The 72,089-nt window shown below is 41.0% G+C and overlaps 1 pseudogene; it reads left to right on the top strand.

The window, feature by feature from the left end:
* Window positions 1-611, top strand: part of LOC143410393 (la-related protein 1B-like) — a 998-nt pseudogene extending 387 nt beyond the window's left edge.
* The last annotated feature ends 71,478 nt before the right edge of the window (window positions 612-72,089 follow it).

Genomic DNA, 72,089 nt, shown 5'->3' with positions numbered 1-72,089 from the left:
AAAAAAAGATGATAATCAGGATAAAGTATACAGTGTGAGGAGTGAGGAGAGTAATATCTGAGGTTCCTTCAGAAGTTGAGGAAGAGGACCAAAATGGGAACAAGATGAGGCAGAGGAAACTCTTGAGTGAACTTTGATTATTCATTTGGTTACCGACAACATGGTGAAAGGACAGATCAGCCATTTCAAACAGAAATTAATGCCAGTATGATGTATTACTATTATGACAGTATGGGTGTAAGGTGTATCCTGAGGAAGAAGCATTTCTTAAAGAGTATATTAAGCATTGAATTGAATATTACTTCAGTAGAGAAAACTTGAAACATGACTTTTTTGTTAGAGAAAGATGGATGAGCAAGGTTTCTTGCCTATTTCCCTGATTGGCTCTCAGAACAAACTTTAACCTCATTTTAGAGGCCCTGAAGGACAGCACAAAAATAGAAGTTGCAGGTGAGAAAATGAGGAGAAAGATAGAACCAGAAAAATGGCCAATCCTGAGCCCTCCTCCCAGCAGTGTGCCACAGACAAACTTCTCTTGGCTGGTGAATTGTCCAAAGTTTGTGCAAGGACAAGCCTTTTGCTGACAAATACTCAGGGTGATGATCTACTGATGCCCTGGATGTCATCTGATGGGGATGTGCAGTAGAGCAAGTGGCTCACTGAAATGCATTGTAAATGCTGGAACAAAGCATGCTGTAGAGATAGAAGTCACCAGACTGCCTTCTGTGTGAGAGTGTCCACTATTGACCCCTCGGCTGCATGACAGTGGAGATGATCACCTGTGCCATGACCCAAGACAGAGCTGGGGACCACTGCTGACATTCCAGGAGCTGCCTGCCCTTTCCTGTGTGGCTGGACTGAGATGGCATGGCTACTTTTATTTGAGGGGGAAGCTAATTGTTATCACTGTGGAAATACTTCAAGGTTCTATCTTTTGTTTCCAGGCATATGTACTTGTGTCCAGGTCAATAAAGCAGAGAAAGAGGACTGTGTAAATTTTCTCAGCTTGACAGAACTTTGGCTCTTGATCTTCCCTTTGCCATGGTGAACATTGCATAACTCATGTGTTAAGATATTTCACATGGACTGTAATATTTATTAATGTGGACATTTAAGGGGTAAGAAATTGAAGAAATAAACAAGGGTATTTTTTCATTTTTCTTCAAAATGTATTTTTAATACATCAGTATAAGTCCTGCTCACCAAAAAAGCATTAATGATGGACACTTTAACAAATTTTTATCTCATATTTCTTGGTCAGCCATGTAATTCTAATGCAGCAAGCAAATTGTTTTAAAAAGTTGAATAAATGTGCCATTGTTTGTTTATTTTATTTTTTTATTTATATACAACAGCAGAATGCATTACAATTCTTATTACATGTACAGAGCTCCTTTTTCATATTTCTGGTTGTATACATAGTATATTCACACCAATTTCTGTCTTCATATATGTACTTTGGATAATATTATTCCTCACATTCAACCATCATTAATTACCCCATGCCTCCTCCTTTCCCATCCCACCTCTTTGCCCTATCTAGAATTTGTCTATTCCTCCAATGCTCCCCCTCCCTATACCACTGTAAATCAGCTTCCTTATATCAAAGAAAACATTTGGGATTTATTTTTTTTAGGATTGGCTAATTTCACTTAGCATTATCTTCTCTAACTCCATCAATTTCCCTGAAAATGCCATGATTTTATTCTCTTTTATTTCTGAGTAATATTCCATCTTGTATATATGCCATTTTTTATCCATTCATCTATTGAAGGGAATCTAGATTAGTTCCACAATTTAGCTATTGTGAATTATGCTGCTATAAACATTAATGTGGCTATATTACTGTAAGATGCTCTATTAAGTCTTTTGGTTATAGACTGTATTTAAGTCTTTTGGTTATAGACTGAGGTTCAAATGGTGGTTCCATTTCCAGTATTCCAGGAAATATTCATAATGCTTTTCATATTGGCTGTACAAATTTGCATTCCCACCAGCAGTGTATGAGTGTACCTTTTTTCCCACATCCTCACCAACACTTATTGTTGTTTGTATGCATAATAGCTGCCATTCTGACTGGAGTGAGATGAAATCTTAGAGTGGTTTTGATTTGCAGTTCTTTAATTGCTAGTGATGATGAACATTTTTTCATGTGTTTGTTGATTGTACTGTTTGCTTGTTTTTAAAAAATATAATGGCTGATTGTAAAAGTTAGATTTATCTTGGTCCAAGATGACATTTTTAACCAGCTTATGAACAATCATTGGTAAGATGGATAATATGGAAAATACTTTTCCACAGGATAGTTAATTTAAGTCATTCAAGTTGGTGATTCCATTAAACATTTGTGTTATTAATAAAATTATAAAAACAAAATCATGAAAAAGACTCAAGCTGGTTAACTTTATGCTGAAAATTTTTTAATCATGGATCTGTTTAAAGATTTTTATCAGAAGCAAAAAATAGAAATGGTGATATCAAAGAAAGCTCGGTGGAGCACTGTCTTTTCTAATAATGTGTATCTTTGTGATGCATACAGACAGACAAGTGGAGTTTTGAGAATGGTTTAGTACAGAAATACAACTGATAAAAACAGATTTTCTTTTTTTTCTTCCTTTTTTTTTTTTGCAGACTGACAGAAACAGAATTCAGGCATATATTAGAAACCTTTATATGTCAAAATTCTTTAGGCAAGAATTAATGATGTTGAGCCATTAAGCTGCAAATATGTGTTAACCATTAAGAAAAAAGCAGAATGGACTTGAAGGCAGATGCTGGTGGAGCAAGGGGAAGAGTGAATAAAATAAATGGAATGTGAGGCCTGGGGGTTGATCTTTGAGTCTAGCAAGGAGAGTTGCAAGTCATAGATTACCCTCCAGTCCTTAAAACCAAACAGAATTTTTCTTGCTAAATTTGAACTTGAGACTGCTGAACCTCTCTTACATATAATTTCTTTTGAAATGGAATATATATATATATATATATATATATATATATATATATATATATATATATATATATATATATATTCTATCAGTCCTACTATCATAATTTGAAGGCAAATAATTTGTTTCTAGATTCATAGGTCCACAAATGGAAAGGAATTTTACCTCAGTTTGGATCATATCCAGAGTGTCACCCATTTAAATGCATTAAATGATGAGATTATGACATATGAGCTTATGATACAGAGATTATTATTTAGAGATGATGATAAAGAGATGAGATTCTGGTTGAGATTTTGGGGGACATCTGGATTGATATATTCAATACATATTGAATATATTTTGCACATAAAATGAATTTTAAAAGGCCAGAGGATGACTATAGTAGGCCGAATTGTAAATTCCATAAAGATATTTTCTCATCTCAAACCTTGATATGGTAAATTTTAACTTCTTTGAGAAAAGAATCTTTGCATATATGAAGACATTGAGATTTTTCAATTAAGAAACCCTTTGGATTATCTTTGTCTGGCCTAAATCCAACAAAAGTAATATTATATGTGTATGACAGAGGAATCTTTGGTATAGCAGAAAATGAGAACCTATAAAGAAGGGAAGGATGTGATGTGAACAAAGAGGGAGACATAGGTATAGTGTGACTATAATCCAAGAAAGACAAGGAATTTCACCCAAGAGAGTATCCCAGAGTAAAAGTGAAGTTTTTTCCCTTAACTTCAGAGGGGTAGAGGTATCCTCTAGGCACTCAAGCAGGCAGTAGCAGCCTGTTACTTACAGTCCCTATAATTTCCTGTTCCAGTTTATTAAATCTTAGGCTTTTCTGCAAGTACATGACTCATATGGAAGTCCTTCTGCCAATCAAGAAAGACAACTTAAAGGAGCTAGAAATTGATATGCATATCTGGATTGCATGAAGGCCATGATAAATTGCTAACTACATGTGGAATTATATTTTGTAGAGTGACATTGTACAGCAGAAGTAGCAGAAGCTTTGTTTCTATCTTTTAGTTGAAAACTGTTTCATATTGATTGGCTTTCCTTTAGTCACCAAAGAATAAACAAAGTTCAGAAGCTCAGCCAAATTGACAATCTTTTATCTTTGCCTTTCTCTCTTGAGAATTTTTAAATAAGTCAGTTTATACACACAGGCTTCATTCAAAACTTTCATTATCTGGATAATTTCACATCTCTTTTCTTCTCAGTGATGCTTAAAATGTGAGGACTCCAGAATCACATTCATATAAACACATGTAAATACCCCAGCCTGCCCTTCCCACTACAAACCACATGGCTACTTCTGTTAGTTTTCCATTGCTGCAATCCACATACCTGAGAAAACAACTTACAAAGAGAAAAGATGTGTTTTGGCTCATGATGTCATAGGAGTTCATGGTCAGTTGTCTCCATTGCTTTGGTGCCTGTGGTAAGGCAGAACAACATAGCAGGGAGGGTGTGGTTGGAGCTTAAAAAGCAGTTACCTCCAAAAAGTAAAGGATATAAGCAGTACTAAACTGAAAGTGATACAGCTAAATCTGGAGACAGTTTTGATTGCCATTACTTGGTAGAAGGAGGGCCCTATTGCTGAGGTTGTGAAAACCTGCATTAAAGGAAAATTTTATCATAAATAGCAGTTTTATTCATTATGTTCTAACTCCTGCTGTCAGCAGCTTGAATCTTTTTTCCCTTTACTTCAGGAACAAAATAAAGCCAGGTGTCAAGAAGCCCAGTCTTTTTTCCACTGACTCAGGGAATCCCATTGCAGAGGTGCAAGAGAGATTAGGGAAGGAAGTGCCAAGGGGTGAAAAATATGTACTTGGACACACAGGATATACTGTGAGGAGACCCTGGCCCTGTTGCTCTAGCATGTCTTAACCCCTCTGGCCTGGGCTCTCTCTGGGATCCCAATGCAGCAGCCAGCACTCATCCTAGCACCTCAACTTGGCAGGCAGGCAGTACCTCAGGAAGTTCCAGTAGGCGCAGGCCTGGGGGGCAAGCTTCTCCAGGCACACTGAACTGGGCGCAGGTCCCTGGTTGCTCATGGCTCCTGAGGCATTAGGAGCTCCATGCATGTCCTCAAGCACTGAAGTGGAGACTCAAAACTCCTAGTTGCAGGAGACACTGCCTGGCTGCTGGAGGGTTCTGGAGCCTGCACTAGAGTTTATACACACAGGCTAGAGTTTATATACACAGGCTGATGGTGGTGAGGTGGCCCACCTGGGTAGGGGAGCCTTATCTGCCACTGGCCCCTGTTTTGCATATTCACAAGACGGAGATCCTTCTCTGCTCCTGAAAACTGCAGACAGAAACTACGTTATTCATGAGGAAGCCTCTCAGGCCCAGGAAGTCCTAGATGATTATTAATGAGGAAGTGTGGCCTGCCCAGGAAGGCCTAGATGATTATTCATAAACTTGAGGGATGTGGTTTGGGCTGGCAAAGGCCTCAGGTGCCCAGGTGAGAGGGAGGCATCTACCGGCTGAGGTAAGCACCATCCAGAGCCCAGGTCCTTGGAGAAAGGGCGCTTGGGCATTGTTAGTCTGGAGCTCTTCATTTTAACAGTTTTTGCACTCCTCTTGAGACTTTAATTTTAAAGTTTTTTGTTAAAGTCCAAAATTTTCTCAGGACAAGCAGAAATGCCAGTTGGAGCAGGGGGCAAAGGGGAGGCTGTAGGTAACATCATAACTTTGCACGAGGAAAAGCTCCACACATTACAAGAAGGATGTGGTGAAGAAAACAGAAATGCAGTGTGTCATCTGCATCCCACTGTCTAGCAGCTTTAAGATTCATTTCTGAGAAGCTGTGGGAATGGGCCTGGGTGAGGACTCAGCAGCATAATTAGTCCTGAGGCAGGCAGTCAGGGACTCTGCACTGCGAGGAGGTGCTTGTGGAGGTTTGGGCATTTTCTTGACCTGGCCAGGTTCTCTCCAGTCATTGGCATGTTCCCACCAAAACCAGTGCTTGCTGCAGACCAAGAAATGAGCCACCAGTCCCCCCTGGAATGAACTGCACTCCTCTTTCACCTTACAGAGGATTTGCCCTCTGTAGAAGTCAGTCATCCAAACAGGCCAGTTTAGCAAGTGTAGTGGGACTCAAGATTGGCCAATCACCAAAATGTGTCAGGTGTGCAGAATACTCACTGGCTGTGCTCATCTGGTGAAAACTTAGGAAGAGCTTTTTAGTTGTCCCTGAAGGGGTATTAAATCTCATTAGAATGAGAATCCATGCTTTCCCCTGTGGACTCTGAGTCCCTCAGCATCTGCTCCTGCAGGATGCCTAGCACATGGCAGTTGCCTAGTGAATGCTGAATGAGTAATTGAAGTAGTTTGAAAAAGATCTTTCAAGACCAAGAAGACTTGTGGAACACATGCTGGTAAAATCCTTTCCTGCATTTTCATATTTTATCATTGACATAGTCAATCATTAACCCTAACCCAAGCCCTCCTAACTATTGTCCACAATTCATGATATTATTGGTACAACTGAACCTTCTGTACAAAAAAATAAAGTTAGACCATATGAGGCTTTAAGAATTTTGACTTTTGTTTTTTCCATTCTGATTAGTAAGTCTTTCCAAACTAGTGACACATTCATTGTACTTCTTATTCATGTATCCTCAAGGGTAAAAAATGCACACTACCTTGCCTCTCCTCACAATGAACCCTGAGTCAGAACAAGTATTACCCTGTACATATATATTTTCATGTTGGTTAGTACCAATTCTTTACCACAACCTTCATCATAAATTTGGACTGAAATAGAAATGCAACCTAACCAGACCTCCATCACTAAATCAGTATATGCATGAAAGCATATGCCCTAATAAGAATAGTTATGTGTAGTTTCAATGCTATCAATTAAATTACCCATGACATATACTGATGTTATTTTAGGATAGACCCATGTTTCATGTATGTACAGTCCACAAATTATGAGATATTAGATATATTAGTAACAGTGTACTCAGAAGAGCAATGAAAATGTGCATGTACGTGGACTCTAATGCATATGTGCACAAGTACAATAATAGTAATATTCACATTTCCTGGAATACACAATCATTTTCTCCTACTCACACATAACCCATTCAATATCAAATAGTAACCCTAATTTTACTGCTGTCACTATACCTAGTTTATGCACTAATCTATATTCTTATAAGATTATATGGGCTTTTGATGTATACTTTACTTATTTTTTCCACATTGGGCTTTAAATTATTTTATATTCAACATGAGATATGTCCACTGAGCCCATGTTAAAAAATGTGTAATCTTATGATTGCCTGTACACTAATTCCTGTTTAGGAATATTCATATATGTTGTCCTATTCATTTGTTGTTTGTTGTCCTACTCATGAACATTCTGTTAATCATACATAACTTTTGATAAACGTATAGGATCTCTCAGCAATACCCCCAAAAAAACTCATTAGGCAATACTAAACCTAATATTTCCAAAGATTAACAGCTCTTTGGAATCTGTGCCTACATGTGAATATCAGATTCCATGTGTATTTAAAATATGTTTAATTTTCCTTTTTAATTTTGGATGAAATATATTATGTATTCTTACTAAGATATCTTCATGCATCAATTAGGTCAAAATCGGTATACATAGAACACACCCTATGTCTTTCCCTATCAAAAAGACTAAAATGTTTTAAAAGGTATGGTGAAAAATTACATGTTATCTGATATACATATTCATTTCAAATCAATAAAGTCCTGACAAAGAATTCAATTTGAATTCTGAACTTATTCTGATACCAAATTCAAATTTGTGGAAAAATCCAGTATTCTTATGAACTCCCATGTGTTTTTGAATAAACCATTGAGAATTCAATGGTAATGGTGCCTGTGGATTTTGTGTCTTCTTTATATTTCACATTCTGCCATTCCCCATCTAAAAATACTGATAATCATATAACATATATGATACATTTTTCTGTTTCAGAAAATCTAATATATTTGTATTAGATGTTATACATATACTCCAATGTACCTTCTTATGAGTACTCATGAGGGCTGCCATTCACATTCACTATATAACTCAAAACTTATTGCAAAAGATAATTAAATATTAGACCTGAACCCCTTCTTCTCCCTAATCAACCTACATACTGTGCCCATTTCAGTGAATGTTGACATAGACATTGAATTACCAATGGTAATCTTCCTGCATCATCATTAATTGACTTATAGCATGCATCAGTACGTCCTAGAATTCAAAAATATGTACCCAAATTCCCTATATAATGATGCCCTTCAATGATTTAGATCCTATGCAGTTTTGTTTTGGTTCCACTTTTTTACTGACACTATCTTCTGAATATTCATGTTTTCCAATACGGATATTCTTCCTCTACAATGACTCCTCACCCAAAACAAAACACATGGTAACCCTAAGCTTATTAAATTACCTCAATTAAATTTCACAGGAGAGCATATATAGAGTTGGTATGGTAGTAGAGGTGTATAGGTGATCATGGCCCACTGAGCGTCTCAAAGGTAGATGCCAGACAGATCCTGAGGAAATATGAAGGCAGCTATGTGCTATGTAGGCCCTGAGAAAACAAATTCCAGGATAAGTAACATAGCCAGAATGAAGGGATGAATCTGAATCAAGCTTGGTCTTCTCAATTCAAATAAGATGGACAGAACTAGGCCTGTCTAGACAGCTGACCTTCGGTATGTTTGCTTGACTCTGTCAACTTTTGAGAAAGTCACAGAAAGATAGGTGCAGCCTCCTCCTCATGGGGCTCTTGGAAACACCTGGTAGGAGAAAGTGGTTGCCAAGGAAGTGACCTCATCTCACTTTCTTCATTTGAGTGACCTCACCTCACTTCCTTGGTGATGGAACTCTCTTAACAAAGAATAAAAGAATCTAGGCACCCAGAGGCAGATACAGTCTCAGTCTGCTCAGTTGTTTGGCCTCACCCAGTGAAGAGTCCTACTTTCTTGGTATTTATTGATATATGGTTGGCCCAATGTAATGAAAGCACTAAGGACGGGGCTTTCCTGACAATGAAGGTACAGGACCATGACATGGTCCTGAAAATTCTGGTGAGTTTTCCCAAGGACACTAGAGCTGAGTATATAGAGGCTATTACAGGTGAAGGTAGTTTAACACACCAGTAAGTTGACACTGTGGATGGACACAGGCCCTTTTAAGGGATGTGTGTCTATGTGTGTGTGTGTGTTTGGGGATGTGTATTTTGATTTATTGTTTTGTCTCTCATTGCCTGAGAATATGGAGGGAAAAGCATTTGTTCCACTGCTAATTGCCTGTATTGTAGTGAGGTGCTTTGCTGAAGGCTACTATTTCACCATTGATATGTTCCTCTTCATGTGTATCCTAGGAAGAAGAAAAAAGCATGCAACAGTGGAGGTGTCTGTCAAATGAAAATATTCCCATTGTTCATCACTGTGAATTAATGAATGAACAGCTGCTTGCCTTGTGAATAGGAAAGACTTATTATGTTCATTTGTTCAAATATTTCTCATGAAATTCAGCCACTACAAAGAAGATGATGGTGGATTTATGTCAAAAATGGTTACCAGCTTTCAAGCCCTCTGAAATGTCCATTGATGGGCTTCATGCAGAGACTCATGAGCATCACTGTGAGACTCAGAAATCACTGTGGAAGGTAAGGTTTTCAGAGCAGAACCCTGGCTGGATACATAGGTATTCAAGCAGGATGAACAATAGAAGAAATTTATTGTCCTAGCTTTGGTCCTTTAAAAAACTCTGTCCAGAGATTTTATTATTTGCTATTGCTCTGCTCTACTCATGAGAACCAATTTTTTGCCTTAGGGCTCTCTTTTTGTAAAGCCTCAGGAGAAGAACTTTAGAAATTTGTTTGAATGGGTTGCATCTGTTACTCAGTGCTAAAGCAATTGCCTCACCTGAGCGAGGCACTCATTGAGATGCTCCACACAGCTTCAAATTATTAGTTATATTGCTTCTCCATCCAAAACTAATATTATACAAAAACCAAATTTAGTGAAGATTCTCCTTTTCATCATGTGAGATTCCAGACATTCATGAAATTACAAAAGTTACCCTTTAGGATCAATGTATTAGTTCTTGCCCTTAAGTTGCTAGGACTTAGATGATTGAGTTTCTTCTAGCTCAATTTACTAAAAAAAGAAAATCCCTACCATTGGCAAACTGGAGGCCTCTATTTTTAGTTGAAGGGTACTATTAACTCTGGGCTCATTTCAACTTCCCTGGATCTCAGAATGGTATCTAGCCCATCATGAAATTAGGCAAATGAGGGGTATGGGTACTTCCATTTGAAACAATCCTGGACTTCTGTAAGTATGGACAAATTCAGCCATGTTTTTAGAATGGTTGCTTAGTAGGAAAAATATGAAAAGACTTGGCCCATGAGGGAGGGTTCCTGAATGAATTGTGGTGATTTGTATGGTGGTTGTAATAGATATCTAGGTAAGCCTCAGAAGTAACAATTGTGTGAATATAATCACAACATGAGACAAACCTCTTTTCTGGAGCTTACCCAAGAAGTGTTATAGTGAATTGTGTTGGCATTTTAGGTACCCCAGCATCAGAGGTGTCTTTAGAAAATAAGAGCAAGGCCCAATGTGGAGTTCTCTACCACATTAATAATCTCAGTGATGATTTCACACATTATTCTCTATAAAGCCTTAGGTGCCAAAGTGAAAGCCTGAAGCATACATATTCCACCCACACTTGACCCATTGAACCTGATGCATGAGGCCTGTTGGATATGATGTGGAAAGCCCTCTAGCATGAGTTCTATAATGTTAACCGCTAGACAAGATTGCTCACCACTTCTTGGGCCCATTCTGAATCCAAAACCTACCTAGCTGCCTACTTCATTATTGACATATGCCTATGCCTACATCCTGAAATTTATCTAATTCCCATGAAATAGAAGCTCTGAAGCACCTTAGGAACTCCCTCTGCTCATCATGACAAAATAAGAGTGGGACTTCAATGACCACAAGTCATTAAAATGCTGGAGATAACAGATCCAGTATGTTTGAGACTACTAATGATGAAGCTGGGGCAGGAGAGAGTAGGTGTTGGGCAAGAAATATGTATCTCTGGCACTGGCTTCCAAGCAATGGCACCAACACAGATGTTATCACACACTTGCACTCCACTGCACCAGGGCCAGTTGCCAATGGGCTCAAAGTCACTGGCATCTCTGTTCTACACTATTTTTATGAAGTCTAGTCAAAAAATCCACTGTCTGGGTCACTCATGAGGAGCCACATAAGATCCTAAGGTTCTCCAGTGCTTCCTGGTAATGGGAATTTCCAAAAGTTTATGGTATTGGTCTAGCCCTATTTTAAGAATAAAATAGGTGGCACTGTAGGGTTAAGATAAATTCAGAAGCCATTAAGTGGTGAGGAATCTCTTTTAAGTGAATACTCTGGAGAAATCACATGGGCAAAGCTTCCCAAAGAGTTGTCAAAGGTCACATGAGGCCAGGCCCATTGGGGTCTAAAATGTGAGATCCTGAGTGTTTTGGCTCTCAACAATGGCAGACAAGGATTTACTAAGAAAATAATGTGATATCCTGGCTGAGATCCCAGTGCTCTGGAGAAAGCCACCCTGGGCCTAGATCTCAGTTTCCAAGGGCGCCTCTCATGCTTGACCTCCTAAAATCCCAACACAATTCATGGCAATATTTCTCTGAGGTCAGTTCCAGAACTCAGTCTCTAATGGGAATCACACCAGAGTTCAAGCTAAGTTTGACCCACTCATCTCTTTCAACCACCACACAAATGACCACAATTCAAACAAAAATATTCCCACATGGTCCTCATCCTCTTCCATATAGGCACTCATCATAACATTCTGGCTGAAGTTTCCATATGGAGAGCAGTCCAAGATGGTGTCCAAAGTAAGCTCCCATGCCCCTCATTTGCCTAAAAACATGGGACCTAGGGACCCTTCCTGAGAACTAGGATAGATAAAATGGGCATGAAGTTAATACTGCTCCATTTCTCAAATTAGAGGCCTACTGACTGCTGGGGGTAGATTCTTTATGTGTACTGGAGTCATGAAAAAACACAACCACCTATGTACTAGCTGCTGCTGGGATTGGAACAACTTATTTAACACAAAGGATTCCTGTTCTCACTTCATGGAGGTCAGAAGCCTTACCAGAGGAAGGGGAGAGATTTATCCAAAATTTCTGTTCTTTTGTGTCAGTTTTGTTTTGGATGGACACATGGGATCTTTATTTAGTTACATGGGGTGCTGAGGATCTAATCCAAGCCTCACACAAGGCCATGAGGCTGCTTGAGACACATCCCTTTACAAATCACAGTACCAAAGAGCCAGAGGTGAGGCCCCTTCATTTCCATTTTGAAACTGTTTTCTTGAGGCTTCACAAAGGGTTGGCCTGAGGCAAAGACCTTCTTGACATTCAGGGGAACAGAATGATATGTCAGAAAAAAAGTCTGGGGACAGACTTTTCCACAAGATGAACACTATGACACTGACAGCTTCTGATCTTGCTACTTGGGTTGCTATCGAGCCAAGCATGCTTTCTCCACTGAGAGCCGTACCAGTCACAATGATTTCTGAGTTTTCTGAGATGCTTGGCATTCCCTTTTTCAATCCAGTACATGGCCATGTCCCAGAGCTTACAGGTGGTACGTATCTTGGACAGAGAACCACGAGCCCCTTCTGGAGAGTGGCCAAAATTCAGGAAGAATACAGGAGCTTAGGAACATAGAAGGTATTGACCATCTACAAGGCAAGCAGCAGTCTATTCATTAATTGGCCAGGATGAGTGCTGGGAAGCTTTCCACTAGACAGGACACATTCCCTGATGCATTCTTTTTTTCTACTGTCTATGACAACAGATACAGTGGGATACATCTATATAGAAACACTCACCTTGAGCAAAGAACTAACTGTATATAGTCCACTCCACCACGAATAAACCATTTTAATTTATATTTTCATATTTTGAATATGAAACAAACTACATATTCAAACATGCAAACACAAAGACACACACATCCCACTGGAGTTGGTCTGAATCTATCCAAAGTGTAATCTGACTGGTGGGAGAAACTATGTTCACTAGCTGTGGCCTGTCCTATGTCAGCTTTGGTCTCCTTGCCCAACTCTGTGAAGTTGTCAGGAGCCAGTGATGAGCCAGTACTTTCTTTCTCAGGAAAGTCCCCTTTTCAGAGCTTTCTGGGCAGTTGGCCATCCACACATCAGTAGCTTCCAAAAAAGAATGACTCTTTCCTTGGTAAATCCAAACAAGTGAGCTCACTGGGACTGGGACAGGCTCTGGGTGCCTGGCTACCTGAATCCCAAGTTAAGAGGGTTCCATCACAAAGGAAGTGAGGTGAGGTCAGTTCTTTCAAGGAAGTGAATGAGGTCACTGCCTTGGCAACCATTTTGTCCAAATGGAGGCTGTCACATCTTTCTGTGACATTTTCACAAATTATAAATGTAACATACCATAAGTGTGATGGATCAGCTGGATTGGTCAATCTTCCCTGCATTAAGAAGAGAGAGGCTGATTCAGACACATCCCTTCATTCTGACCAGGTGTTTGCCATGGAAGATGTCTTTAGGTTTCTCAGGTCATACCTAGCTGCCTATATCTTCTCCAGGGATCATTTCTGCATCTACCTTTGAGGTTCTCAGCAGTTGTAGGATCCCCTACATACCTGTATTGAAAGATCAACTCTGTACCTGCTCTTACCTGAAATTATATTGAGGGAACAGAGTATGGTTAGGGTTAATATCATGTTTTATTTGGGTTAGGAGTCATTCTGCTGGATGAATACTGGTATTGGTACCTGGGATATTTATAAGAATGTATAGGTGAAATGTAAGTATGAAAACAGAAAACTAGGTAAGATCTGAATCACAGAAGGGCATGGGCCCTTGATTTGGATACATAGTTTGGAATTACATTCTGCACAGATGTATCATATAAATCAATATAAAATGCATAGTATCTTGTACCTCAGATTATTGAATGTAGAAGAGAACAGCCAGTGAAATCAGTATAGTAGGTAGGGTTGCAGTGTAGGTTTAGGAAGAAGATTGAGCTTAGGTTGGACAAAAAGCCCTTTTGTGATAGGGTTTCTGTTAGAGAGTGAATGTGAATGTCAGCACACATGAAGAGGCAGTCACAAGAATGTACTCAGGAAAATATGAAGGAAAACAGATATCAATATAGAAATTAGGAGATCAGGCAAAATATAAAGTGGGTGATAGGATTAGTACTATTTTCAACAGGGAGGGTGGTTGAACATATAATCTTAGGAAGAACCAAATATATAGTACCCAATAGAATTGAAATTTGTTAGCATTAGAAAATGTTGACATGGATTTTTTTAGTAATCCATGCTATCACTAAAATTAGGCTTTGGTAGGATCATAAGATAAGTATGAGCTTTTCATTTTGGGTCCAGAATATTATTGGGATGAAATGTATGTGTATATCTTGTGACATGAGTATTTCTTCCACCATTTGTGGTAGCATGTTTTGAAACCCTACACATTAGTTTGGGGGATACCAATAGGAGCACTTTGTGCCTATGAATATAGAGATAATGCATGAATAGACAATACTGTGAATAAATAATACAACTGGTTCCAACTTTAAATAATGGATTGAATTGATATCTTAAAATGTACATGAAATCTGGTATTCATATACATACATTCATTCCAACTAGTTATATATACATCAAGTGGTAATATTAGGGTTACTAATTATCATGAAGAGTGTATGAGTTTTGCTTTTAAAACTATTAGGGAAATCTAAAATAATGTGTGTGGAAAGAAGTCTCATGAAAAAGGCAGTCAAGAAACATGGATGAATATATGTGTTCTGATGTAGGAAGTGACTGAATGTGAATCATATGCCTATAAATTTGTGAACTTGTGGATGAAAGAATATATCCTATGATGCATACATGCTGAAGAAATACTAATGTACCAATGTTGAATGAAAATTAATGTCAAAATACACATCATGTCCCATATGAATCTACTTTCATTAATGTTAACCTGGGGTCAGTTTTGTAGAAATATTTGGAATATTATGTACTATTCACTGAAGTTTTTTTCAAAACTAGGAAACAAATATGTATGCCATTAAAATGAATATTTCTGAAAATGATATTGGAAAAGTTGATTATAAATCCACAAACATAAACATGAAAAAATCAAAGTAGTGTATAATAAGACACATATTTCATATTTGAAAACTTTGGAGAGTATATTCATATATATATATATATATATATATATATATATATATATATATATATATATATATATGTATGTATGTATAATACACACACACACAAAGTAGCAATAGATATGCCAATCAAAATTCATAATGGAATAGATACCATTCACAGATTAAAAATTATTTATTTTTCAGAATACGGTTTTATGAATAAACTTGTACAATTATGCAGCTCACCATAGGTTGAATTTTTATTTCCCTCAGGGTTTCGGGGGAATGACCTGTTCACGGAGTTTCTATTTGCCAAAGTCAGAGAACTCACAAGAACACACCTGTGACAGAAGGGAGGACTACATGTATGCATATAAAAATACATGTTCTGACTTACGCTTCAGAGAAAGGGAGTCAGGAAGTTACACATTTATCGACTTTGAAAATTCATGGAGAAGTATTAAAATGAAAATGTGACTAGTTTTATAACACAGCCAAAGGCAAGTCCAAGGATGTACCATGCCTCCTATGAACTTCCTGTACAACTTTGCAGTTAGGTTTATTTTTATCCATCATGTTAGGATTAGTAGTCAGAGACTAGTAGGGTATGGGTTAGAGTCAGAGATTCAGTATTTCAAATGGAAAATAGGAAAATGAATCCAATGTGTATGTGAATAAGTGCTACACAAAAATTTTCCCAATGTCATCTAGAACAATGACATTACATTCATCCCAAATAAGACACAATTAGAAAAGAAGAGGAAGAAAATCTGTGAATACATATCAGGAATGGAAAATGCTCATGAGCTCACAAACTTGGAGGTGGCAAAGGAGATTACAAAAGTAGAGGACAGGGTAAACATTCCACAAACATGGAGCTGAGCTGGCCCAATGACTTCTTGACAACCTGCCTCTGAGTTTGCGCACTTGAAATATATTTTGGTGTAAGGAGCCTTAGCTTCCTTTGTAGTGAGACCATCAAAGCTGGGTATGCATCTATGTTAACTGGAGGACATGGTTTCTTATTTTCCAATGAACATGAGGCAGCAGAGTTGAATCCTCTCTTTGTAGGTAAAGTGTGGCCACTGGAGGATGAATATCTCCCCATGTGGATTGTGAAGCCATTGGGTCTTCCTCCAATTTTCATGATGTTTCTTGCAGTTGCACTGGGAATTTGGTATTTGCTTCATGAAATACAAGAAGGTCAGTGCTGGAGGGAGTTCTGATACATGAGGTGGTTCAGGGTCTGCAGGAGAAAATATCATCCCATATATTTATACCCCTTGATTGGAGCAACCTGATTCTGAGCATTGCCCCAAAACCTCTCCTCATTACAAGATGCCTTTACATATAAGGGTCTGCTGGCTGCACCATGGCAGTCACATCTCATTTTGAAGCCAATGACAGATCAACATGGCCTAACCACAGAGGTTTTATCACACACCTGCACTCCACAGCTCCAGGCCCACTTCCCATCAGGCATCTCTGTTCTACACCATTTTCATGAATTACAGTCAATTAAGGAACTTTCTGGTGAGGTCATGATGAACAACAGGAGATACAAAGGTTCTCCAGTGCTTCTTGATAATGTGAATTACAAAAATTTTACTATATTGGTCTAGGCATATTTCAAGAATGAAGTAGGTGGCACTGTGGGCTTGGATTCATTCAGGAACCCTGAAGTGGTGAGGAATCTCCTTTCAATGAAAGCTCTAGATAACTCTGCTGGCAAAGTTTCCCAAAGAGTAGCCAAAAGGTCACAGGAAGTCTGGCCCATTGTGGACTAAAATGTGAGGTCAATGTCTGTTTTGACTCTCAACTATGGGTGCCAAGGGTTTTTTTAAATATTTATTTATATTTTTTTAGTTTTTGGCGGGCACTACATCTTTGTATGTGGTGCTGAGGATCGAACCCGGGCTGCACGCATGCCAGGCAAGCGCGCTACCACTTGAGCCACATCCCCAGCCCAGTGACAAGGTTTTAATAAGAAAATCATGTGATATCCTGGAAGAGATTCCCAGTGCTGTGGAGAAAGCCACCCTGGGTCTAGATCTCAGTTTCCAAGATCATCTCTCATTTTTGGCCTCCTAAAATCCCCACACAATTTATGGCAATACTTCTCTGAGGTCAGTTCCAGAACTCAGTCTCTAATGGGAATCACACCAGAGTTCAAGCTGAGGTTGACTCAGTCATCTCTTCTAACCACCACAAGAATGACCACAATTAAAACAAAAACATTCCCACATGGCCCTCATCTTCTTCCATATAGACACTCATCATAACATTCTGGCTGGAGGTTTCCCTAAGGGGAGCAGCCCCAGATGATGTCCAAAATAAGCTTCCATTCCCCTCTATTGCCTAATGAAATGGTGGCCTGGACACCCTTCCTGAGAACCAGGATATATAAAATGGGCCTGCAGTTCATACTGTTCCACTTCTCAAATTTGAGGCCTATTGACTGTCTGGGGTAGATTCTTTATGTGTACTGAAGTCATGGCAAAACCCAAGCACCTATGGGGTAGCTACTGCAGGGGTTTGCACAACCCATTTGACCAAAAGGATCCCTGTTCTAGCTTCATGGATGTCAGGAGCCTTACCAGAGGAAGGCAAGAGATTTCATCCAAAATTACTGTAAATTTTTGTCATTTTTTTTTTGGATGGGCACATGGGATCTTTATTTAGGTTTATGTGGTGCTGAGAATCTAAGCCAAAACCTCACAAAGGGCCAAGAGGCTGATTCAGAAACAACCCTTTACAAAGCAATTAACCAAAGAATGACAGGTGAGACCCCTTCATTTCCATTCAAAAACTGTATTCCTGAGGCTTCCCAAAGGTTTGGCCTGAGGCAAAGAACTTCCTGACATTCAGGGGAACAGAACAATAGGTACGAAAAAGGCCCAGGGACAAACTTTTCCACAAGATTAACACTATGGCACCGACAGCTCTTTATCATGCTCCTTGGGTTGCTATGTAGTCAAGCAGGGTTTCTACACCTAGAGCCTTACCAGTCACACTGATTTCTGAGTTTTCTGAGATGTTTCTGACATTCCCTTCAGCAATCCAGTTCATGGCCATGTCCCAGACTTGCAGGTGGTATATATCTTGGACACAAATCCACGATCCCCTTCTGTAGAGAGGCCAGAATTCAGGAAGAATACAGGAACTTAGGAACATAGTAGGTGTTACCCATCTACAAGGCAAGAAGCAGTCCATTCATAAAATAGCCAGGATGAGTGCTGGGAAGCTTTCCACTAGACAGGACACATCCACTGATGCATTCTTTTTTCTACTGTTTACCACCACAGACACAGTGGGGTCCATCGACATAGAAACACTCGCCTTGAGCAAAAGGACTCACTAATAAACAGTGCAGTCCAAAGGGGACAAACCCGCTTTCCTCCATATTTTCAGAACATGAGACAAAACCACAAATTCAAACACAGACCCACAAAGGCACTACCACCCTCCCCCCCCCCCCCGAGTTGCTCTGCCTCTATCCAAAGTGTTCTCTGACTGTTGGGTCAAACTATGTTCCCCAGCAGTGGCCTGTCCTGTCTCAGCTCTGGTCTCCTTGGCCAACTCAGTGAATTTCAGGAGCCAGCGATGAGCCAGTACCTTCTTCTCAGGAAAGACCCCGCTTCAGAGCTTTCCTGGCATTTGGCCATCCCCATATCAGTAGGTACCAAGAAAGAATGACTTTGTCCTTAGTGGATCCAAACAAGTGAGACCACTGGGACTGGGACTGGCTCTGGGTTTCTGGCTACCTGGATCCCAAGTTCAGAGAGTTCCATCACCAAGGAAGTGAGATGAGTTCACTTCCTTCAAGGAAGTGAATGAGATCACTGCCTTGGCAACCACTTTGCCCTAACAGTTGCTTCCAAGGGTCCCATGAGATGGAAGCTGCCCCATCTTCCTGTGATATTTTCACAATTTAGAAAGGTGTACATACCATAGATGCCTAGGACGAGCTATGAATATAGGCCTGGATTGGTCCATCTTCCCTGGTTTCAGAAGAGAGAGGCTGAGTCAGACACATTTCTTCTTCCTGACCTGTTTGTTTGCCATTGAAGATGACTTTAGGCCTTTCAGGCCCTACCTAGCTGCCGACATCTTCTCCAGGGATCATTTCTGCATCTACCTTTGAGATTCTCTGAAGGTGCTGGATCCCCTACATACCTGTATTGCAAGATCAACTCTGTACCTTCTCTTATGTAAAATTAGATTGAGGGAACAGAGTATGGTTAGGGTTAATATCATGTTTTATTTGGGTTATGAGTCATTCTGCTGGATGAATACTAGTATTGGGAAACTGGAATATTTATCAGTATGTATAGATGAAATGTAAGTTTGAAAACAGAAAACCAAGTAAGATCTGAAGCACAGAAGGGCCTTGGGCCCTTGATTTGCATACATAGTTTTGAATTATGTTTTGCACAGATGTATGATATAAATCAATATAAAATGGCATAGAATCTTGTATGTTGTATTACTGAATATAGAAGAGAACATCCAGTGAAATAGGTATAGTAGGTAGGATTACAGTGTACATTTAGGAAAAAGATTGAGCTTAGGATTTGGACAAAAAGCCCTTTTCCAATAGGGTTTCTGTTAGACAGTGAATGTGAATTTCTGCACACAGGAATAGTCAGTCACAAAAATGGACTTGCGAAAATAAGTAGGAAAATAGATATCAAATAGAAGTTAGGAGATCGGGCAAAATATAAATTGATTAATATGGTTAGAAATATTTTCAACAAGGGGGTGGTTGAACATATAATCTTAGGAAGAAACAAATGTATAGCCCCCAAAAGGATTGTAATTGGAAAGCATTTGCCAAAGTTGAATTGGATATTTTCTAGCAATCCATGGTCTCACCATAATTAGGCTTTTATAGAATCATAATATAAGTGTGAGCTTTGCATTTTGTGTCCAGAATATTATTGTGATGAATATGTAGATCAGGTGACATGAGTATTTTTTTCCACCATTTGTGGAAGCATGTTTTGAAACACTATAATCTCATGCTTGGGGATACCAATAGGTGTACCCTGTATCTATGAATATAGAGATGATGCGTGAATAGACCATACTGTGAATAAATGATAACTGGTTCCAACTTTAAACAATGGATTGAATTGATATTTTAAAATATACATGAAATCTGGTATTCATATACATACATTCATTCCAACTAGTTGTACATCTAGTGGTAATATTAGGCTACAATTTATAATGAGGTGTGTGTGTTTTGCTTCAAAAATGATTATGGAAATCCAAAAATGATGCGTTATGGAAGTAGCTTCATGAAAAAGCAAGTAAAGAAACATGGAGGAGCACATGTGTTCTGTCGCATGCAGTGATTGAAAGTGAATCATATGCATTTAAATTTGTGAACTTGTGGATGAAAGTATATATCCTATAATGTATATATAGTGAAGAAATACTAATGTACCAAAGTTGAAAGAAAATTAATGTCAAAATACACATCAGGCTGGGAATGTGGCTCAAGCGGTAGCACACTCGCCTAGCATGCGTGCAGCCCAGGTTCGATCCTCAGCACCACATACAAACAAAGATGTTGTGTCCGCCGATAACTAAAAAATAAATATTAAAATTCTTTCTCTCTCTCCCTCTCTCACTCTCTCTTTAAAAAAAATACACATCATGTCCCATATGTATCTACATGCATTGATGTGAACTGGAGTCAGTTATTGAAGAAATATTAGGATTAGTACTCAATGTTCACTGAAGTTAGTTTTGAGTATTAGGAAACGAATAAGTATTTTGGGAAAAATGAATGTTTCTAATTATGATCTTGTGAAAAGTTGATTATAAATCCACATAACTGTACAAGAAACAAGGAAATGTATAATATGACTCATATATTTCATATTATCAAATCCAAGGAGAGAATATATATTATATTAAAAATTAACAATGGATATGAAAATCGAAATTTATAATGGAATATATATCATTCACAGATCACAAAAAAATATTTACTTTACTATACATGGCTCTATTTATAAACTTGTTCAACTATGGAGCTCACATAGGTTGAATTTTCAGTTCCCCCAAGGTTTGGCGGGAGTGATTGGTTCACAGAATTGTTATTTGCTAAAGTCAGAGTACTCACAAGAATGTACTTGTGATTGCAGGTAGAAATATATATATATATATATATATATATATATATATATATATATATATATATATTGCAGTTATTACTGCTCCATTTCTCAATTTAGAGGCCTACTGACTGCTGGGGGTAGATTCTTTATGTGTACTAGAGTCATGAAAAAACCCAGCCACCTATGTACTAGCTGCTGCTGAGATTGGAACAACTTATTTAACACAAAGGATCCCTGTTCTCACTTCATGGAGGTCAGGAGCCTTACCAGAGGAAGGAAGAGATTTATCCAAAATTTCTGTTCTTTTGTGTCAGTTTTGTTTTGGATGGACACATGGGATCTTTATTTAGTTACATGGGGTGCTGAGGATCTAATCCAAGCCTCACACAAGGCCATGAGGCTGCTTGAGACACATCCCTTTACAAATCACAGTACCAAAGAGCCAGAGGTGAGGCCCCTTCATTTCCATTTTGAAACTGTTTTCTTGAGGCTTCACAAAGGGTTGGCCTGAGGCAAAGACCTTCTTGACATTCAGGGGAACAGAATGATATGTCAGAAAAAAAGTCTGGGGACAGACTTTTCCACAAGATGAATACTATGGCACTGACAGCTTCTGATCTTGCTACTTGGGTTGCTATCGAGCCAAGCATGCTTTCTCCACTGAGAGCCGTACCAGTCACAATGATTTCTGAGTTTTCTGAGATGCTTGGCATTCCCTTTTTCAATCCAGTACATGGCCATGTCCCAGAGCTTACAGGTGGTACGTATCTTGGACAGAGAACCACGAGCCCCTTCTGGAGAGTGGCCAAAATTCAGGAAGAATATAGGAACTTAGAAACATAGAAGGTATTGACCATCTGCAAAGCAAGCAGCAGTCCATTTATAAATTGTCCAGGATGAGTGCTGGGAAGCTTTCCACTAGACAGGACACATTCACTGATGCATTTTTTTCTACTGTCTATGACCAAAGAAACTGTGGGATCCATCGACATAGAAATATCAACATAGAGCTTACCTGGCATTTGACCATGCCCACATCAGTAGGTACTAAGAAAGAATGACTCTTTCCTTGATAGATCCAAACAAGTGAGCCCAATGGGATCCAGGTAGATCCCACGTTCAGAGAGTTCCAAAACCAAGGAAGTGAGGTGAGGTCACTCCCTTCAAGAAAGGGAATGAGGTCAATGCCTTGACAACCACTTTGTCCTAACAGTTGCTTCTAATGGTCCCATGATATGGAGGCTCCCCCAATTTCCTGTGACATTTTCAAAAGATGGAAAGGTATATATATATATATATATATATATGATAGTCACCTGGGGTTAAGCTATGCCCACAGGCCTGGTCCATCTTCCCTGCATAGAGGAGAGGCTGATTCAAATACATCCCTTCATTGTGACGAGTTGTTTGCCATGGAAGATGACTTTTGGTCTCTCAGGTCCTACATAGATGCCTCCATCTCCTCCAGGGATCATTTCTGCATCTATTTTTGAGGTTCTCAGCAGGTGTAGAATCCCTTACATACCTGTATTGCAAGATGAACTCTGTACCTGCTCATATGTAAAATTAGATTGAGGGAAAAGTGTATGGTTATGGTTAATATCATATTTTATTTTGGTTAGGAGTCATTCTGCTGGATGAATACTGCTATTGGAACGTGGGATGTTTATAAGAAAGTATAGGTTACAAGTAGGTATAAAAACATAAAACTAGGTTTGAAGCACAGAAGGGCATTGGGCCCTTGATTTAGATACATAGTTTTGTATTAGATTCTGCACAGATGTATCATATAAATCAATCTACAATGGCATGGGATCTTGTACCTCAGATTATTGAATGTAGAAGAGAACATGCAGTGAAATAGGAATAGTAGTTAGGATTACAGTGTAAGTTTAGGAATAAGAGTGAGTATAGGATTTGGACAACAAGTCCTTTTTCAATAGGTGTTGAGAGCCACAGCCAAAGGGGCCACAGCAAACTTCTAGCTGCCTGCACCAGCTGCCAGCTGATGATTGGCTCACAGTGGCCACAGCAAACTTCTAGCTGCAAACTGATTGGCTCCTCTCTGGTGATGCTCATTGTGTTGTTTCCCCACCCTTTCAGACCTCGAAGCTGCTCATTGGGGGACTTTTTTTGTCTCTGCCCATGTGACCAAGCCAATCAGCCTCAAGAACAAGAGGAGTGAGGGAGGTTGAGAGGCTGTGGGAAGCCAGTGGTGGCAGTTGGACTCTGAGAGTTTTCCTGAAGAGCTGTGTGGTGTGGCGTGTGTGTTCTAAAAATAAAGTTTTTTTATTTTGACAAGTGGCTCCTGAATTGTGCCAAATGTAAGTATGAAAACAGAAAACTAGGTCATATTTGAAATACAGAAGGACATTGGGCCCTTGATTTAGATACATAGTTTTGTATTAGGTTCTGCACAGATGTATCATATAAATCAATGTACAATGGCATGGGATCTTATACCTCATATTATTGAATGTAGAAGAGAACATCCAGTGAAATAGGAATAGTAGTTAGGATTGCAGTGTAAGTTTAGGAAGAAGAATGAGTATAGGATTTGGGCAACAAGTCCTTTTTCAATAGGGTTTCTGTTAGAGAGTGAATGTGAAAGTAAGCACACATGAAGGATCAGTCACAAGAATGTACTTGGGAAAATATGTAGGAAAATAGATATCACTATAGAAGTTAAAAGATCAGGCAAAGTATCAAGTGAGTGATGGGACTGGATATATTTCCAACATGGGGTGGTTGAATATAAAATCTTAGGAAAAAAACATATGTGTAGTCATGAAAAGGATTGAAATTTGAAAGCATTAGGCAACATAGACCTGAATATTTTGAGTAATCCATGTTCTCCTTAAATTTAGGCTTTGGTAGAATCATAAGGGTGAGATTTGAAATTTGTGTCCAGAATATTACTCTGATGAAATAAATATGCATATCAGGTGACATGAGAATTTCGTTTACCATTTCTGGGAGCAATGTTTTGAAGGTCTATAATTTCATATTTGTGGATACACATAGGTGTACCCTTTGTCTATGAATATAGAGATGATGCATAAATAGACCATACAGTGTATAAATAATATAACTGGTTCCAAAATTTAATAATTGATTGAATTGATATCCTAAAATATATATATAATCTGGTATTCATATACATACATTTATTCCAACTACTTATATATCCAGTGGTAATATTAGGGTTACTAATTATCATGAAGAGTATGTGAGATTTGCTTCAAAAACTATTGTGGAAATAAAAAATAATGTGTTTGGAAAGAAGTCTCATGAAAAAGGCAGTCATGAATCATGGATGAATATGTGTTCTGATGCAGGGCAGGAAGTGATTGAATGTGAATCATATGCCTATAAATTTGTGTACTTGTGGATGAAAAGATATATGATTGATATATATATATATATATATATATATATATATATATATATATATACTGAAAAAATACTAAATGAACCAATGTTGAATGAAAATTAATGACAAAATAGACATCATGTCCCAAATGAATATACTTGCATAGATATAAAACTGGGGTCAGTTACTGCAGAATTATTAGGCTTAGTACGCACTATTTACTGAAGTTATTCGTACTGAAATATAATTTTTCAGAAATGAATATGTATACCAGAAAAATGAATATTTCTGAGAATGATAGAGTGAAAATTTGATTATAAATCAACATACATGAAGATGAAAAAATAAAGGTAGTGTATAAAAAGACACATATATTTAATATTTTGAAAACCTTGGAGAATATATTCATATATATAGATGATGTATATACAGATGTATATGTATGTATACACACACACACACACACACACACACATTAAAAAGTAACAATATATATGCCAATCAAAATTCATAATGGAATAGATAACATTCACAGATCAAAAAATATTTATTTTTTGGAACATAGTTTTATGTATAAACTTTTTTAAATATGGAGCTCATCATAAGTTGAATTTTCATTTCCCTCAGGGTTTGGGGCGAGCCATCTGGTCATGGAGTTTTTATTTTCCAAAGTCAGAGAACACACAAGAATGCACCTGTGACAGAAAGGAGGACTACATATATGCATATAAAGTAAATGTTCTGAATTAGGCTTAAGAGAAATGGAATCAGCAAGTTACACATTTGTTAACTTTGAAAATTCATAGAGAAGTATTTAAAATGAAAAGGTATCTAGTTTTATAACATATACCCTTGATATATATATGAAAAGTGCTGCAGACAGTCTTGGAATGCAGAGTGTGGGACCAGAGGGTCAAGCTATTCTACTCATTAAACTGTGGCATGAAAGTCACTACCGGTCTGCCTGGAATGTACAGAGAGTTGAAGCTGGAGACATATTTAAACATCTGCACCAACTCAGACTGGGAATTTAGATCCATGTGTTGGGGCTCAGTCCGATATATAAATCTGGCAGACACCATCCACAAGACATAAACTGAGCCTAGCAAATCAGGAGAATTTCTGGCATGGAAAGTATTTCTCCTGCGGGTAATACTAGTCAGATAGGCAAAAGAGAGCATGTCCTCCTCTCTTCCCTTGACATAGCTGTGCCCAAGACCAGTGGCAGCTGTTTCAAAATCTCAATGAGCAGAAGTGATGGACCTTGGTGCTTGAGGGCAGACCTAAGGAGGAAAGAAAGAACAGTACCCTGAAAAAACAGTACTGGTAAAGCCTGGCTTCCCTGTCCCATGAATGTAGCCCTGGGGAGAAGAGTAGAGTACAGTCCTAGGTGTGCATTGATTTATTTATGCCCAGTAACTACCCATGAAATGAAACACATGGGGCAAAGACAGGAACTCACTGCCTCCCCTGAGAACATATTGTAGAACCTAGCATGACCTATACCCTGGGCATGGAGCTGACAGCACCTTTCACAGCTTCCCATACCATCCCATGGAGAATGGAAACTGAGAGATGGAAAGACACTTTGGAAGAGACAGCAAGCACATACTTTCAGTAACAATCCTTGTTTTTTTTTTTCCCCTTTTTTAGTTTTTGTATGTGTACTGATGGATACATGAAGGACATTCATACACTTGTACATATTTGTTTATGCTTTCTAATTTGTACTATTCTGAAACATAGTTATTTTTCCTTACTCTGTTGTTAAGGGTTAAAGTTTTCAATTAGCTTATTTTGGATTGAGTTTTTGTTCTATTTCAAATCTTTTATTTCTTTTTGTTTCTATTTCTTTTCTCTTACAAACAATCAAATTCCATTATTCTCACTTTACTCTTTATTTCTTTTACTTGTTTTTCCTTCCTCCTCGTAAACAATACATTGTATATCACTTTGCTTCTGCCCTACTCACATCTTGAAACTGCTAATCCTTTTCTCTCACCATTGCTTTTTTCTTCATAATGAACTCTATTTTTAATTTCTTTCAGAACTCTTGGTTTATAAAACTCCACACACCACCATTAATGCTAAAGCAACAATTAATACAATTGAAGCTATAGAAAACACCTACTCTTTTATTTTATGAAAGATATAACTCATGATTACTTACTGTCGTTACTGATATAAATTCATAGTTCTGTTTATTGTGCCAATTAACTTTGTGTGAAAATAAAAATTAAGTATGCAATTTAGTTCTATATTTTTTATGCACAGCTGGTTGCAATTATTTGGCTCCCCCCCAATCTGTGAGCCACAAGATATCTACAGGATCACTAGAAATGCACAGAATAGAAGTTCTGTTGCTAGAGATCCATTTTGATACATGAATAGACATACAAACAATATGAACAAGCAAGGGAACAAAGCATCGCAAACAAATCAGAATGACTCAAAAGCAGATTCCACAAAAACTACAGTGAATAAAATATCAGAGAAGGAATTTTGAAAGTTTATATTTCAATTGATCTATGAGATAAAAGATAATGTAAAAAGTAAAATCACAGAGAAGACACAAGAAGTAAAATAACAATAAGGAAATAGAAGTTCTAAAGAAAAATTATTCAGAAATTTTCAAAATTCAGAAATCAATAAACCAAATTAAAAATGCAATGCAAAGCATGACCAATACACTAGATGACTTAAAGGACAAATATTCAGGTAATAAAGAAGTAGTGCATAATCTTGAAAATAAAGTTCATCATGGAGAAAAGATGTTACCAGACCATGAACAGAATTTTTAAAAAATATATTTGGGATAATGAGAAAAGGCAAATTTAAGATTCACTGTGATAGATGAAGGTATTGAATTTCAAAACAAAAAAGTGAACAATCTGTTCAATGAAATAACTGAAAATTTCCAAAATCTTAAGAATGAAATGAAAAATCAAACACAGGAGGTATATACAACTCCAAATATATAGAATTACAACACTCCTAGCCACAATAGTATGAAAATTCCTAACATACAGAATAAGTATAGAATTTTACTTATAATAGAATTTTAAAACCTGATAGTGAAAAATGATTGTTCATATTCAGAGGCAAACCGATCCAGATCTCAGCTGATTTTTCAAAGACCCTAAAAGCTGCAAGGTCTTGAAATAATATATACTAAGCTCTGAAAGAAAATGGATTCTGCATAGAATACAAAATTATATCAGATTTTAATATGAGATAAAAACATCCATAATAAACAAAAGTTAAAAAAATCACAACTAGAAAGCTGGCATTATAAAACACAATAAATATTTTATTAAGAAAAAAAAATATGCAAATAAAAACATAGAGAAACTAAAACTAAAAGAATAGTTAATCAAAGTAGAATCTATTTCAACTTGATAACTAGAAATGAACCAAAATAACAGGAAACATAAATCATCTCTCAATAATAACACTGAATGTTACTGGACTCAACTCATCAACAGACATACACTGGCATTTGAATTGGAAAAAAAAGAACCCAACAATAGCCTGTCTCCAAGAGACTCACCTCTTAGAAAAATATATACGCAGACTGTGAAAGGATGGGAAAAACATCATTCACATGAATCTTATAAACAAGGTGTATCTATTTTCATATCTGACATAATGGACTTTGAGAAAAAGTTCATCAGAACAGATAAAACATTCCATTTTCATACTGCTTAGTAGAGTAATACAACAGAAAGAAATAATAGTGGTAAATACATATGCTCCAAACTATGAAGCATCTAAGTAATCAAAGAGCTCCTTCTCAATATAGATAATCAAACAGATCACAACACAATAATATTGGTAACTTTAAGATGTGTCTCTCATCACTAGAAAGATCATACCAACAAAAACTAAATATAGAACTAAAATTACAATAAATAATTTGGACTTAACAGAAATGCATAGAATATTTTACTCATCAATGACTGAATACATTTTCTTCTTAGCTGCACAGGGAACGTTTTCCAAAATAGACCATATTTTAGTACATAAAGCAACATTTCACAAATACCAAAAATAGAGCTAATACCTTGAACTATGTCAGACCATAATGGAATAAAACTAAAAATCAACAAGATAAAAAAAATTTTAAAAAACTAACACTAGGAGACTAAATTAACTATTGAATAATAAACAGATAGATGAACAAATCAGAGTTTAAATTAAAAAAATGTAAATGAGAATAGTGATACAATATATAAAAACCTTTGGGACACTATGAAGGCAGTTCTAAGAAAAACGTTTATAGCATTGAGCCCATACATTAAAAGAATAGAAAGTTACTGAGTAAAATAATCTAACATTATATCTTAAGGACCTAGAGAAAAACACTAAAATCAGCAAAATAAAGGAAATAATAAAAATCAAAGATGAAATTGATAAAATAAAGATGTAAAAACTGAAAAAGAAATGAATCAAAATTTTTTAAATGAACAAAATTGATAAATATTAACCAAGCTATCAGAGAAAAATGAAAAGTACCAAAACCTATGGTGAATATGGAAATATCAGCACAGATACCACTAAAACAGAGCATAAATAGAAGCTATTTTTCAAAATCTATACCCCAATAAGCTAGAAAATCTAAAAGACATCAGTAAATTTCAGGAGACATGAGCTACCCAAATTTAACCAGAAGTATATAGAAAATTTAAAGAGATCAATTTCAAATAATAAGAATAAAAAAGTCATCAAGACCCTAACAAAGAAAAGCCTAGGACCAGATGGATGCTCAGCCAATTTCTACCAAACCTTTAAAGAAGAACCAATACCAATACCAATCCTCCTCAAATTATTTCATGAAATTGAAAAAGAGGGAATTCTTCAAATTCATTAAATGAAGCCTATCTCACACTGATACTAAGTTCAGACAAAGATTCATGAAAAAAAGAAAAATTCAGACTAATATCCTTGATGAACACAGATGCAAAAATCCTCAATAGAATACTGCTGAATCTTATACAAAAATAGATTTTAAAAAATAGTGCACATGACCAAGTGGGTTTCATCCCAGGAATGCAACACTGATTCAACAAATGGAAATCAATAAATGTAATTCATCACACAAATAGATACAGAGATGAGAACATTTGATTATCAAAATAGATGCAGTATCTATTTTTTACATAATACCCCATCCATTCATGCTATAAACACTAGAAAAAACAGGAATGAAGGAATCATACCTCAACATTGTAAAATCTATACATGACACACCGAAGGACAACATAATTATAAATGGAGAACAACTACAGAATTTCTTCTAAAAACTGCAATGTGACAGGGATGCACACTTTCACTACTTCTATTAGTAAACGATGCAACTGTTAGCAAATACAAAATGTAGAGATAATACTCTGCAATCTATCGGATCATAAATGAATAAAACTCCAGAAGACGAAATTCACGACTGAATTATAAATAGAGAGCTGAACAAATCAAAACCATTTAACCTACACAACAAAACATATTCAATGAAGTATTTCATGCAGATATATTAAAAATGAAAGTGGAAACCAGCAGAAAGATGAATTGCATTACGGAAATAGTCAATTAAATGAGAATAAAGTCTGAATCACTAGAAAAAATTGTAGGAAATAAAAATCATCTTTCTATAATAGGCTATAAATAGCCTAAACTCTTTCATCAAAAGACACAAATTAAAAAACAAGACCCAACCATATATTGTTTGCAAGAGGTTTACCTCAAAAATACAATGACATAATGAATTTTTAAAAATGGGGGAAAACATACCTTACAAACAGAAACCAATTTCAGACAAAGTAGATTTCAAACCAAAATTAATCAGAAGAGACAGTGAGGATCATATCAAACTGGTTACAGAAAGCATTCAACAAGAAGATACAATGCTTGTAAATATTTATGCCCCCCAAAATGCTGCATGTATATACTTAAAACAAAATCTTCTCATCAGAAAGAATCAAATATACCACAGTAAAAAAAATGTTGGGTGAGTTCAACATATATCTCTCACCACTATATAGGCCATCAACCATAAAATATGTAAAACCTCTTCAGAACTAAAAAGTGCTATTAATTAAATGGATCTCACAGACATCTACAGAATATTTCATCCATTGACAACTGAATTCATTTTTATCTCTGTGGCATATGGATCATTCTCTACAATAGATCATATTTTAGTGCACAAAGCAAATTTCAGCAAACACAAAAAATAGAGATAATTCATTGCATCTTATAAATACCTTATAAATTTCATCTTATAAAATAACTATAACATTATAAATTAATGACAGGATAAAAAGCAGAAACCCTCTAACACATTAATATTAAATAATATACATTTTAATGAGAAATGAATCACAGAAGAGTGCATGTAGGGGAGAAATTAAAAAAAAATTCTTAGAAACAAAAGTGTTAAAGTTTATATATGATGTGTTCTCCAAAGCCTCAGGTATGAGAGAATGCAAGAAAAATTAGAAATGATAAGGTTATGAGAGTATCAACCTAAACAGTGTATTAGTCCACTTGAATGGATTAAATGAGTGGTAACTATAGGCAACTAAGGTGTGGGTGGAGGAGATAGGTCACTGGGAGTGTGCCTTTGGAGTTTGTATTTTGTCCCTGGTGAGTGGAGCTCTTTCTTCTTTCTGGTGGCAATGTCGTGAACTGTTTTCCTCTTGCACGTTTCTGACATGATGTTCTGCCTCATATCTGGCCTACATAAATAAAGTTGGCCATCTATGGACAAAGGCGTCTGAAACTATGAGCTCCAAATAAAATTTTTCTTCTCTAAAATTGTTCTTGTAAGATCTTTTGGTCACAGTGATTAAAAGCTTATGACAAAAAATAGAGATACAATATATTAAAATCTCTGAGACAGAATGAGGGAAGTTCTAAGAGGAAAGTTTTGAGCACTGAGTCCTACCATTTAAAAAATAGATACCAAATAAATAATCTAATATTATACCTCAAAGCCCTAGAAAAAGAACAAGCTAAAAATTAGTAGAAAACAAAAAAAGAATTAAAATCAGAGTAGAAATAAAGAAAATTGAGACTAAGAAGTAATAAATATGATCAGTGTAATAAAGAGTTGATTCTTTGAAATGATAAGCAAGAAGGATAAAGTCATAGCCAAACTAATCAAAAGAAAGAGAGAGATAACCCAAATTAACAAAGCTACTAATGCAAAAGAAAATATCACAATAGACACTACTGGAATCCAGAAGATCATTGGAAACTATTTTGAAAATGTATACTCCATTAAGCTGAAAGATGTCAAAGAAAGTGACAAATTCCTAGAGACATTTGACCTACCCAAATTGAACCATAAGAATGTAAAACTTAAGTAGACCAATATGAAGTCATGAAAATGAAACAGCTATTAAGTCTTTGAACAATGGAACATCTATGACCATATGAATCCTTAGCTGGGATCCATCAGACCTTTAAAGAAGAAGTAATGTTATACTCCTCAAATTTAATTCCATGAAATGGAAAAGGAGAGAACAATACCAATTCATTCTGTGAAGCCCAGTATCATCCTATAGCAAAACCAGACAAAGACACATCAAGAAAAGAAAATTTCAGACCAATATCCCTGATGAACACAGATGCAAAAATTCTTACCAAACCACACTAAAAAAATCAAGAAGACAGTGTGTATCCTGATACAGTGGGTTTCATCCCAATTATTCAAGGTGTGTTCAAAATATGTCAATAAATAAATGTAATTCAGCACAAAGGAGAGTTAAATTAAAAAAAAGTACATGGTTATCTCAATAGATTCAGAAAAAGTATTAGACAAAATCTACTACGCATTTATGTTTAAAACACCAGAAAAAAAAGGATCAAAGGAAGTTGCCTCAACATTTTAAAAGACATCTATTTCTCAACAGTGAGAAACTTGACTGCCACCTTTCATCTTTCATTTATTTGACTTTACAATTCCAATATACCTGAATAATCCTTTGATTTATTTTTAAATTCTGGTAGCTACCAATATTCAACTTAAATAACAGATTCTTAGCATCAACAGACAAATATAAAAATCATATATTTGATGTATAACTGTTGATATTATACAAATTTTGTGTTCAATATCAATGGGGCTTGGATAAATAGCTCAGTGGTACAGCACTCAGTAGCATACTTAAAGCACTGGGTCCATTCCTGGGCCACATGTACACACACACACACACACACACACACACAGGAGAAAGAGACAAATAATGCATAACATCCCTAATATTTGGCAATCAAACAGCATAACTCCAATTAATCCAGGAATTAAAATACAAATAGAATTTTTAAACACTAGATAGCTGATATAGGTAAATTATATGGAGTGCATTTATTTAGTGTTGAGAGGAACATGGGTAGCATTAATTGTTTCTATTAGAAAAAAATAGTTTCAAAATAATTATCCAGAGCATTCACATTGAAAAGAAGAAAAAAATCAATCTATGTCAAAATATAATAAATATTAAACTCAGAATCAGCGAAATAAAAGAAAATGAATGAAGAAAATTCAATGCGAATCTGGATATTAAAAAAAAGAAAACATATAATTGATAAATTCCTAACCATACTAATTGAAGAGGTGGGCAAAAATTGTCAATATAAGGAATAAAAGCAGAGCACCTTGAATGACCCCATCCATATTAACAGGAAAATAATATAATGCTACATAACTCTTGATCCTCAAATTTGACAATTTTGTTTAAACAGATAAATTCCTGGAAATAGATTTTATATTAGTCATTTTAAATGAAAAGGAAATTTGAATTGGCAAATCTCCTTCCTCAGTTTCCCAATAATTGGGATTACAGATGTGTGCCAGCATGTATTGTCTTTGTCTAATTTTCAAATCAATTTTATTTTGAATAAGAAATGTGTGAAATTATATAAAGAAAACATAATTTTATTTGTATTAATACATATGAGTAAGTATACATACCTTCCTAAAAGATTCCTGTAAGGAAAATATAATTTCCTGCTTGTACTGGCAGGTGGATTCCTCATAAGTAGCAACCTCTGCAGCCAAACAGCTCTTGACAGCAGGCTCTGCCCCCACCAGTCTTCCAGCAGCTCCCAGAAGCTCACCACCAGTCTTTATTGCAGATACCAAAGTCAAAGTCCACCCTGGAAAACAAGAGAGTGCATGCAGCTACGGTATATAGACCTCTTGGGTGGATGCCATTGGTTTACTGTTATGCTAATAAGGGTTTGTAAAAAGTAGCAACACTATTGGTCCGAATTTATAAACTGCGCATGTCACCACGCCCCTTGATGAGAAACCGGAAGTGAGGGCAGAGCGTGAGTCCCTTTCCAAAGGAACGTTAGCTCAGCCCCGCTCACGTTCCTTGTTGCTTCCTGAGAGCAGGAGCCCGACCAGGTCCAGGAGCTGGAGCCTTCAATGCCGCCCCTGGAGCCGCTGCCTATGCTGGAGCGCCAGAGGAGCTCCTGCCACCGGAACTGCCGCCGCCTGAGCTGTAGCCGCCATGGAAGCTGCCCGAGCTGCTGCCAACGCTGTCTCAGGAGCCAACCCCCCCAGGGAACCAATGATGCCGCGGCTGCCGCACTGAGCCAACACTGTAGCCTTCAGGGCACAGGAGTCTGTAGAGCCAATGCCACGTTGGAGCCGCTGTTGCCGCCACCGACGATGCTGCAAGAGCGCAGGAACCCTGGCAGCCAATGCTGCCTCAAGAGTGTGGGATCCCTTGGGGCCAGAGCATGAAGCCGCTGCCGCCCCCAGAGCACAGGAACACCTGGAGACAACGCTGCGACCCAACACAGGAGCCGCTGCTGCCAGAGCATGGGAGTGAAAGCTCCTGTAGTCGCCGCCACCAGAGCACAGGAACTGTTGGAGCCAACGCTGCGCCAGGAGCAAGGGAGCCGCCTTTGCTGCTGCTAGAGAGTGGGAGGGAACGCTGCTATAGTCGCCCTTTCCTGGACACTGGAGCCACCCGCCGCCGCCATCCACAGAACACACTATCGCCGCTTTCAGAGTTCAGGAGCCGGCACCAGCACCTCTGCCTCCAGGAACAGGAGCTCAGCCCTTGCCAGAGCACAGGAACCACTGAACGCAGGAGCCACTGCCGCTAGAGTTCAGAGCCGCAACAACAGGACCCTAGCCCAAAGGATGCTGCACAAGGCTTGGCGGTGGTGGCTTCTGCAGCTAAGGCGGGCGCAAGGAAGGACAGCCCGATCACCTGCGGATTCCTGTCTTCTCCTCCTGGAGTGCCTTGAAGAAGGTGGTGGGTGCTGAGACACACTCAGGAGTGTGCAGGCTCCTTGGGTGGGAGGTGAGGATGGGGGTGGGCAGTGGCTTCTCTAGAGGTGTCCCGTGGCAGCAGGAGACACCACATTAGAAGCCACTCATCCATTGGGGGCATCAACCTCCACAGGTCTGGAGATATGGACTGCGAGTTTGGGGGTTGTGAGGCTAAAGGCAACGGGATACCTCTGGTGTCTGTAAGTTGTGTGAAGGGGCAGATGTGGTGTGAGGATCACCTAGGTGGGGGGCATAGCTTAAAATGTCTGGGACCCTGTTTTGTGGAGAAAAGGTGTGTGGGTCTTAGTGATCTTAAAGGAGAGACTAGCTCTTGGGGACAGGCAGGTCTGCTGTGGGGATGATGTTGAAAGAGATTGATAAAAGGATCCTAGCCTGCAGCAAAGGGGAGAGGTTCAGTTTGAGGACATAAAGACTCTCTCAGGCACCTCCACGTTCTCAGTACTTGGAGTGATCTCCAGGAGACAGGAGGCCCTCTCCTGAGTGTCCTCCCCCATTTCTAGCCACACAAGAGAATGACAGACATGTTTCTGCTGCTCCTCTGTCCTGGGTCCACCTGGAGCTTATTCTGGCTTCTGGATTCATAGCCAACCAACTCCCAGGTGCCTGTAGATGTAGGGAGTGTTTATAGTTGTGGGGGCTCAGGGAAGCATTCCCATGTCTGGACCCAGAGTGAGTGGGTGCACACACATGGCTGTGAGGACATGTGGCTGGAGTATGCATATATTAGAAAGTATGTGTATATATGATTGTGTGTGAACTGTTTTTTGTGAGTCGGTATTTCTTTGATTCATGATGAGTATGTGTGAATGAATAAGGCTATGATTATGTGTGTATATGTGTGTGGGTGTGTCATGTGTGTATAACAATTGCCTTGTCAGCCCCCCATCACTCAGTCTGGCATCACCCTGCAGGCATTCTTGTATCTTACAAGTTGTCAGCCCAAGATGATGCATGGTTGTTTGTGCATGGGTGTGCATGTGTGTATGTGTATGTGTGTATTGGGGGTTTAAGCATGTAGTTGCAGAACCAAATACAACTAGGAATGCCCTCCCTGTGGAGGCAGACAGCCCTCTAGGGCAGCCTGGAGACTGGGATCTGTTGCTGCCCTCTGCACAGGGAGCATGGGTGTGTATATGTTGTTTGTATGTGTCTCTGTGTGTGGATTTTACCCTTTTATTTTTTGAATCAGCTCCAGGATTGGTTGTACATTCTAGTGTTTTCCAATAAGGAACTTTGCAAGGAATCCAGGATCCCTTGGAATGGCCTAGAAGTTTTCTGATTATCCCTGTTTTATAAGGAAATTGCAGGTTGGTTGAATTCAGAAGGGCATAATTGAGAAATGGCAGGCAAGAGAGTGTCAGCAAAGCTTCTGGGAGGGCTCTGGCTCATGTCCTGGTTCTAGCTTTGCCACCAGCTCTCTCAGGTCTGTGTCCCAGTTTCTTCTCTTCGCTAGGACTCAATTTTCACATGCAAGATGCAATTGTCCTAATGTCCCAATACAGTTCTTCTCAGTGTAGCTTGGTTTAGAGGACAGGCTATGGTGCATGCAATGCACATAGTGACCAGAAGTCTGGGACTCTTTCCTGTGGTCAGACAGGTTTGGGGTTGGAATGAGCCTTCTGTTTGGCTATAGACTGAGGCCTACTCATGCTCAGAGAGATCTGTAGTTGCCCTGCCTGGTGCCTGGGAGGGTCAGGGGCCTAACCTTGCTACATTGGACAGATATGTTGAACTCTAGATCTGGAATCATCACCCAGTTACATATTGGTGGTGCTTTCTAAATTCTGTGTTGCTGGGGAATAAGAGTTTCCATTTAACAGTGAATAGTATGTACCATACTCTGAATGTACAGTAGGATTATGAGGTGGGTAGTTTGAGGTTCAGAGGGGGCAATGACTTGATCAAGATCATCTAGTCAAGAATGGGAAAATTCAGGACTTACCATCCAGGTCTGAAATCAGAGCCAAGCTTTTACTCACCCATCCATACCACAAATTCTTCCATCCCCTCCTACACAGTGCCACAAACTTGGAATGTGAGAGGGCATATTTTGTGATATATAGATGGGAATCCTGAGGCCTGGAGAGAGTAAGCAATGATTGGAGGACACAGGGCCAGTGGAAGGGAACTGGTTCAGATTTGAAATCTTTGAGCTCTCTTTTGAGCATGGGTTCCCCTAAAGGCTTGGATTAAAAAAATAATATCTGTGTCCCCACAGCAGACCTCCTCCATATTTTTTTCCTTTGTTCACTTTCTTGGCAAGGGACATCTCTTCCAATGTTGGAGAGCCAGTTTTCAGTGGGATAGATTTGAAAACACTTGTTTAGAAATCTGAGCACCAAATCAGGTTTTCCTTTTCCCCTTCCTCTGGTTTAAGAGGAGCCATATCCTTGACTGCCACAGCCTCACCATTTTTTTTTCTGAAAGGGGGTTCTTAATCAGCTTTCAAGCTTGACCTGAGTCTCTGAAGCCACTAAGGAGTTTGTATAGGCTATGAACCTGGAAAATCTGTCCAGTGCTGACCTAGTAAGCCATCAGGTCCCAGGACCAGTGAATCAGCACAAAGTACTTCATCCAGAACTGGGTTCAAATCCTGGAGCCTTTCTTAAATGGTTTTAGAGGGTTTTGTGTCTGACATGAGCTTTATACTATAGGTGCAGCAGTGAACCAGACAGGCTCAACCCCTGCCCTCCTGGTGCTGACATTCTCCTGGAAGAGAGACCCTGGCAGATTCTCAAGAATAATTATGACAGTAATTACAGAAGGCACTTGTCACCATAAGAGCACCAAACATGGATAGTGGTGTAGCTTAGTGGTAGAGCATTTGCCTAGCTTGCAGGAAGCCCTGGGTACCATCACCTCCTCAGAAAAAGAAAGGAGACACAAAACAGAAACACAGGAAGAATTGCACATGAATAGAGGATCAGGGAAGGCTTCCCTGAGGGTGTGATGTTGAAGAAGATGCTGGAAATATGAGTAAGCTTTTTATGTGGAGGTGTAAAGTAGCTAGAGAAGAGAGAAATCCATTCCAGGCAGGGAACTGTATGTGCCAGAGGCTTTGTTGTTTAGTGGAACGTGGTGAATTTGATGGAACTGAAGAAGCTGGAGCAGAGAAGACAGAGAACTGTGTAGGCTGTAGAGGAAGCAGATTGTGTGGTCTTAGTCTAAGAGCAAAGGGGAAAGAATAGAGAGAATCCTGGGAATATGGAGGGAAGGGAGTGGAGCTGAGATTGATGGCTCCTTCATTGTACTTTCTTAGATAAGCACTGTCTTTACCTTCTCAAGTGTTAAGAGTGTGGGTTTATTCATAATGAGTGAAAATTACTTACATGGCTGGATAAACCATGTGAAAACACTTACCACATTTCCCTGAGCTTTTCCAGGGCAAGGTTGTAGCTTTTCCTTTCTTCCTATGTGCCACTAAGCTAAAGATGAAGCCTGGGTGACCTCAGCATGATTTCCTCTGTTTAAATTCAACAAGCGCTACCTTGGTTCTGTCCTGACTAGCACATACACCTGACACCACTTAATTTTGCTTTGTTTCCCACAGTGAGTAGGGACTGGTTTCCCATTGCCGTGAGGACTGTCATTAAAGGAAGCAGCCAAGTGATGCCAGTTGATAATGGAATCAAAGTGAGTACTGCCTTGTCTCCTGACTCTGGCTTGCCTGGGAGGCCTCTTAATTAGAAAGGAAAAGGCAGGAAGTTGAGGGTGGCAGAAGAGATCCATGGAGGAGGCAAGGAGATCAGGCAGGTTTTACAGGGGAAGGTGCTTTCAGATCAGTAAACTGGCGCTATTGGGAGGCATGTCACTGCAGAGCCATCCGCACAGCTGCCTAGTGAAGTGTGTTTGGAGAAGTGACCTCCCAGTCCAGGATAGGAGAGGTGGGGCAGTCCAAGAAAGCTGGAGATGCACATTGCTTCCATGGGAGCTCCATGGTTTGGCTCTAACCCAGTCTTTCTTCATGAACCAGGACAACAGCTTTGCTCATCCCCCAATGATAGCTTGCCAGATAATATGCAGGTCACCCATTAAATTTGAATTTCAGAAAAGGGGTGAGTACATTTTAATATGTGTTGGTAAATATGGTAACCATACTCCAGAGCAAATTTGGCATTATCTGGAACATTTTGGTTGGGAATGCCCTGGCCCTAGGTCCTGTGCATCAAGTTGACATCAGAAAGTTTCAGATTTTTGATTCTTGGATTATGGATGCTCAATCTGTACTGGTAAAATTGGAAAATCTGCTGTCAACTAATGCTTATGTACCCATGCTCACCATGCCTCTTCTAGCTAGTCCTATGTGTATATTCTCTTCTTGAGTAACTCATTCTTACTTCTTTTAAATTGTTTCTTATGCATGTTTGGGCTTCAGAGGAAAAGTGGGAGCTGTGTCACTTAGCTGTGTTGTCTGGAATAAACTTATATGGTACTGTATTATTATTTCAATTCTATTTTGAAGGCCTAATGACATCTGAAGGGGAATATGTGTGTGTGTGTGTGTGTGTGTGTGTATACATATATATATATATATGTGTGTGTGTATATATATATATATATATATATATATATATATATATATATATAATAGACTTTTATTCAGGTATAAAGAAAAATGAAATTATGTCATTTGCAGGAAAATGGATGAAACATGAGAACATTATATTAAGCAAAATAAGCCAAGTATAGAAGAACAGGGGACATCTGTTTTCTGGTATATGTTGAAGCTGGAGAGAAAAAAAAGATGATGTGGATCTCATGAACATGAAAGGTAGACCAGTAAATTAGATAAATGTCCAGGGAAGAGGGACACTTAAGTGAAATATTGTGGAATGAAATTGGCCAAATCATATTGTTATATTGTGTGCATGTTCAGATATGTGAAAATCCCATTTTATGTATCATAGTAATGGACCAATAAAAATTTTTTTAAAAGTACAAAAAATAATGGGGAAAAACATACCAACCCTAAACCTGGTGACCTTTTATCCCTCATTATGCCCAGCATGGTGATTTTCAGAAGAATTCACTGAGTTAAGGAGGGGATGCGAGCTCCTGGATGAAAACTTGGGCAGTCTGGACTACTCACTGTGCCTTTGCTATTGCCATGTCTAGAAGGTCTTCTCTTTCACTCTCTGTGATTTACTTTATCTCTCCTTCTCTTTGTATACCATGAAGTGGCCTATTACCTTTATCTTTTTTGTTTCTTCTCCAGAATTAGTATTAAATTCAACTGAAGGAAAAAGCATATCATTTTGGAGAAGGATGTGTTGGGACAATTTGAAGGAAGTGGAAGCTAGTGTTCAGAGTGAAAACTTTTCATGGGAATGTAGGCTGCCCCCAGGATTTTGGAAGTTTGCATATATAGACTTGACCTCTGCACTGGTAGCAGAGACTAGAAAGTAGAAGTGGTGGCATGTTCATTATCTAGGTGGAAGGCCAGAGATCAACCACAAGGCTGCAGCTTCTCTGTGAAAATTGTATGCTTTAGATGTGGCTGCCTGAGCTTCTGATTATACATCTGGTTTGAGGTGATGGCAGGTAAGAATAGGGGAATAGACTTCTAATTATAATTTTTGCCATTTTGGAAAACTTGTGAACCATCTAGGGTTCCAACCTTCATTGTTTGAGGCATCAAATTGTGACAATGAATTAGGTTTTATGGATGAATTCTAAGGAATTCACTGATTTTATTTAATAAATAAAATAAGTGCATTTATAGATTATAAGCACCATAAGACAATGATAGATAAGGTGCTCTGAGATTTGAATGTAGAGATCCCTTATGTTTGGTTAGCATTGCCCAGATATACTTTATTGGAAGGGATATATTAGAGCCAGGTTGAACTTAGTAAGTGCTATATATTGAGCCTTTTTAGTACGTATTATGTTACATTTTTTAGATTCTAAATATTTTTATCATTTCTCAAACTACATTTTCTTCTATTTTTGTGTACTTCATAATATTACATGACTGGTATTGTATAGTTCCTTATTTTCTACCTCATTTGTCATATTCATGGAGATTTTCATTTGAACTGTTTCAAAGGAGCAGACTTGTGTACTTGTAAAGGTTTGAGAAGAAACTCAGCACAGTTGGTGAGCTTGATTAACTAAAAGTTCTGAAGAATGTGACATCAGGACCCTGTAGGGCACCATACTACCTTTACCATTACCATCCAAGTACACCAAAGTACTAAATTTCTGGGAGGGCAGAGGATGCTGCAGACTTTTGTTTTCCACTCATTGATTTCTTTCATTTCAGTTGGTGATGACTGAGCTGCTTCAGATAGGAAAAACTCTGAGGCTCCCCTGGAATGTGTAATCAGCTATCCTGACTACAGACTGAACCTCTCACCCCTAAGGATCCCCAGAAGTAGGACAAGGAAACAGAATCTGTCTTAGCAATGGGAGAATTGAAATACCAGTGGAGTGGCTATGGAGTTGGAGAGCAGCACTTAGTGTGAGGGGACTAATTCTTCTAGTGAACTGTTAACTGTTCTCCTATGTTATTTAATCTAGAATTAGGTGTGGTTTCTTCTTAATTCATAAATATATTGTGCACAGCTGATTAATTTCCTCCAGAAAATTGAACATCTTTTAATAATTTCTATTTTTAAAAGTTTGTATCTTTAAACAGCAAGGAATATGAAACCAATTACCCAGATTTTGTTCCTTGCATGGTGTGGTTCTTATTTAAAGCTCAAGTCCCATTTGTATTTTTTTTTCATGTTGCCTTACCCATTCTTTACTCTTTGTGACTGAATTCATAATCAAAAATTTTTTTCTCATTGATCTTTGTAAATAATAATGATGATGATGATAGTAATGATAAACATAATATTTCTAGTCTTAAAAATACAGAGTTGTTTGAGCAGCAAGCTAATTGCTACTTCATGTTTCTAGGGGTGTCCTCTGCAGTTGGCCCACATGGTTTTTGGTCCTTTGCCAGGTGATGAAAAGTCAAAGAACATGTTCATGTGAGAGAAGGAAAGTAGAGTATATGAAAACTACATGTCCAAGTTTCAGAAGGCTTAAAGAGAACATTACTTATCCAGGTGAGTAAAAATACTGGTTTCTATTTCCTGAATGTGTGGAACAAAAGCAATTCATTGTTCACTTAACTGTTTTTTTTTTTTTTTTGTCTGTGCTTTCGGCTCTGAGATGATCACATAATTGAGTTAAAAAGAGCTTAGAATTTTGGTTACAGAATTATACTTACATAGAGATAAGGTAAGAACAGTATTCTGCCATGGTAGTTCTTTTTGCTTTCTTTTAACATTTGCTTTTGAAGTGACTTTTTGCTGACATTAAAACAAAACAAAAATCTGATCAGTATAACAGCTGTCATTCCTAGGAATTGATAAGTGATTTTTCCTTGTCTATGACATCATAAGACTCTGCAGCCAGAGCCTCCCCAACATGTGGGGACAGTTGTACTTTATAGATGGGGAGAGGAATTGGTTCCAGATATGAGCTTACCCTGTGAAATGTAGACCACTATAAATAAGATTTTCAGGCATGGTGGTGTACACCTGTAATAACAGTGGTTTGGGAGGCTGAGGCAGGAAGTTTGTGAGTTCAAAGCTAGCTTCAGCACCTGAGAGGTGCTAAGCAACACAGTGAGACCTTGTCTCTAAATAAAATGCAAAATAGGAAAATAAGGCTGGATATGTGGCCAGATATGTGATATGTGGTTAGGTGCACCTGAGTTCACTCCCCAGTACCAAAAAAAAAAAAAAAAGATTTTCCTAGAGAAACAGAGTTAATCTACTTTTAGATATAAAATTTCTTTTGTAGTTCTGGTTGGGTGAGGTAAAAAATAACTAGTTAAGAAAGGATATTTTAATGTTGTTGGAGAAAATTAAGTATATTAGATATAATTTGAAACATTTGTTCACTATTGTTTATCTTGTTCTTCTTTTTCTTCAACCAATCCAGAGAAAATGAAATTTCACTAAGAGATTTTGTGGTTTTCAGAAACAGGAATAACCAGCAATAACACATGATTATGTACATGCAGTTTTGAAGTTGTTGTTGTTTGGTTTTTAATAAATAGTTCTCACATCAAAGGACACAAGGAATTTATTTCTTCACAGGTGCAGTATTGGGAAGTTGTTATAGAAGATGTTGGGAGAGATGAGAACATGATAGCCATGTTCAGAAGGGGCTTCAGTTTGGGGCAGTGACCAAGGAGAAATCAGGAGGAAGATTGTAGAATTGGCTGGTTGAGATCCCAGAAGCACCATGTCAGAGTTCCTCCTGCAGTAGAATATTGGTGTGAATTATTATTTATAATAATAATTATTATTATAAGAAATCCAAATCTAGGAAGACACGGGTCAGGATGGAGTAGTTTCTAGGACCCTTTATTAAGCATGAAGTCAGCTGGAAAATACGTGGGTGAACATAAAGGATGAGAAGAATAAAGGTGACATTACAGTACAATGCCCAGTCATTCAGAAGGGAGAGAGATGGCACTTATAGCATTAATAGCAGGAGCAATAGTAGAAGGCCATCTCTACAGATAGTAATTAATTAGCTCAAGAAATGTTTCCTGACAACTTAGTAAATACACATATACCAGTGAGCAGGATAGGGGTAGTAGGCAGAAAAACTATAGTAATGCAAAAAAAAAAAAAAACAGATTGTGTTAATTCTTAATAGAGACATAAGAAAGATGAGAGAGAATAATTGGAGGGAGCCACTTTTTCTAGAGTGGTTAAGGAAGGCTTCTGTGAGAAAGTTCTCTGAGATCCAAAGGGTGAGAAGGAGTCAGCCATTTTAAGCTTTTGGAGAGGAATATAGGCAGATATCAGCAAGTGGAAATAGGGTTGATGTTTTGAGGAACAAGAAGGAAGGCTGTTGGAACAGAACTGAACAGAGGGAATTACTACATCGGAATAGTGGAAGAGTTAGCATCCAAGTCATGGAGGGTCTCTAGGAGTTGAATTTTATTCAAAAAACAATGGGAATTAATTGAAGGGTATTAAGGAGAAATAACATGATCTGTTTCATGTCTTAAAAACATCTCCCTGCCTATTGGGAGACAAAGAGACTAGTGTAGAAGCTGGGAAGCCATTAAAGTAAACTAGGCAAGAACACTTAGGAAGCCATTAAAGTAAACTAGGCAAGAACATTCAGAGACTTAAACAAGGACAGTGGCATGAAGAGGGAAGTAAATAGGTGGATATGAAGTGATTGCTGACATGACATTCTGACAGATTAAATGTGGAAAGTTAGGTAAAGGGAGGAAGCCAGGCTGGCTCAATGGATGATGTAGTCATTAACCAAGACAGGGAAGATGGAGGATTAGAACATGCTGCTCACCTGTGGGGAGGCAAGGAGGGCAGATGGATAAATGAGTGAAGAGGCCCTGGTGTTGACTATGGCAAGCACATAGGCCTTGCAGTGGTTGAGTTCTGAGACTCTAGCCAGCCTACGTGGGCTTGAATGTAGTGTGACATTGGCAGATTACTGACCCTCTCAGTGCTTTAGTTCCCTCCATGCAAAAAAAGAACATAATAGTCTCTACTTCTTAGTTGTGAGGGTTAAATTAGTTCATAGTGATAAAACTGTCAAATCAGTATGTGGCTTGGAGGACACCTATGGAGGTGGTACTTGAGATTGCTTTTATTATTGTCAGAGAAGCATCTGTTATTCAGCTCAGGTGGTTGCTGCCATGTGGAGATAGCTGTACACAGCTGCTTGTAGATTTTAGTAGTTTTTTTAAGATAATCTGGAATACATATTTTTATGTATGAAATTCTTCAGCATGTTCTCAAACTTCCCATAAGTCAGATAAAACATATTTGTGATTGCCAAGTTAGACAAATGGACCCAGTTATGTGGTATTTTTCTATAATACCATTTGGTTGCTCAGGCAGGCAGGGATGAGAAGGACAAGCTGGAGTCAGTTGAGGGAGGGCCTTACTTGTTAAGTGTAATAGGAAGAGTGTACTCGAAGCTCAGGGTTTGTGAGGGTAAGAAATGATGGCAGGTAATGTCACCTAGTCAGTGAAAAAAAGGAATTAACCATCATGGGAAGATAGCAAATAATAAAAATTTGGCCAGACTATTGCTTGGAGGTTTTAGTGAAACTGAAAGATTGTTGAAGTGGAGTTTCTACAGTAAGTGAGTTGGAAGGACAGAAGATTGTAATCAGAAATAGTGATGTTTGGCTCATATTTGGAAGTGGAGTTATTAGTGATGATGACAGAATACAAGTGGTGTACATGGGAGAATGGCTGGGGTGGGTGGAGAAGGACCTGGGATGTTGGACGCGGGTTGCACAGTCATTGATGTATACGTGAAGGCCCCCCCAAATTTATATGAGTGGGGATAGAGGGGTAGGCAGTGAGCTACCAGTCAGCACACTAGTTAATTGGGGCTGTGGCTAGAAAGTTTGAAGAGGCAACAGTAAAGAAATGTACCAAAGAAATGATATGAACTTCAAAGGACCTGGAGTTTTATGAAAGTGAATGGAGCTAAAAATAATTTTAAAGCCATGTTATGAAAGTAAGGAGGAGACAGTCTTCTCCTGGTCCCTGAGAGCACTCAAGGAAATTGGTGACATCATGGGACAGCTAAATTTGAAATCAGTATGGAGTTGCAGGAGCATTAAGACCAAAGATGGAAGATATAGTATCCTTACTGGTTAAATTTCAGTACTAGAGGAGGGTTTAGGAGACAGATGAGAGATGGAAGACTTGGTGAGTTTAGGAATGGTTAGAGAAACAGGAGAATAAGTCTTACACTTCTCCAGTTAAAACAGAGATTGCACTGGATATGTCTTCTAGGCAGATTTTTTAAATTATTATTTTTAGAGTTATACAACACTAGAGTGTATTTTGACATGTTATATATACATGGAGTACAACTTATTCTAATTAGGATCCCATTCTTTTAGATGTATATGATGGGGAATTTCACTGGTGATTTTGAACACAGGAAAGTTATGTCTGATTCATTGTACTCTCTTTTCTGTTCCCATTCACCCTCTCTTCCCTTTATTCTGATGTAAAGTTTTTGACAGATTGTGCTACTAGCATCTCTGCAGGCTGTAGGAACCACCTTGGTCTGATATTGGATCCTCTTGGAGCTTTCTCTTTATTATTGTGATCTGAACTCTTAGGGGTTCTATTTTTAAGGTACAGTTCTTAATATTTTTGCTTCAATAAAATTTACAAATGTTATTTTAAACACAATTTCTAACCTTTCATTTTTACATATGAACATATGGCATAGAGAATTATGAGTAAAATATTTAACGTCTTTTTAATGTCTTTTAATAGAAACTCTATGTAAACTTGAGAAATATGTTTCTTTCCCCTAAGCCCGGCCTTGGCCTCTCTGAGTGCTCTGTAATTAAAGGTACAAGTAAAGGCACATTTAAGCAGGGGGTATTTTTTATTTCTTCATTTGCAATCCATTCACTGAATTGGAATGGGTAATAAAATAATGGGAGATAAAAAAAATCCCTCAGGGTAGAGAAAAGTGCATAGACTTAGAAAAATGCAACTGTTGAAAATGTAATTTCAGCAAACTGACTTTCATTTTTTTGGAATTCTTGTATAAATTGATGCTATCCACATGAAACTTTAATATGAGGTTATATTCTTTATGACACAAGCCAAACAAAAATTCACAATTATTGGATTTAATGTCTTTGTAAGTTTCTAGTTATAGCAACACTTAAAATGAACTCCCCCATAATACGTCCATGCCTCTGTGTGTGTGCAGACAGTTGAAAAGCAGTTCCTTGTCATGCATCTCTGGAGAGTAAAAAGAGCTCTAGAGTTATGGCTTCCTCTGTTAGGTTGGAGCAGGAGAGGGATGGCTGCTTCTAAGGTCACACACTCACCCTCTTAGCTAGGGGGAATGGAGGACAGGTCAATCAAGGCTCCTCCCTGATGCTCAAAGTACTGAGGACATGCCATAATCTCCTGGAATGTTAGGGCATTTTACTATACTTTTAAACTATTAAAGAAAATTTAAAGAATTAACTCTCTAATTTACTGGCTGCAAAAACTAAAAATTATATTGATGTAGTGATTTACTATTTTCAAAGTACTTTTACACAGTGGATTTTTTTTTCTTGAAAATATCCTGTGAAGTCAAAGGACGATTATTCCTTTCACAGATAGAGGGAGCACTGTATCTCTGTGTCTTGCCAAGTCACACAGCACTTCCTCACTCCGCATTCTCTTGGTGTAAGGCTCTTGGTGTTAGGATTCTCTTCTTTCAGTTTTGAAAAATAGTGGGACAGGATCTCCTTTAGGAATGCCAGTTGTCTGGTCCTCAAGATGTTCTTGCAAATAGGCAAGGCTGATCCACAAGTGGTCCATGCAAGTGGGCAAGGCCTGTCTTCAAGGGGTCCATGCCAGTGGGTATGGCTCCTTGCGAAGCTTGTCCAGCAAAGTCCTGACCCTGGGGAGGGTGGTGGTTGATTGTTCTCTATGGCACCAGACCACCTGCAAAGGCTGACATCCTCCTGAGAGTATGGTCACCTCTGCCTTTGCCCTGGTCTCATCCTTCTCCAGAGTGCTTCCACCACATGGGCCCATTCCCATTCTCTGCACCTTACTCCTGGGGACAAGAAGAGAACTCTTTGTTTTAATCAAAATTAGCATTTGTTTGGTTAATAAGCTTTAATTTACTGAGGATGGTGTGATACTTCTTCAGGTCCACAAAGACCTACCTATAAATAAAGATTCTTTTCAAATCTTTTAAAAAAATGTAGGTTGTGTACCACACTATAAGCAAAAGTCTGTAGTCTGTAAATAGCTGACACTGGATTCTGAGAAATGGATGACATTCTTCTTCCCCTTACAGATTTATAGGGTATCAACCTTGTTTGAAACCATCTGATATGAAGCACAGCTGATCTCGGACTACAAACTCTCATCTTTGACCTGCAGTCATCATCCTACCAGTCCTTGCAGCAAATGCTCGTCAGCCTTGGTGAGAGCAGTTTTTATGTGCTCACTGTCCCCAAGATGTTGACTACAGCTCTGATGAAATATGATTTGTTGTCACAACAGACTCTGAAGGTAAAATCAGCAATCGAACACTCCTCATTTGATAAAGATTGATAGAGCACCTACTGCATAATTAGTGCCAGCCCTTGGTATAATATTTAATTTGCTTGCAGGCTGTCAAGCTATCTGTCACTAATTTCAATACTGGATGATTGGCAACAAGGTATAGCAACTCTGGTGCTGGGAAGTATGGCAGTCAAGCCAGCAGACTTGGGAGACAGAGCAGGTGTCCCTGGGAGAGAGATGCCTGAGCCAAGTGTCCCTGACCCTCACATTTCTTCCCTTCACCCCACCTGGCTCAAGCCTCTGACCAAGGGGAAGAGAAGACACAGGCCTCTTCCATTTCCCCAGCCACGCAGGCTTCCATGTTGCTGTTCAGTGAGTGCACCCTCTTGGCCTGTCCTCTAGGCTATGACTTTCATGGTTGGGGCTCATTCTCCCAGGCTTTGAATCATCTGGGAAACTGGGGCAGCCTTCAGCTCCCCTCATCTGGTCCTTAACTGTCCCATTCTAGCTCTTCTGTCACTTGCCTCTACCCAGAAGAAAGTCACTGTAACTAACAAAGTCTTTGAAATTGAATGTTGAGGACTTTTCAATAACCTGCCCTTTCCTGTATGTATAGGAACACTCAAGTTTTCCATTGAAAAATAAAATGTACTCATTGCCCAGGATAATAATTTATTATCTATTATAATCACAGTTTTAAAGTCTGTCTAGCACTATGGGACTTATTTTCCAATGTGCACAGAAACTGTTCCAGCTGTTCCCATTAATAACTTAATAAAGTAAAAAATATATTTGCATACACTGTCATGAATCCCCACTTTGTGCCAGTGCCTGAATGGTAGGCAGCAAGGCATCCTTGATGTGCCACCACACTATGGCATCTGGTCTCTTGCCTCTACATGCTCTCTCCATGGACCCTGGTTCTGGCAGCTCTTTCATGTTCATATTTACCATGAGATCCAGTACTCTTTTGCCTCACTTACAAATAAGCCTTTCTGGAAGTCATTTGGCTTTACATTTTTTGAGCTTTCACATCCATGAATCAGCTTGTAAGCTACATTATTGACTAGCTTCCTAGTCAATAGATTTAAAATCCCACTTCCTCTAGGAAGCTAGTCTATAATGTGGATTGAAAGACTGGAGAAAAGCTTGAAAAAAAAAACAATTTTAAAGTAATAGAGACCTCAGAGGTTGAAACCGTTTGCTCAGGTGGACTAGAAGAGAGAAGAGGAGAGGGAAGCGTGCTGGAGCTCATCATGGAAGAAAGTCTCAGCTTTAACATTAACAGTGCCACTTACCATACAGTGGTGCTTCAGTAACACATTCTCACAGAGTGCTTCACTTGATTTTGAAAGTAGCCCTTTGTGATAGGTGAGTCAACTGGTACAATCCCTCTTTTTGAGACAAGCATAGTGAAAAGGTAAAGGGCACCCAGCAAAGGACAGGCACATGTGTAGGCATGGAGGGTCATCGTGGGACTTGGGAGGTGGGGCTGGATGATATGATGTACAGAAGGGGCCACATCTGGGAGAGAGGAGCCAGGAGATGGGTCCTACAGATTTGAATGCAAGTGAATCAGGGAAGCTGGTGAGATGGGAGGTATTGGGGGCTAAGTCAGGGAGCCTCTTGGAATGAGGAGCAGAGTGGGTCATGCTCCCAACTGCAGTTACTCTTGTGCTTCCTGCAAGACAGGAAGTCCCAGTGACTTAAGGTGGCATGAAATCAGTCTTGTTGGATCATAGAACAGAGTTCTCTGTGTGAACCCTGCCCTCACTGGTGATCAGAGGAAGAAATGGATGCTGAAGTCTGTCACTCTTGGGGAGAAGAGGCAGTGGCATTTGTGCCTAGGACCTGACAGGAATGCCTATTGTCCTTGATGGGGCTCACTCACCAGGAGGATTACCCTGAAGTAAAAGTAAATGCTTCAGCATCTCTCTGCTTGGGACATGGTACTTTCTTCTCAAAAGGAGCACTTTGGTCTTATGTGCTAAAACTTCAAGAGAAAGCAATTAGTATATTAGTGAATAAATGAATATTGTATCAGGTTCAAATCTTGTGCCAAGCTGTGAGCACCAGGTGGGTAGGATAGACATATGATCCTTATTCTAGTGAAGCTCAAGATCCACCAGTAAAAAAATCTCTAACATAGAAATGCACAGATAACTAATCATAAGTCTGATAAAAACCATAAAGTAAATATATAGGGTATGTTGAAGGAGTTCCAAGAGATCAAAATGGCTTCCTTAGGGAAATGACTTAAGACTGTCAGTTATCTCTACTAATGATGGAGGACAAAGGCATAGATCATCTAAAAACTGGTGTCTGGTCTCAAAATCATTTCCTATATTTAGATTGCAGTCTTAGTACAATCATACATTAATATACTTAAGTGTCTGCCAGTTCCCTTCACCTTGGTTATTTCCCTATTTTGTTCTATCCATACATGCTGTTAAGGTAAAATAAACAATCTGTGATATGCTTTGATATCCCAGCAAAGTTTGATCACAACATTCTCTAATTAGAAATATTATAAGTCCTGGGCTAAGATAAAGGAAAAAACAGGAAGATCGTTACTTAAAGACTACAATGTCATCTAAGATGTGCCTTGCATTGAGAAGTTCAGTCAATATGAGGTTCAGAGGAAATGAACTTGGAGTAAAACCATAGTGCAGGTGATTTTTGATATAATGCTTTTGACTTACTTTTTTATCCTTAGCACTTTTATATCATCCAAAGCCATATTTTACAAGTTAATATGTTTTATCATAAGCTGTGCTCTTATTCTATTTTCTACCTCTGAAAATGTTTTTAAACCTCACTTAGAGAATAAGAAAATTGAAAAGCCAGATAGAGGTGTTGAGCACAAAAAGGTATAAGTTGGTTACTATTAGAAAGTATTAGTGGTTTCAGCAATAGTTCACATTTTAACAGAGAATATGGACCACAACTAAGTTTACACTTTTGCCTAAATTTTTTTACTTTCAGACCATTTGTGTTTTTAATTGTCATCCCAGTGTCCAGTCCTTTTGTCCTACCTCATCTAAGTGTCCTAACCCAATATGATTTGTCCTTACCATTCTTCAATCATTTAATACCTTGTTTTCATTAATATCCTGCTTGCCTGGCACTCCCAGCTTGGCATAAGATTCATCCTGATAAAATATTCATTTATTCACTAATATACTAATTACTAATTAATACCTTGTGTTTATATTGGAATTCCCTAAATAAACAGTGACCTACCGTACAGTAATTATTGGGGTAGAAATAGTAAAATGAGAGAAAAATAAATACATATTGAATAAAAGAAATGTGAGGGCTGGGGTTGTGGCTCAGTGGTAGAGCACTCACCTAGCATGTATGAGGCATTGGGTTCAATCCTCAGCGTCACATGAAAATGAAATAAAATCGCATTGTATCTACCTATAACTAAAACTATATATTAAAAATAAAGAAATATGAGATGAACTGTTGTTCTAATGCCCAGGAGATCATGCCTTTCCACAGTGGCATAAGCACTTAGAAAATCGAAAATAGCTTTATAAAAAAGCAGACTTCTCTCTTTTTATAATTCAATTCATTTTTATGTGTCACTCTAGATCTTCCTGGAACTAAAACAAAGTGCAGGGTGAAAACTTAAAAATCACTTAGTGTTAATCTGGGATTTATATCTGTATGGTGTCCTCACTTGCCCAGCCTGTGCCTTGTGTTGAGCCATAGTCAAGCCTCAACTGCCACATCCTCATCTCTCTGAGAAAGATTGGGTAGTGGTCTGAGTTTGGTTTTCATTTTCAATCCTTTTACCTATTTAGTCTAGCAGTTCTTCCTGGAGTTTCCCAAAGCACTACTTGTTGACCCTTTTATCCTATTGCCTTATATATATATGCCTTATATATATGCCTGGCATATGTTTAATTAAAGAGCCTCCCCATAAGTCAGAGAGGCAACAGGTACTGCAGAAAGAGAAGACCCAAAGGAGTAGTATACCTAGCTTCAAGATGACTCTAGAGTACCTGGCACTCGGGTATGGGTCTGAAGCAACAAATCTGAGGAGTGAATACCCTTCTCCTGCAGCTGGCTGTTTTGCATTCTGCTGAAGTTTTCTTTCTTTGCATTGTTGGACATGACCCCTGCAATCCCCCTGGCTTGTCTTTCTGGTCACCATTGAAGATTTTGACCATGATGGGCTCATACTCGTAATGACTTGTTGAATTTTTTATATCTTTTCTTTGTTGCACACCTCATTGGCTTGCTTACCAACACCATCTAGATATGATTTCTTTTGTTACTAAAGCATAACACATTTCAATATCCTGGGACTTTATATAGAGTGTGTACAGTTTGTTATATGAACCTAACCTACTTTGTTTTCTCATATTAAGAATTGCAAATGTACTTTGTTTTAGTGGAGCTATTTTGGTAACATATAAGTAATTTTAGTTCTATTCAGGGAGTGAATTTAAGGTTTTTATGAATCAGTTTGAGCTTTATTTCATATCAATGATAGATCCATTTTAATTTGTTTAAATAAAACATTTCCTTTTTCTTTCACTGTATCTTCTTAAGCCTCCCCCAATTCTCTCTTTTCTGAAGAGAAAGAAAATCTGCTTTGATTCCTATGATTATGGATTTCTTTTTCCCTTGAAAGCAATGACTAATTGAAAATGGGCATAGAGCAATGTTCCAGAATGTACTTTCAGAATCAGTGAATTGGGCCTGAAGAAGTGAAGACTATAGATTTTGGGCTTTAGGCATTTTCAAGTTTGAAGGGGGCAAGATGAAGAGGGGGTAAGGTGAGTGAAGAGTGAACCTCTGTACATGTTCTACCAGAGAAGGTCCACTTAGTCCTGTTTTATATTTTAAGATACAATATAAGATCATGTTTACAAGTGACAAAACAAGGTTCCACTTACCTTTAGAGAAAATAAAATAAAAAGGCTTAAAATCCATTAAAAAAAGTCATATAGATAGTGATGGGCTTTCTTTGCAGTTGCTGGACCTAACCCCTTCAGCCCACAAATAGGGAAAAAATCACTACATGTTTACTAAGTTCTGAGGATCATTATCTCACACACATACCACACTCCACAAAATAGGCAAAAACTGGCCCTTTCTCTCAGGGCAATCTACATTTAAATTTTAGATCAAATGTGGTGAGTGGATTTGCTCATTTCCAATGTAAATAGAGAAAATTTCTATGACAGAATCAGGCTTTCTTATCTTTAAATTAGGGCCAAATAGCTCATAATTACCTTTGTCTCTTCTTTTAGGACATTTGCAGAAAATATAAAAATTATTACTATTCCCATGTAGTAGAGTAATTGGGTACTCAACTTTAGGGCAACCATGAATTTCTTAAGATAGATGCTATGGATGCAATTCTGTGTATAGTTTTAGAAGTTATTCACCAGCCCTTCTTCTAAGGTAGTCTGTAGACCAAGCTGATGACACTCTACTCATGCTAAAGCATTCACCATGTTTGGTTTTTAAACATATTTTTTAGTTTCTATTGGATTTTTTACTTTATTTATTTATTTGTGGTGCTAAGGATTGAACCCAGGGCCCCCACATGCCAGGCAAGCACTCTACCACTGAGCCACAACCCCAGTCCTACCAAGCATATTTTAATAAGACATGATTAGGGAAGAGATACCATGGGGTATGGTAGAAAAACCAAGAAATTTAATGACAGGTAGATGTAAACAGGAGAAGTGGCTTAGCAAGAATAACAACAACAAAAAAGATAATGGCATAAGCCCTTGGAACCTGTCCCTTCACCAGTAACAGAAAAATCAAAATAGCCATTTTCCGGTATTTTTCTACTAGAAATAGTGTACAGAGAATACCACCTAAGAATCAATTCTTCATAGATATCAACCATTCATCCCATAGTGTGGTGTGGTTCACTGGCCTCATGATGACTTGTTTGGCCAGTGGCATAGCCACTGTAAACTGCCATTGCTATATGCCCCCCAGCAGCTGTCACTCTTATGGCAGTTGTAGTTCCCATCCTGCAGAACATCAGTGACTATGAGGACCTTGTTCTAGAGCTTGCACACATTTGAGCTTCAATACTGGAAGGAGGAACTGAGCTCATCCAAATGTATAGGTTCATTGTGTCTCTTCAAAGCCAACTTCCAACTCTCATTGTATTGGTGAGACTTGTACGCCCATCATACAGGGGAAGAATGTTACCCACCTAACAGCAACTGAGATGCAAAAGACTCTTGACTTTTTCAAAACCTTTATTAATGTAACATCTAAATGGGCTCTGACCTCTGTATCAATGTCACATGCCTAATGTTAGCTCCTTTTTCTAATAGCCCTGGTACCTGCAACTCCTAACTTCAGTGAGACGAGCTACAACTCTGAAGCAAAAGGCTATTCATTGAAACATTTCAACTCATGGGGCTAGTATGGGGAGGGAATGGACGTGGACATTCCTTTTCACTTCCAACTGAGACGCAGGTAGGAGACAGAGTGGCCGAGCATGGGAGGTTGGTTCAGCATGCAGAGGGGTGAAGCAAAGGGTATCTCCTGAAAGGTAATTGGGAATGGGGGTGTGGTCTGGCACTATGGTAACCGGTTAGATAAGGACTACTATGGGACCATCAGAGCAGGTTGCAGGGGAACTGGGGCCTCTGTCTTGGGGTGTACCTCTGAAGGCATAACACCTGCCTTCAGAGGTGATTCATTCCCACAGAGAAAATGGAATGTCTCCTTGAATCTCAGTTTTGGTAAAACCCAGGGGAGGGCCTGCATTGATAGTTGCATTCATGCCATATTGACATCCTTTGTTTCTCCAGTATGGGAGTGGGCAGCAAATGAAGGTGGCATTGGCTTTCACCACTTCCACCCTTGCTGGATTGCTCCTCCAGTTTCTTCTTCCAGCGCAGAAAGCAAATGCAGTCTCCAGTTATCACAGAGCATAGCCCCAGAAATGCAAAGTGCAACTAGACCTGTAAGAAACACACTGAGACTGTAAGAAAAAAGAAAAGAGGCAAACTGACTAACAGTTGTAGCTTGAGACCTGAACTGTTTCTCATTCCTCTCCTTGATTTGGCTTATTCATCCATTATTCATTTCTTCCCACCTTCCTCAAAGACATGCTTTATCATATTCTGATTCAGTCAAAACTATATTTGCAGGGAGCCTGAGAGACCCCTTTAGCCTTTTACAGATCAGGATTGCTAGGTGTAGAGAGTATACGACCTGCCCAGACTCAGTCAGGCCTTCTGGCTCGCAGTCCTGGACCCATTCAATTATTCAGACTGAGAAACCTCACTAAGGGCAAGGCCCTTAAGGAAGTAAAAGTTCACCATTTGACAAGGACACCAGTGTATCTTTTCTGGTTGGGCAGAATATGGTCTTTGCCTTTGAGGATTCCTTAATTCTTTAGAGGAGTCTATCAATTATTTAGCACTCCATGCAGGCAGCTAGCACTCCATTCATGCAAAGGGAAACTTCTCTAAAAGTTTGTCTCCCATACAAAAAGGACTAAAGGAGTACTTATGGCCAGTAAGGCCCAGGTTGTTTTTTGGAAATACATAATTTGAGTCTTGTTACCAGGCCTGTGGCTCTGGAAAGAATGAATTTACCCACTAATCTGTCCACCAATAGGAGTCCTCAGAAGTCCCAAGCCGCATTGTTCCCTCAAGATGAGGTCACCAGGTTCTGAGCACTGGGAATTCCAGGAGTGTTGATGGGGAGTAATGGAAGGAAGAGACTTCAACTTGTGACATGTCATGAGCATAGTTGTCTTCCTTCAAAGAATGGTCTACCACAGAATTTCGTGTTCCCAACTTTATATGAAGAACTCACAGAACAGCCCCTAGGAAAGGGCCCTCACAACCTCAGGAGCTTATATTTATGTTATTGGTTGTTAGGGAGCCATTTTTGTATGGCTTTTTTAGAGAGGAGTGGGGCAGGGAGCACAGTGAACATTGGACAGCTCTACCCTTAAGAAGTTTCTGACCTATCAAGGGAAAAAATGCTCAGAAAAATTACATGGTCCAAAACTCTTTGGCTCCTACAATCTCTTTTCTTTCTTCAACAAGTGTTTCTTGAGCATGAGTTGGCAAAATAAAGTAAGATAAGATTGTATTGTTCATCCATAAAGTTTTCTTTGAGGTGCTGACCATGGGAATTGAGCTCTAAATGAAAATGAGGCAGCCAGTGCAGATGGATACAGAGAGAACAGGGGCAATGATCCTGAGCCAGGTACGGGCCAGCACACCTAGACTTATTCACCCTCTACTACATTGCAAACAGCATAGAGCAGGGCAGATTTTTCATGAATATAGGTTTAACTGAACAGAGTTGGAGGCTCTGCCCCTGCCTCAGGAAGTGTTTCAGTCAAGTAAGATCTGAGCAAGAATTGTATACAATTGAAACCAATGAGTGTCTTGACAGAGGATCCATTCATGTTGGTAACAAGTGAGTCAGATGTCAATGTCACTGACCCTGACCTCAGGAGCTCACTTCTACAGGTTATCATTTCTTTCTGTTGACAACATTCAAAATCCCCCCTTTTAGCTATTTTGAAATCTACCATAAATTTTATCACCTTTAGTGACACCATTGTACTATGGAACACCAGAGCTTACCCTGTCTTACTGAAATCTTGTCCCACTAACCAACCTCTTTCTTCCCCTATGCACTATCCTCCGAGCCTCTGGTGCTGGCTTGCTTCACTTAACAATGTCCTACATTGCCCCCAAATGACAGGATTTCATTCTCTTTTGTAGCTGAATAATATTTCAACACATATATGTACACACACTCACACACACACTCTCAAACACACTCATGCACACTCACACACACTCTCACACACTCACACACACTCACACACACACTCACACACACACTCACACACACTCACACTCTCACACACACAAACTCACACACACTCTCACAAACTCACACACACTCACACACACACTCTCATGCACACTCACACACACTCTCACACACACTCACAAACACACTCACACATACACACACACACTCTCACATACACTCACACACTCACACACACACACACTCTCTCACACACACTCACACACTCCCACACACACTCACACACACTCTCTCACACACACACACACTCACACGCACACTCTCACACACACACACTCACATACACACACACACCACGACTTTTCTAAGCCATTCGTCTACTGATAGACATCTAGGTGGTTTCCATCTCGTGGCTCTTGTGAACAGAGCTGCAGTAAACCTGGACGCGCTCCTTTCGAGTCCTTTGAACATACACCAGTAGAAGAACTCCAAGTCACGTGCTCCTTGTGTTTCTAGTCTTTTCTAGTTGTTTTCACCTTTCTCCACATCCTCAGCAGGTTTGTCCCTTCTGCCCTCTGGGTGATAGTCATCTTAATGGGGGTGAGATGACATCTCCCTGAAAACCACGAGGGGTTGAAGCCAGGAGGCCACTCGTCGGCTCGCTGCCTCTGGTGGTCCCTCTGGAGGATGGACTTCAAGGGGAGGGGGTCCCAGGCCAGTCCCAAGGCTCTGCTGGGGAGAGGTGACCGGGAGACGGAAGAAGCTGTCATCTTTGGGATAAACTGAAGGAACAGCAAAGGGGCCTACTGAGGACCTAAAGGTGAGGACACAAGTTTAAAAGGGGGAGGGGATCAAATAGGACTCCTCGGGAAACGAGAGTACAATGACACAACAGCCTAGCAGTTCTCTACACAGTGCACATTATATTAAGTGTCATAGGTATTCTTATTAATCAGAAGTAGATTCACAAGTAGGTGTTATTAGTAATCTTGCTAAGGTGGGAGGCTGGGGTGGAGTAAAACATTTGGGAAGGGCGGGGAATCAATGGCTGTCTTTGGGCATTGAGGATTGAGAGGTCTGTCGATATCCAAATGGAGAAGTCAGGGATGTTTCCAGTGTGGGCTCACACCCAGAGGGGGTGTGTCATGGGCTTGTAGGCCATGTTTCTTCTCTTCACTCTCCTGAGAGCACCTTTACCTACAGCCTCTGTCCAGCTCTTAGAAAGTCGTGTGTCCATTTGCAAAAATCGCCAAGTAAAAGGCTGGACAGATGAAAATGTGCCATCCTAAAGAATAAAACAACCCATGCACAAACATAAGACATGAGCTTGTGAGGCTTCCCCGGTGAGTCTGGGGTGCAGAGGGTGAAAGGACCTGGGGTATGGCATACATAGAAAGCCAGGGCATGGGCCCAACGTGCCGGCCTAACATGGGCCTGGTGTGCCCTCAGCTCTCCTAGCTGCTGCCAAAATGGTCACTATGTTCATTGGATGTGAACCAGGTCAGGGGTGTGCACACGCCATGAGTTAATTCATCCTTTATCATTCATGATGAGTGCTAGGTACAGTGCTAGTTCATGTCTACCTCAAGGTCCCAGGATGGTGTTTATTTTTAATTCTTGGTCAGCGAAAGTCAAAAAGCACCTAGGTGTCCAGTGACCTGTGTCTGCATCAGACCTCTGTGAATCATGGCCCTGAAAGGTAAGGTATGATCTGTTCCTGCAAAACCCCACTAGAGGGCTGCAGAGACCAGCCATGGCCAGGGCAGAGAGCCCTAAACCTGAAGGGCCATCACCTAGTGGTCCAGCTCTTCCTCTGGGCTGCAGAAATGGAGCCTCAGAAGCATTAAATGGTGCTCCCAAGGCCACCCAAACAGTTAGTGGCAAAGTCACAATTCCATTAGCGCTTCTCTTACTTAAAATCCAGTTTGTGGGCCAGATTACAGTTCATGTAAGAGTGCTTGCCTAGCTTTGCAAGGCCCTGGGTCCAATGCCTAACAGAGCCAAAGAAAAAGAAAAAAATTCTACACGCTCCCAGGAAAAGTACAAAGGTTTTAGGGCCAAGAATACCAACTTGCTATGTCCCATCTTGTGGAGTCTGTCAAATCTTCTTGTTTCTCTGAACCTGAGTATCCTCCTCTGTGGCAAGTCTTCCCTGGCCTATTGTATTCTGCTGGAGATAGTACAGAGAGGGCTTGACGCTTAGCAAACATTCGTCAAATGCCCCAGCCCTCACTCTTTCTGTGGAGGGCCTTGTTCCTCTCTGAGGGCCTTGCTCCTTCTCTTGAAGCAGTTTTCAGAATGGACTCACATGACCCTGTCCGGGTAGACTGCTTGGCTACATCTTAATGTACCCATGTAGGGCACTGCACATTCTTTAGAAAACACACACCATAGGAGACGCTGCACCGTTCCTCTGACCACTAGGTGAGGAGTTAGCAGATGTGTGCTGAGTGCCACCAAGGGCAGAGAGGGTGCTGGGCCACATGGGCACTTCCCTCTGCAGTGAGCACCATTGTACAAGGCATTGTGCAAGGCCCTCTCCTGTCACTATCACCTCACCTTATTTACATGCCGGGAGTCAGGCCTCACTCCTGATTTCAGACATGGGACTGAGGCCCAGGAAGTTAAATAACTCATCCAGGACCCTTCACAAATAAGTGCCGGCCACGGGGCTCAGGCCAACCCCTCCACCTTCCCTGATGTGCTGGTCAGGCAGGGGACTGGGAAGTTCTAGAAAGTGCTGGAAAGGTGGCCACTGGTGCAGAGTGGCTCCTCCCCTCCTAAAGGAGGCTCAGCCTGGCCTGGCGGGAGGCGGGAAGAGAGAAATGGAATCCTGGCCATGCAGCGGTGTGAATCTGCCTGCTGGACACAGTGTGTGCACACACAGACCCACGCACTTCGGCTCCCTGAGCTCCTTTGCAGAGTTCTTCTTGACCCTGAAAGGAAGAGAGTGAAGCTGGAATGAGAGACGAAAGGCTGGGCCGGCGTGGCCCCTACAGCTTGTCCTGGAAGCCCACTCCACGTTGAGGTGTTCATTTACAAGACCCTGCTGAAGGGTCTCCAGGAGGTAGACCACAGGGAGGGCCCCAGGAATCCCCGGAGCACCGAGCCCAGCCCAAGCCTGGCCTGACTGGCAGCCCGCACAGAGAGGCCGGGGCCCAGCTCCCCTCTGCCCCCCGTGCCTGGCAGACAGCCGCGTCAAGGAGTGTGGCCAGAGCAGCAGCTGCCCCCCAGCCAGTTAGTCCTCGTGCACAAGAAAGTCCAGGTGCTCTTCCACAGCAGTTCTGGAAACCGCTGGGCACCTGAGTGTGACCTGACACAGGACGTCTGTCCCTCGGTGGGAAGCACGCTTCTCCAAGGGGCAGGGGAGAAGTCATAATTAGGATCGTCCATTCATCCAGCAGAACTGAGCCTCCTCCAAGAGCCAAGCGCAGGCCCTGACCCTGGCTGCACACCACACTCACCCGGGAACTTTTAGAAACACCAACGCTCAGCTCCACCCAAAACCAATCAAACAGGACTATCTGGGGGAGCCCAGCCCTCTGTGGTTTTTAAAAGCTCTCTGGGCGCTCTCCTGCTGTTGAGAACCACTGCCAGAAGCATTCTACACAACAAGACCAGACCAGGCCCCAGGGGCTCAGGGTTCTACAGAACCCTGCAGCATGTTTCTACCTTGATGGGTCTTCACAGCCCATCTAAGAAGGTGTCGTTGTTGTGCATTTTACCAACGAGTCTTAGAGAAAGTGTTTGGCCGTCCAAAGTCACGCAGCAGGTAAGTAGCAGAGTGGGCCCAGGAAGCAGGATTCTGATGCTATAACTCCCACTCTGATGTCATAAAGCAACATACCGAGGAAAAGGACCCAGGAAGAGACTCAGAATACATCCTCATTACACCACAGGGGCATCACAAGCCCAGAAGAGGCCTATGGTCCTGTCACTGCCTACAATCCCAGCCGCTCTGGAGGCTGAGGCTAGAGGATCACAAACTCAAGGCCAGCTTTGACAACTTAGTAAGACCCTGTCTCAAAATAAAAAGGGCTGGGGGTGTGTCTCAGTGGCAGAGGGCCTCTGGGTTCAATCCCTAGTACCCCCACCAAGTTCCACTTAGCCAAGGGTAAATCAGGGGAGTGCCCTAGGTGGATCTACCTGCCAGGACAATTCCACCAACCGGCTAACGAGCATCATCCTACCTGAAACGGTGCCGGTGTTGTGCACTGCTTGTTTATTTAACTGTTCTCATTAGGTACTTTCTGGGCAACGGAACCTTGTGGCCCGAATAGTGAGCAGAGACTTGAAAGATCCCCTTGCCAGCCTCAACACCCGGACTTGGGATGTGTTACCAACCCTAAGAAGAATATCATTTTTGCACGAATCAGTGTGTCGGCTAATTGCTGGCCATTAATTAAGGTCAGGGTGTTGGAGGGACTCAGGGGGTGCCGGAGACAGGTGTGGCACGTGGCCACACAGTGGGCCAGACCTCAGCTCTGAGATCTCACTCCCCTTGGTGGCTGCTCAGCCTTCTGTGAACCGTTGTCCTCTAGATGACACACGGTTGTGCCTTCTCTGGAGTGGGCCTAGGATTCTCAAAGCTGCCTTAGAGATATTTAGTCTGGTTCCCAAGTGCTGGTCCCTGGGGAAGTAGAAACCAGTCTCCATAAACAGCCCACTAACGGCTGCCTTCCTCCCCTCAGTCTCTTCTCCTGACCCCTCTTCTCTGTCCCTCCTGGTGTTCCTCACAGAGCAGCTGCCTGGTTAGCACTTGGTAATCACCAATAAAATGCAAACCACCCGTCCTGCAGAGAAATCTAACTAGCCAGAGTCCCACAGAAAGAGCAGAGCTAGGAGAAGCCAGTCTCCTGGCCCCACCCCAGCGGCTCAGGTCCCACTGACCAGGACTGCAAAGCGTTTACAAGGTAGACTCTATTCCAAATGTGAACTGGACCAACCCCCAGTTCCTAGATTTGTTTCAGGGGTCTTTGGGCATGGGCCCCAGCTTGGACAAGCCATGGTGAAAGCAAAGATAGTCGTCATCCCTTCCTCTTTCCGACCAAGAAGAAGGCACTTAGATGTGTTAATGACATCCATGACTGACCCCTTGACATGTGAAAAATTCATATTTGTTTTTTAAAAGAGGACCCACCAAGAATCCAATGACAGCAGTTTGGGTCTGTGCTACCTGACGCAGGTGGCCTTCCTGGTTCTCTCCATACAGTCATGGTGGAAGTAGAGATAACCCGCCCACCGTCTCTGATCACCCAGTGGGTCCCAGCTAATCTAAAACGTACTTGTGTATCACGTAATGCCCATGTGATGGGGTCCTATTCTCCTTAGGCAGAGGAGGGATATGGGTGCAGTGGGGGTGATAAGTGCCTGAGACAGGGTTAGGCCTGTCTGTAAAAGACTTTGTGCTGCATGTGATAAAACTCTGGGCCTTCCCTCTGAACTGAGGTTGATCTCAACAAATATTCAGAAACCGGACATGGCAGGGACTGCTCACGGCTCTGGGGGTGGACAGGGAGAGAAGTATCAGCCCCGTGGCTGAGCACACTGCGGTCACCTGCTCACTGGCTCCCACCCCTGCCATGGACCCGGTGGACCATCCATCTCCTCGTCAGTCATGGACCCTGGAGGCTGTGCAGGAAACATGCAGTTTGAGCACAGCCTGGCCCAACTCTGGAATGGAGCCTGATGCCTGTGACATTCATCAACTGGTTAATTTCAGAAAGGCATCCATTTGCACCAGCTGCTTAAAAAGCTCTCTGCTCTCAGGAGACACTCAGCCAATCACAAGGCAGAGGCAGGGAGTCTTAATGGAAACCATATTCAGCTCGGTGTCTGTCTACTGCTTGGTTGCTTGTGTAATTTCAGTGAAGCTCAGGAGAGTAGAGTTAAAATGAATGATCTTATTTCCTTTAAATGATCATTCCTATATTTATGGCTCACATTTGTCTGTAAGCACAAGTGCCCTATTAACCTATCATGATGATGATGCTCATGATGAAAAGACAGCTGTTGCTCTTTTCGTGGGAGATGCGGGTTTTGTCTAGAGATTCTGTCCAGGTGCCGCACCTTGCGTGGGTGTGAGTACGTGTTTGGAGAGAGAGGGGAGGTCACCACAGGTCCACAGTCTGCTACTGGACCTCATCCGTTCAGGTCCAGCCTCAAGAGAGAAATGGCTTTTAGAAATGATTGGTGAATCAGATGCACACACATCCCCACAGACAAGGAAAGACTCCTCACCAGTTCCCAGAATTGATGTCGATAAACGAAACACTTCCTCCCCCTTACCAGGTCCCCTCAGGAGACCAAGGCCTGTGAGCACCAACCTGGAGTAAAGGTCTGGAGGTTCTGGAGGACTGCTCCAGGGCCTGGAGCAAAGCAGTATGGCCGTCTCAGGTGTTCAGTGGATCTGACAGAATATCACTCCTTTTTATGAGAAAAGCTAAGAATGCAAGCCAATTCTTTATTGTGATAATCGGTACCCACAAACGAATTGGAGCTAATGCCACATGAAATGGAGAAGGGCTGACTGTGGTCACTCCTGTTCAACATTGTGCTGGCCCAGGTGATATACTCCACAATATAAGAAAAATGAATTAAAAAACAATGCAGATGAAAACAAAAAAAAATGAAACAGATTATTTGCAGGTGACATGATGTCTCAGCTGACCCTCCGCGGCCCCTCCTCCACGGCCGGTGCTTAGCATTGCCTCTCAGTGCCCAAGGCCTTGGACCGGCCCTTGCCCCAGGAGCCGGGTACTGGTCTTCATCTTCATCTCACTGGGGGTGAGGCAGGAGCCGAGAGGGGACAGTACACGCACTCGAGTGCAGGCGCATCTGGCCCACGCGGACACTCAGCACCATACCTCCATCCATCGCTCCAGGTTCAGCACTGACAGCTGCCCTCATCTGTCCGGGCTAGACCACCCCTGTCCTTTAGTACTGGGTGCTACCACTGTTGGGGTGCATGTTCTTTTTCATGGCCTCTGTGTAAGCCACCAGCCTGTCTGGCTTGACAGTTTATATTTGTTGTTTTATTAGGCATAAGTGGTTTATTAGGCATAAGAATTAAAAATGAATCCTGAAAAAAGAAGTATATACCTATGATAGTAGAAAGATAGTAGAAAGAAGCCGGGAGCGAGGGTAGTGTAGGAGAGGGAAGGACACAAATGTGCAATGCCACCTTCATTCACTCAACAACAAGCATGTGAATACCTACTGTGTGCCCACTGCTAAGGGCTTTGAGCTGAAGATGACAGATAAGGAGGGTGGGCTACCCTCAACAATTCAGTAGTGGGGTGGGGCGGGTAAGCAGTTATGACCCAATGCTCAGGGTATTTTAGAAGCAAAGGAAGATACTTGACTGTCAACCCTTGAATATGGACGGGGAGCTGGGAAGGTACCACGGTATTTTTTTAACACTTAATCATGTCTTCTATTAGCTCATTAATAACAGCATAAGATCAATTGAAGAAGCTCATTTTTAAAGTCTCTTTAGGATAGAGAAAGTTTAACAGCAACAAGTGTTTAGAAATACTGACTTAGCCAGGCGTGGTGGCACACTCCTGAAATCCCAGCAACTCAGGAGGCTGAGGCAGGAGGATCACAAGTTCAAAGCCAGCCTCAGCAACTGAGCGAGCTCATAAGCAATTTAGCAACACCGTGTCGCAAAATATTAAATTTTTAAAAAGGGCTGAAGATGTGGCTCAGTGGTTAAGTAACTCTGGGTTCAATCCCTGGTACCAAAACAAACAAACCAAAAAAAAAAAAAAAACTAACAAAATATGCTGAAGTAGAATTTAAAATAACTATAATCTGATGTTTATTAATTCAGGCATATATCTAAGCTCTTTACACAGATGTATTCATTCATTTTCTCCTTGGAAGACCCCAAAGAAATAAATAATAATACCATTCCCATTTTATAAATTTGAGTGGCAAATTGATACAGATGACCAAATATCTATTGTCTATTATGTACCTGATCCAAAGGATAAGTATCAAAGAAGTGAGAGAAAATATTAATTAAAACAAGACTCTGCCACGATTAGGGCTGTGGAGTTGAATCTCATGGTTAGAGTGAGTGGGTTGACACATAATTTCCAAGATGCTTTTGATTTCAAACTCTGAAAAATCCCTCGTAACTTTTTAAACCTTTCTCCTGCTGGACATTGAATCCATGGGTGCTCTACCACGAGTTAATCCCCAGCCATTTTAATGGTTTTATTTTGAGTTGGGGTTTCACTTAGCTGTGGAGGCTGACCTTGAACTTGGGGTCCTCCGAGGGGCTGGGGTTATGGGCTGTGCCATTGGGTGAGTCGTCTTCTTTGTTTTCTGTGTGTATAGAGCAAGGAAGGACAAGAGATAAACAAAGTTGAAAGCTCATAAAAATTTGGAAAATGCTGCTGGAACTCCCACAAAGTTAGTGCAATAGAAACAGCCCCAAGGCGATCAGGAAATACTTGTTGAGCAAAATGAATGTGTGAAAGAAATAACTAGTAAAGGAAAAATAAAATCCTCCCTCAGGGATGAAAAAGGCTGCTGCCATCCAGTAGAGAAGAAGGTGAAAGTGCAGTTCATGATGAGTCCCAGCCAGGACCTCGGGGCGGACAGATTTCATGGCAGGTGTCAGAATGTGGACCTAGTCCCCGGCTACTTCAGGTTCCAATCCACACCTAGCACCATGGACTGTGACCGCAGGCAAGTCCTTGGTCTCTGTGCCATGCTTTTCTTTGTCTGTAATTCAAGGATTACACTAGTACCTTCCTCAGAGGTTGTTGAAGGATAAACTGAGATAATACACGTGGACCTCTGCACGTGGCAAGGGCACTCCGTATCTAGCCATTGTCATTACTCCTGAATCAGTGCACGTGAGGAAGACGGGAGGAGACACTGGTAGCACAGCACGGTGTCTTCTCATCACTGCAGCCTTGTCATTCCTGGGCAGAAGTGAAAGGCTGACGTAAAACAGTTGGTTAATAAGGCCAAATCCCACCAAGTGGACAGAGACCAGCATTGTGGAAGGAGAAGGTTGAGGAGGATGTGCCTACTAATGGGTGCACAGGGGTTCCTCAAGAGAACCAACACAGGGGAGCTTCCACCACTTTTGAGGGCAGATGCAGAGTGGACGAACTTGAGTTTGTACAGGAGGGGAGAATTTCCTGCTGAGGAGCGAGGTGCAGAGTTCCAAGGAGGCAAGGTGCCTGATGCCCACTTCGTGGGGCTCTGTCTTTAGGTTCTGATCTCCTGAGCGGGGGTTTTACCAAGCTCCGGGGGAGGGATGACTCCTCAGGGCTAAGAATCTAGCTGGCACTTTCTGCTCCCTGGGGTGGCACAGTTCTTTCTCACTCTATGGCCCCTTGTTAAGTACCTACTGTGTGCCGAGAATCCTCCTAGGCCTCTTCTTCTTGCAGGCCTTTCCTAGGCACAACTGTGCACATCAGTGTATGATCCCCGTTCAGACCGAATGCTAGTGTTTCTCAAGGAGCGTACTCATACACAGATGTGCACCTGAGCACCTGTTCCTGTGGGAGGGCTGGAGCAGGCGGTATCTGTCACCTACTCAGGGCCTGGGTCTCCACCCAGCACCCAGCAACTAGGGTTCTAGAAATCATTCCTTAGGAGGCACTGGCCGCCCCATGTCGCAGGCACTGAGTAACTGTGGTAAATGAAAGAAACTGCATGTGTAAGCAGACAGGCCATCCTTCCATGCATGGGAACCCAGCCACAGATCTGAACCCAGAGAAAAGCCTGAGACCAGAAGACTGGTGCTGGTTCTGGGCTCTGCTTGCCTATGTGAAAGGGCAGAGCGACCAGTGACAGTAGTGTCCTGGGGGAGAAGGTTCCGCCAGGATGGACTATTATCAAGCTGTCACCGAGGAGGTGGGAACAGGCCTGGGAGTCGGCTTCCTAGGCTGTTTCTAGGCGGAACCAACGCTGGGTCTGATCAGCCCTCAGCCTCTTTAACGCTGTCTGATTTTGGGAGGAATAAATGCCCAGGGTTTCACTGTATCCTTCCCAGCCACAGCCAGCCCAGTGAAGCTGAGCGGCAGGGGAGAGTGAATGTAATCTGACCCTACCACCTGCTGGAGCTGCAGGGCTGGCCGCCAGCAGGGAAGAGGGAAGACTGGGAGAATCTTTGTGGCAGCTTTGCTCCCTCCCGCCCTCCCCCATCCTCCCACGGAATTGCTTATTCCTCTGGCCCAACCCTGATTCTCCATGCCAAGGTTCCCCATGCATAAAATGATAACGTTTGTTTTCCATGTCTGGTGAGGCCCCATATTCCTGTATTTATAGGGCATCTCAAACTTCTGCAGCAGAAAGTGTCAATATGTAAGCACCTGGGACTGCTCTGGACAATTCACGATTACTGAGTAGTGATTTGGGGTCAGACTTTAGAAAGGAGGTGTATATAAATATGTATATATGCTGCAGCAGCCCGGTAAAGTAATCTTGCTATCCCTGCCTAGCCAGGAAAAAGAATCCAGGAAAGTTAAATAACTTTGTCAAAATGTATACAGGTGAATAGGGTCCAGATTGAATCTGATTTCCAAGTGTCCCCCTATGTGACTCAGCCTCTTACACACTTTGGATTAAGTCTCCTTGGATCAAGCCTTTCATTTATTCAGGGAGCCACTGTAAGCCAGACATTCTTTCTCCACCCTTCTCTACGCCCTGTGTCTGTGCATCTGTCTCTCCATCTTTGGGTCTCCCAGTGATACGCACCCCCTAAGCCAGAAGGAGCTCACAATCCCAGGAGATCTTGGCATCTACCCCTGCTATGGGGTAGTCCATCTTCATGCAAACAGGCAAGTCTTGCATGGCGAGGTCTGAAGAAGTCCCTTCATCCTACACTAGGACTCATTGGACAGTAAATATCCAGTGCTTTGAGGCAGGTCTTCTGCTGCTGCCTTTGGCCACTCACCACTTGAGTCTTGTTCCTGGGAGCAGGACTCCTGCCTGACGATTGTCTCATCTGCAGTCCCATGGGCTTGACACGTGGTGGCATTCAATGAATGTTGGTTGCTTTCTGACCATTCCCTCCCTTCCTGGAAATGGACATTTCTATTGACCCTCCTTGACACCTTCCGACCCTTGCTGAGTGCTGATGTCTCCCCTTCACCGCATCCATTCTCTACTTTCCATTCCTCCTTCTCCCCAGTTAACCCACAGAAATCCTGGAGGATGTAACTTGGTGGATCACCTCTTTGGGGTCCTATGGGTAGGAAGCAAACCGAATCTGAAGCCCCACCAGTCGAGTTGGGGTGACTAGATAATGATGAAGTTTTAGCTGCATGGACTTAGCCAAGTTTCTGGGCTCTCCTGAGCTTCCATTCCCCACAGGTCATCTCTCCAGGTCTTTCTCAGACCCTGCTGCTGCAACGTCATCCGTGTCCTGTCTCCATGGACAGGTCCAGCAGACCCTCTGAGCACCTTGTCTTTATTGACCAGTTTCTCCCCTCTCAGCTCTCACAACACCATCTTCACCTGGGTCCTCTGACCCCTCAGCTGTTGCTGCTTGTCCTGGTCACTATTCTAATTGTTAAAATAACAGCTGACACTACTCGACGCTTACTGTGAGCCTGGCTTAAGATGAGCTTTCTAGACACTGCTCTCCGAGGTGGGAGCTATTATGCTCCAGTTGAAGATGAGGACACCAAGGCTCAGAGAGGGGACACCTCTTGCCCAGGGACATATGGCTAGTCGTCTGACCCTCACCAGGAACAAAGTGCTTCGTAGCCTCCTCTACTACTGAAGTGCCTTGGAGGTCCACCTGGACCCACCTCTTCTGTTCACTTTCCCTGGGGAGCACACCTTTTCCCTAAGGACCGTCCACGTGCATCTCCCCATCCCAATCCCGCTGTCATCCACCCATGCTCCTGTCCTGTGCTTCCAGCTGCCCCCTGGACCGTGACTCATGATATCTCAGACATGACGTCATAGATAAGTCATCTTTTCCTCAAACCTGCTCTTCCTCCCTCACTAATGTCATGTTGTTCTCTGTTCATCAAATGACCAAATCAGAAAGCTCAGTGTCACCTTTGTCACCTCTCACTCATCTTTCTCAACATGGCTTAAATGTCACTTCTTCTGGAAACACTTTCCTAGACTAGGTCCGCCTGCTAGCTCTGCCCAGGCATCTTGCTGCCCTCGAGCATGAACTATCATGCTTCATAGGGAATCTCTCCAGTGGAAGGAGTCCTGCCTGTTGTGGGTCTCACACACAGTGCCTTGTGCATCAGATGCTTTCAAAGTGTGTTGAATGGATGAACTGAAAAATAGAGTTGATCATAGCTACCTCTCAATTATATTGGGGGACTGTGGAAATTCCATGAGATTGTATTTTACAAGCTATAAAATTGTAGAACAACCTCCCCTGATAGTTTTTTGGAAAAAAATGGCATGGTTGACCTCCTTGCTTTTCCAGATTCCTCACCCTCTTTCTGGACCCACCGTCTCCCCAACAGCCAAGATCATGATGTACAAGAAGTCCCAGCAGGTGACTCCCCCTGAGATTCGTCCCACGCTCTCTCACTGAGACTCCTTTCTGAACCAGGAGCTGCTAACTGGGTTATCTTCCATTGTCATCTCTGTCTGTGTTGTCTTCAACCTGGCTCCTTCAGCAACTGCTGCCCAAACTTGCTCCTACCCTTCCGTACCTACCTCTCCTCTAGTCTAATCCATCAGCCCTTCAGGTGGACTCTCCCCCAGACTCTGCCTCCAACTCCACAGGGTCTTGGGACAGCCTGTGTCCAACCTCCCACTGGTCCCTTTCCCTACTAAGAAACCCAGAGGTGGGAGAGGTCCAGACCTGAGGTCCTCCTGGCCATGGAGAAGCTGATTTGGAAAAGAAGAGACTATTGATAACTTTTTAAATTGACCCTCAATCAATGGGCTGCTGAGAGAGGGGTGTGGGAATGACATGGGGAAGGAAAGACAGAGGACAGTGAGGGTAAAGACGTGGGGGGACTCCTGGCCACGCCGTTCCCTCAATGGCCCATCTCGCCAACGCAGGATGACTTCTCTGATCCCAAAGAGATGGTGTCCCATCCTTACCCAGAGTGACCCTGAAGGCACAAGTTTGGTCTCTTATGAACTAACTTGGAAACCGGCTGCTCATTCAGAGCCATCTCTGAGCCTAAAATCACCAGCAAATTTTTTTAATATTTTGGGAGAGTAGACCATTGTGTCAGCTTATGGTCCCAAAGTATGACAAAACCACAGTCACAACACGAAAAACTGCTCACTCATTCACATGAGGAGAGGGGTCACGTGCCCTTCTCCCCATGCCGACACCCCTTCCTTACACCACCCCCTCTGTGAGTTCTTGAAATTGCTCTGGGTGATCCTTAGACTGAGGTCAGCTGTGTGAACAGGTGAGGGGGCCTTCACACGGTCTGCGTGGGCCGTCCTCCCCAGGAGAGGACCAGGTCTCCTTGCTACACGGGGCCATTTAACTGGAAGTCTAAACCCCGGAAGCTTCCAGACCTTGTTGGTGGGTCGACTTCTTCTGCTCTCCCTGCTTCTCCTTATTCCCTGTTACGTTCAGGTAGAACTGTCATATCTAAACTCCAGAGAAGCTGGCGTGATCTGTGATCATGTCCCTCAGTCACCCAACACTGCTACCTCCCCGGGTCCTGGTGACGCTTCCCCATCCCGCTCCACCCCCTCTGCTCCTGTGCCCCAGGCTCGTCCCATGGAGTTCTGAAGCAGCCTGGCTGTTCCAACACTCAGGGCTGCACTTACTGCACCTTTCTGTTTTTATGTGCAGTTTAAGGAAGTGACAGCACTCTCCTAAGGTGTATGTTTAAATCTGAGTTTTAAATTCAACACAGAAGAAAAAGGGGGGGCTCGTGAAGATGAGAAGGTAGCGACACATTTTATAGTTTTTCAAGATATTAGTCAAGGAGCCTTATTTTTTCACCCCCCAAAATCCCTGCGTGATAACTGGTGAGTGATGAGCAGGGGCACCCTGGGAGGCAGCTGGTCCAGCAGTGTTGGGGAGAGAAGGTGGTTCAGAACTGGAGGGGACCTGATCTAACTCTACACTCTGATGAAGATGAGTCAGTGCAGCCCAGGGAATGTGCCTCGCTCAAGGCTCGCGCTCAAGGCTCCAGGGAGAGCTGGACCAGAGCCTCCCCGGACCCCAGGCCACCTGTCCAGGTCCAGGCAAGACTTGAATGGCAGCCACAGGGTCTGTGCAGAGAGCCAGAGGAAGCCAGGAAGGAGGCAGAGGAAGATGCTGAGAAGCACAGTTCCAAATTGAGGGGTCAAGCTTGAGACATGTGGGACGTGGAGAGGAACCAGGTGGGCCTGGGGTGGGTAGCCACCAGGCACCCGGAAGGAGCTGAGTCAAAGAGGCTGGAGGTCACTCTGCACAGTCCCTACAGCTGCAAGCCAAGGACAGAGCTTAGATTCATGAACACGTGGATAGGACTTTGGGTCAGCGTCAGTCACCTCAGCCAGGCCTGTGACTCACAGCCAAATCCAGACCCCAACAATGCGGGGATGAAGGGTGCTGATTGCCTGTACTGCAATCAACCCTCAGGACGGCCAAAGGCCAATCTGGCCAGCCCTGTGCCCACATAGCCATGTCCCTTAGACTCAGTGCTGCTGTGAACAGAAGCGGCTTCAGAGAGGAAGGCCACGGTGCCCAGCCCTGTGATCCAGGGGCCCACTTTGCCGTGGTCAGAGCGCAGGTTCACGCAGACCCTCGTGGTGGGGGGGCTGGGCGTTCTGAGGAGAGCAGAGAGCTGGGAAATGGGTTGAACAGAGTTGACTATTTTTATTTTATGGATCCAGAGCTATCAGGGGCAGTAACAAAGCATTTGTGCTACCGATACTAAAATGGCAAACCTCTAAACGATTTTATTGCCAGTATATTCGGAAGATTTTGTCACAAATCTTAAGTAAGTGACTTAACTTTGCTACGCGCCAGGCTAAACCAGCACAGTGCAAAAACATCTGGATGGAAATGAAATGCCTCTGTCAATTGTCTGGGTGTTTTGTCGACCTGACATCCAACAGCTGCATTCTTGTAAACATTTGGATGACACACCACATTTTTTTTATTTTTCATTCAGATCACAAAATCCTACTCTCCAGTTTGGCAGGAATTTAAAGGTCATCTAATCCCTGATATTTGGCATAGCCTCAAATGACCTATTTGTATTATTATGCAAATCAAAATGCTAAGATATGGGTGAGTGTTGTGTCTAATTATACACATTATATCTTATTTAAA

This window comes from Callospermophilus lateralis, chromosome 11, assembly GCF_048772815.1.
Source record: "Callospermophilus lateralis isolate mCalLat2 chromosome 11, mCalLat2.hap1, whole genome shotgun sequence".
Classification (NCBI taxonomy): Eukaryota; Metazoa; Chordata; class Mammalia; order Rodentia; family Sciuridae; genus Callospermophilus; species Callospermophilus lateralis.
Note: the sequence above shows the minus strand (reverse complement) of the source record. Positions and strands in the feature narration are given on the sequence as shown.